The 64,547-nt window shown below is 34.7% G+C and overlaps 3 protein-coding genes across 3 annotated transcripts in view; 1 reads left to right on the top strand and 2 right to left on the bottom strand.

Annotated features, from left to right (window-relative positions):
- Nucleotides 1–7,089, bottom strand: part of LOC104908377 (auxin efflux carrier component 2) — an 8,810-nt gene extending 1,721 nt beyond the window's left edge. The window contains exons 1-5 of the mRNA XM_010697497.3: nucleotides 5,850–7,089; nucleotides 4,555–5,314; nucleotides 3,000–3,282; nucleotides 1,836–1,921; nucleotides 1,422–1,579 (exon numbers count right to left, since the gene is read on the bottom strand). Coding sequence (XP_010695799.2) covers nucleotides 1,422–1,579; nucleotides 1,836–1,921; nucleotides 3,000–3,282; nucleotides 4,555–5,314; nucleotides 5,850–6,422 — 1,860 coding nt within the window. The 5' untranslated portion in view covers nucleotides 6,423–7,089. The remainder of the gene's footprint in view (nucleotides 1–1,421; nucleotides 1,580–1,835; nucleotides 1,922–2,999; nucleotides 3,283–4,554; nucleotides 5,315–5,849) is intronic.
- Nucleotides 7,090–42,949: 35,860 nt separating this feature from the next.
- Nucleotides 42,950–44,440, bottom strand: LOC104908376 (uncharacterized). Its single transcript, XM_048634836.2, has 2 exons — nucleotides 43,976–44,440; nucleotides 42,950–43,379 (listed from the first exon to the last, which is right to left on the bottom strand). Exons 1-2 carry the CDS (start codon nucleotides 44,163–44,165, stop codon nucleotides 43,258–43,260), a joined length of 312 nt encoding a protein of 103 aa, XP_048490793.1. The 5' UTR covers nucleotides 44,166–44,440; the 3' UTR covers nucleotides 42,950–43,257.
- A 1,660-nt stretch (nucleotides 44,441–46,100) lies between these two features.
- Nucleotides 46,101–60,505, top strand: LOC125492736 (protein FAR1-RELATED SEQUENCE 5-like). Its single transcript, XM_048635450.1, has 10 exons — nucleotides 46,101–46,158; nucleotides 53,999–54,162; nucleotides 54,988–55,012; nucleotides 55,207–55,296; nucleotides 55,427–55,489; nucleotides 56,848–56,982; nucleotides 57,075–57,447; nucleotides 57,522–57,956; nucleotides 59,069–60,065; nucleotides 60,392–60,505. Exons 1-10 carry the CDS (start codon nucleotides 46,101–46,103, stop codon nucleotides 60,503–60,505), a joined length of 2,454 nt encoding a protein of 817 aa, XP_048491407.1.
- Nucleotides 60,506–64,547: the final 4,042 nt, after the last annotated feature.

Raw genomic sequence — 64,547 nt, forward strand, 5'->3', positions numbered from 1 at the left:
AAATTATAATTTTTAAAAGAAATGGATCCATGCACTAGTATAACTAGTTTTTAGGCACGAATTATGCTCCGGTATTATAATTTTCATTTATTAATATTTTACTTGAAAATTATAATACCAAGCATTACTTGGTTTAGTGTTCAAGACTTTAATATAAGGACTTGAAGTCATGAGATTAAATCTTATACCATGCATTTTCCAATTTTTTATTGTATGTGAAGTACATGAAGTGAAAACTCCAAAGGTATGCCACCTGACACAATTCCTTATTAAGAAGCGCCTTTTAATATATTAGTACTAGAATTTTTTGCACGCGATGCGTGCTTGAATTTTTTGTCGAAAAAGAACTTGATTTTCTTCGGCATAAGAGTCGAAATTTGAACATTAGACATACAAAGTATAATTGTTTTTAGTTGCAAAATTTGAGTGGTTTAGTTTCTGTCACTTAAGTCTCTCACCATTCTTTTTGTTTATTTATTTTTTTTTTTTTACTTTTGAAAGTTAAATTCTATGAACGAAATAGAAATTTTATTGAATTTATTTATGATTTCTAATATTATAATTTTTAGTTGATTTTTGAATTAAGTATAGTACTTCATAAATTGTAAAGAAAGTGGACACTTTGATTTCAAGTTAATTTTTTCATAGGTTGTAGTTTGTGAGTGATTGTTATAATTATATTTTTGGTATTTTTGTTTGATGTCCCCTTTTATTTGTAAGTAATTTGTAATTTAGAATGGGAAGGGGGTACATAGTCTTTTCATTCAGGGACACCATAGCTCCCCCTTCCCTTATATAATAGAGATATGTTGTACTTTAATTCTTGAATGATATTTTACATAAACCTTTTTACCTTGATAATTAATCGCTAATATATAATAGAAAAATATAGGTCCAAATATATGTAAAAGTTATATTATATATAGGAAACACTATAAAAAAAAGTAAATAATTTTTTTCCTTGTCTAATTTCTAACTGATTTCACTACAAATACACCTCTATTTTTTATCATGGCCCATCATTAATTGCGAATGATTCTTGAGAATAGTGATTTGTAAGTAAATTTTTGTAAATGTTTTTGTATGTATTGACGTTCTAGGTTAGTAGTTTTAGTTTGTATGTTAATTTTAATTAGTTTTAATAAAGTTTCCCGATTATTTGAGTAATTTGCGTGGTTTTTATAATGTGATTTTCTCAATTGTATGAGTAATTTGTAAAAGTTCATTCTTTTAAGTGATTTATGAGTGAGTGTTGTAAATTAATTTTCGGTAGGTTTCTTTGAGTGTCGATTTTGATTTTGACATTCCTTTTGTAATTTATAAAGGAAAGGGGGACAAAATAGGCATTTCAAAAGAGAACACCAATGCTCCCCTTCCTTTATATAATAGAGATAGATGGTAAGAAAAAGAAAAAAAAGTACCTGAACAATAGCAACGTGTAGAAGAACTCCACGAAGGCCAATGGCGATAGAAGTAGCAGCAATGACAGCGGGGCCAGTCAAAAATCTCACAGCCATTGCAAATGCAGCCACTCTATTTCCACATGCTATTAGTCTTGGTTGCAAGGCCATGAATAACCCTGTTCATTTATTAACCAGAATATTAACACATAGTAAGACATATGTTGTTGAGTAGTTTAATAAAACTACCCTGTTAGCTTAGAGGGATATAAATTGACAAATGTGCCATTTTGGCCCATTATATACCAATATATAGTTTGTGTTCACATTATACTTATCATAGTGTTTGTGTTGTTCGTTTTATCCTCACAGACACTATATGGTGCCAACACAAACATCATATGCATATATCAAGGAAGGTGCAAATCATGGTACCTAGACTGAACATGGCCATTCCTAAGCCTGCGTCGGACAATATTGATATTGATCCTTTCACAAGTGTGGGCATTTCGATGTTCCATCTGTTTCAGGTAAGCAGTATTAGTTTCATTGTAAATCAATCAAAAAGAAATCAATCAAAAAATAATAAATCAATTATAATAAGCAAAATCAAATTTGAAAGTAAAAAAATTATCGGTAGATTGAGTAAAAGAAATTTTTGAGTTCAACAACATTTGAATTCTAATCGGTGAAAATCATATTCAATTAATAAAATTAATAAAGAACAGTGAATATTACCTTAATTATAAATCTTTACTACATTAAGAAAAGTAATAACGAATTTTGAACAACCTAAAATGCATCTATTATCAATTCTAGAAGTGGAGAATACACCGTCATAATTTAGTAAATGCATCTATTACTACTACTACAAAACTTTAATGATGATGTTCGAATAATTGGATACAATATATTCTAAAAATTTCACTAGTGGGCCGGTGGCTCGAGCTATATACCCAGTGATTAGATGTCTTTATGTCCTATAATGTTTGACAATTGATGTATAACTTCTATATTATTTTATATGTTTGGGTTAATTTGGTAAAACGAAAAGGGTTGTTACATGTAAAAGTACTACTATGTTTGGTAACACATTTATGTATCTTAAAGAATCAACTTTGTACTTAGTTCTATCAAATCATTATACAATCAACTATCTTATATTCTTATTAGTTCAATTTTATTTGCTACTTTACAATATCAATCTAAGTATTTTTCAGCTAATGTTGCCAAATATAGCAAGCAATATGATTTCTTTATATGCTAAAAGTAATAGCTAAGCATCTATCTTTTCGACTAACCGAAAAAGCCATAGGATTGTTGTATCCAAACATAGCCATAGGTTTGTTTGAAACTTCTCATTGAAATTGTTTGTTAATTTTTTTCATTGTATGAACTAATAAGTACAACTTCTCTACGATTCCTCGATGTAAAAAAAAAAAAGTACAACTCCAAACACTAACATATAAAATAGACGACCAAGCTTAGAAGCCTGTAAACTTCTCATTCAAATTTCTTTAAAATTGAGGTAGTATCGATGATATCATAATTTTGAATAATGAACCAAATTGAATATTGATTTAAGGGAGAGGTGCAAACCTGAATGATACAAGAGACCAAGCTAAGCCTATAAGGCTGGAATAAGTGTTGGGGTTACGAATAAGTTTCCTCCAAACCATGATGAGTATAAGTCTAGTCATAACACTAGCAGGGGGCATCTGATGTTTCCTCTCCATATTCCCTTCTTCCATGTCATCAACCACCTTCTTCTGGTACGGCGATCCGATCGCCGGAAATTTTAGTCCTTCTTCCCCTTCCACCACCTTATCTCCACTCATTTTTCTGCCTGGACTCGAGTTCTCTGGAAAATTATTCATCCCAGCTGATAGTTCAACATGTACAACACATATGTATATTATTAGTACGTATTACCTTTTATTAGTCATCATGTCCATTAATTAATCAAAGAACAGTGAAAAATAAAGGATATGAGCTAAACTATTATTACTACATATACTTAATAACTTACTCTCATGAGATAAAGAGAATCTCAAGTTATATGATAAGTATTTAGTCGCTCAATTTTGACTGTCATGTTACTAGTTGAATGGTGAAGTTTGACTAGGTTGTGAGAAGGGTAAAAGCTTATGTTTTTTGGATTATTGAAATTTGTCTTTAATTTGTGTGTCAAATTAGTTACTTCAAAGCAAGATACTCCATCCGTTTCCTAAAGATCTTCCATGTTTCCGTTTAAGTGCGTTTCCAAAAGATCTTCCCTCTTTTACTTTATTACTTATTTGGATTTTTTCCCTTTTTACCCTCTCATGTCCCTATCATATAGTCCACTATTACATTATTAATTCAATTTTACTCTCTTTCTCTCTCATACTTTAACCACTTTTTATTTGTTTATTTATCTTAATCAATTTCTCTCTCCTATTTTACCCACCTCACACAATAGATCTTCCTTGCAGAGGTAGTAACTCAAAAAAAAAAAATAAGCGGTCATTTAGTTGGTTGTAAGATTTTATAGGAAATCAGATGTTGATAAATTTGTATTTTCTAAAAATATTGAGAATTGTTTGATTAAATATAGAAAGTAGAAGTTTTTCTCATAAGTAATTACATGCGAGACGCGAGGTAATTTAAGATTTTATTCATTTTACATTAAAATAACAATACTTATAGTAGTCATAAGTTTTAGGTTCCTTTTGGCAATACATTTAAGTTACATTAAATGAGTAGGTGTTAAAAGTTTAAGTCAACTAAAATAAATAGTCATATTTGAAATAAGAGATTAGATAAAATTTAAGCTCAAAATTGACTGAAATTGAGTTGCTATCAAATATATACCATCTCATAATAGGTAGTCAACAAAAACCAATTTTATTCAATCTAATTAAATTCACCCTAGTTAAAGTAAGTTTTAATAATCAGTTTGATCATTTTCACTTGATTTAGAAAAACATGCCAAATGAACAGAGCTTAATACCTCTGATTAAGGAATGAATTAAGTAAAACTTCCTAAAACGCGACACTGTATGTATTTACATCAACCAAATACTTTCATTACTTTGACTTTTAAAAAATTTCCACCTTCCATAGTTTTTAACTAAACAAGCACCAAATCCAACAAACAATAGTGTAGTCATACCTCTAGCAGCAGCAATCTCTTGTTGAAGCACAGCTTTAGACGAATCTAAAACACCCAAATCATTAGGCCCTCCTACCCTATTATTAACATTATTATTCATTGCATTAGTATTCTTCATGTGCTCCGAAACAGGCGATTGATTTGAACTCCAAACAAACATATGCAAGTCCTTATTAGGTGGTGTAGGAGGGTTCCCACCACCTTCCTTCCTTCTTCCACCTCCACCACCACCACCACCACCACCACCCATACTCGTAGTCCCCGAAATCATCGGATTCGGTGGCGGATAAGGCGGAAGCGATCCTCCACCACCATTATACAATTCTCCACTCATACTCCTCCCAAACCTCCTTTTCCCACCACCTTGTGATTGTTGTTGTTGTTGTTGTTTGAAGATCAACTCTTCATCAAAGTTAGACGTCCTTGGTGTAGGCCCCTTGGATGACTGAAGTGAGAATACGTCCCCTCCGCTACCCTGAGCGGGGGGGAAACCTGAGGCGGCGTGCCTAGGGCTCGCCGCCTTACTAGCAAACATGGCGTAGAAATCAGTTTGATTGAAGCTAGATGCTCGAGGGGTAGGCTCCCTCGACGACTGTATGCTGTAGATTTCTACGCCGGTGAGGTTTGAAGCTCGCGGTGTCATTGAGGTGAGAGAGTGGAGATGAGACTTGTTGTAATGAGAGCCTGAAACCATGCTTGATGCTGTTGATCGTCGCACCACTACGTGCAGTTTCCCATCATCCCCTATTTCTGCATCTGCCTGTTGTTCATGTTATTATTAGCTTAAATTCAGTTGAAAATAATGAATATGGGATCTCATAACTATTCACTTTCAATCCTTAATTACAACTAAGAGATGGAAATTAATTAGAAATGATATACTTCAAATTATATTTCTAAGGACTTCTAAAACAAAGTTTTTTATCCATATTACCATATGATATTGTATTTGGCCCTCAATATATTTTCAACCAAGTATCATATAATTCTATTTTTAGGTGTTAAGTCTTGTACTCAAGCCTCTAAACTGATGTGTTATGCAAGCTAATAGCCTGACAGGGTTCCCTCGGCCATTTATCTCTCCTAATAAAAATAAAATAAAATAAAAACAGTTATATTTTTTTGTAGTTCTTTTTCTATTTCAACTTTTTCAAACTTTTCTTTTTTATAGATAGAAAGTGACTATGGTGATGTATTAGTTTTGATACTCCTAAAATTCTCATGTATCTATAAAACTTTTATCAAATAAAAGGAACAAATATACTCAGATAGGGCATAAGTTGTAAGAACCATGCCTGTATGGGTTCCCTGCCGTTGAGGGAGACGACGTCCGACTCGACCCGGAAAGAAGTAATGGACGCAGCGGTCTCTGGAAACTGCTCGGAGATGAGCAACTTAGCCCCTCTATACTCGAATAAAAACAGCATAAGGGTATACCAAATGATACTTTGTAAGACCACAATTTGGACCATAAGGCTACCACTAAAGTCTCCGTACATAGCCTTCAACAGAGGGATGCCCATCACAAGAGTATTAGGCAAAGTGGAAAGTGAAAATAGGGTGATCATCCACTCTAAGTTTCCTTTCTTGGTGATTATAAGCCATAAGCAAAGGGCAACTAGGATGACTACTTTTTGTAGGCAATCTGCGGCTATGAAATGATAGTTCATCTTGTAGATGTTGTTGTTGGATATGAAATGGAAGGATAGTAAAGGCACTGCGAAAACTGCCACAAAACGGTTGATCCCTGAGCATTGATCCGGGGTGAAGATCTTCCACCACCGGACCGAACCATAGGCTAGGATCATCGCCACGTAGAGTGGTATGATCGCGGCAAATACATCATATATGTCTTTGCCTGTAATCATTTTCTGGTGTTACAAAATGGTATCAGAGCTTAACGTGTATTGGTGCGTATACAAAGTAGTAGTTAGATTGTTATGCTTATTGAGTATGGTTAAGCTATAGATAATGAAGATTGAGGAAGTTTAATTTCTTCTAGCTGTCTCATGGTGGAGCCAAGTTTCTAAAAGGAAGAGTGTGAAGTGCATATGGGTGACTTTGTATAGTAGTAATTCTATTTGATTTTGAGTTGGAATAATTTATTTGGTATACTTTGGTGTAATAGCTGTAAACTTGTACTCCTACTAACAGATGCTCAGAAAAGAAATGGAAAGAATCGGGTGTGGCGGGATGGTGTTTTCAACGCAGAACCGTCATAATTGAGAAGGGGTAATAATAATCAAGAGTAAGATAAGCTCATTGTTTACCAAAAGAATATACCACCATGTTTAGATGATCTTTATGTATCTTTTATGGTTAGAAATACAACGTATAACTTTCTTGATTCTCTCACTTTGACTTGCTTCACTATGTGAACAACCCAAAGTTTCTAATCCCAACAGTTGGAAATGTTGATTTGGTCATATGAAGTATTATAATAGAGTACATCATCTGCTGATCAAGAGTAAATTATTTTACAAAAAAGGATAAGAATCTAGACTATGATGTATCTAGGAATACAGCGTATGGTTTAAATATAGACATAAAGAGCAAGTTTTAGTGTCTCACACAAACTTAGTGTGACACATATATACAAATATTTAGTGTTTACAAAAGTTGACCCAATCCAACAATTCGATCGGAATTTAACATTAAATAAACGGGTTCGAGTTGGCATTTTTGACCCATTTTAAGTAAGTAGGTTAACATGATTAACTCATTTAATTAAATGGGGTAGGTTCAAGTTTACATTTCCGACCTCAAAATGACCTGCTTTGACCTTACTAACTTATAGACATAGAAAATTCTTGAAAAAATATATCGATATATCTAAATAAAATTTGGTTAAAAAAGTGAAATATCAATAAAATTGGTCATAAATGTTCTAAGAAATTCTAAACATGCATACTTCCAATAGTGAACTTGCTCATTTAGCTTTTTAAGAAAATAAATATTTTTAATATAATAATAATAATGAATAAATAGGTTAACGGTTTATACGGGTAACCCGTTTATTAAATAGGTCGGGTTAGTTTTTGAACTTGTTTATTAAATGGGTTAGGTTGAGTTGAGAGATTTTTTACCCATTTGCAATCAATCATAACATAACTCCAATCCAACCCAACCTTATTGGCAGCCCTACAAATATCTCTCAAAAAATATATAATTTACTCCTCCAAAGAAGAAAGTCACCTTTTTTTTTTTATTGGGAAATAAAGTCAGCCTAAGGGCTAACCCGGCCCTACCAAGGCTACTAGCCTTGTAGGAACTACCAGCACATTGGCTGGGAAAGCATGCAAAGCATGCTAAGGAAATATCCCAACATATTGTTGGAGTAAGGATCAAACCCCTGACCTCAGAGATCAGAGGGGAGTGCTCTACCACATGAGCTAGCTCCTCATCCTTAAGAAAGTCCCCTTGTAAACTATGTGAGAACATTTCTTATACAATCTGGCTGAAAATAATAAAGTTGTTAACATTATTATAATCTCATCGTATCCAAACTTAAACGATTCAGGCAGCGGTGTAAAAGAGGATATTTAGATGGGTTATTTTTGCTCAAAGATTACGATTTTGTCATATTAAAATTAAGTTTCATTCAATTTGATTTGGAATTTTAGTTTTCGGCTTTTATTATAGACGGCGTACGGCTTTTTATTAGTGAATTGATTTTCACTTCCAAAAAAAACAATTAACATAAAATACAATTAACATAAAATAGACAAACATAAGAAGTGTCACGATTAATATGCATGGGATAGATATAGAGTATTACTCTGATAATGAGTTTAGGTTGGTAAAGGAAATCTTAAGTGTATATGGCCGGCGGAATTTGAGCCTAGACAAACTTATTTGAAGTTTAATGGCTTGTTTTGTTGGCCAAGAAAATCATGAGATCGGAATTTCTAAATCCTAGGAAGTGTAGAGATTTGTTATTTGGTTCATATAAAATGGGGGAAGTAGACAAAATTTTACTTTCTACAAAATGGAGAAAGTGTAACTTACCTACTTTTCCTAGAGGCTAGATAAATAGATTACCTGCTCTCCTGGGTAAGTAAAAATCTGTAAAAAGTTCTACGTGTTGTGAGAAATAGAGAGAGAAGTTATGCAAATATATCAGAGAGTATTGTATATTGCATTGATGTTCGGTGTATTCACAAATGGTAGTATTTATAGGCACAAAACTTACTGTGTATTTGCATAAATCAACAATACGGCGAGAAAAACCTACCATGCATTGAATGCATGGCAGTGGAATTCATTGTGCTCAACAGTGGAATTGGTCATTCCACTGTTTTCACAACACTCCCCCTTGAATGTCCACTGATAACTCATAACAGATGTTGTCCTATTTAGAATGCTGTTAGGAAAATTCCTGTGGGAAAAATCCATAACTAGGGAAAGGAGTATAACTATAATATATCCTTATATGCTTAAAATTAACTGCCTCATTAAAAACCTTGTCAGGAAAAACCCAGTGGGATAAAAACCTGATCGAAGGAAAAAAGAGTGCAGTGCATATAATACTCCCCCTGAATCTAGCATATATCATGAAGATGACGCATTCCAATTTTTCGGACTAATTCTTCAAATTTCTTCGCCGGAAGGGATTTGGTGAATAAATCTGCAAGATTCTCACATGATTGGATTTGTCGAATGTTGATCGTCCCTTCCTTTTGGAGGTCATGAGTGAAGAAGAGCTTTGGTGATAAATGTTTAGTTCTGTCTCCTTTGATGTACCCTTCGCTTACTTGGGTGATGCATGCAGTATTGTCTTCGTAGATGATAGTTGGATATGTTGTTATTGGTTTCCATCCCGCATTCTTCTTGGATATTCTTGATCATTGACCTTAGCCATACACATTCCCTTCCAGCTTCATAAAGAGCAATTAATTCTGCATGATTTGATGATGTGGCCGTCAAAGTCTGCTTTGTGATTTCCAAGATATTGCAGTACCTCCATAAGTGAATACATATCCGGATTGAGACTTAGCCTTTTGTGGGTCTGAGAGGTAGCCAGCATCTGCATATCCAATGAGTGACGCATTGGGTCTTGACTGATAGAATAATCCGAGATCTTGTGTTCCTCGAAGATAACGTAATAAGTGTCTGACTCCATTCCAATGTCTCTTGGTTGGTGCATTGCTGTATCTAGCTAACAAGTTTACTGAAAAAGCTATGTCAGGTCGAGTATTGTTAGCCAAGTACATTAAAGCCCAATTGCACTTAGATATGGTACTTCAGGACCAAGAATCTCCTCTTCTTTCTCGTGGTCTGAATGGATCATCTTTCTCATTCAGGGAACGCACTACCATTGGAGAACTTATTGGGTGGGCTTTGTCCATGAAAAAACGTTTCAGGATTTTTTCTGTATAGTTTGATTGATGGACAAAAATCCCATTTCTTAGATGTTCCATTTGCAGGCCAAGGCAAAATTTTGTCTTCCCGAGATCTTTCATCTCAAATTCTTTCATCAAGTATTTTGCAGTCGCTTCAAGTTCTCTAGGAGTTCCGATAATGTTCAAATCATCGACATATACAGCAATGATCGCGAATCCTGATTTAGATCGCTTAATGAAAACACAGGGACTGATTTGATTATTTTTGAATCCTTCTTTCAATAGGTATTCACTAAGACGATTATACCACATTCTTCCAGATTGTTTTAACCCATAGAGTGATTTTCTCAATTTTATTGAAAACATCTCTTTGGGCATGCAATTTTCTGGTAGTTTTAGTCCTTCAGGAACTTTCATATAAATATCTGTGTCAAGTGAGCCATACAAATATGCGGTCACTACATCCATCAATCTCATTTGCAATCCTTTCGAAACTGATAAACTTACCAGAAATCTTAGTGTAGTTGCATCGACTACTGGAGAATATGTCTCATCATAATCAATCCCTGGCATTTGCGAGAAGCCTTGGGCTACTAATCTTGCCTTATATCTAGTAACCTCATTTTTCTCATTTCGTTTTCTCACGAATACCCATTTGTACCCAACTGGTTTTACACCTTTTGGTATTTGGGTTATTTGACCGAATACTTCACGTTTTTCAAGTGATCTCAATTCTGCTTGAATTGCCTCTTTCCATTTTGGCCAATCTTTTCTACGGCGACATTCATCAACTGTATTTGGCTCTACATCATTTTCATCGTATGTCATTTCAACCGCTATCGAGTAAGCAAAAATTTCATTCAAGACAACATCTTTTCGATTCCATTGTCTCTTTGTAGAAACATAATTAATTGAAGTTTCATTGTTGTCTTTGCTTTCATGTTCCTTTTCTTCTGGAACACGTTTCTCTTCATTTTTGTTTTCATCATGCTCTGTTGGGAGATTTATATTAATTTCGTTCGTTGTCCCCTTGCCTTTTCATTTTTCTCGGTTTTAAATCTTTAGAACCGGGTGGTCTGCCACGTTTTCGACGTGCTATTGACTCATTTTCAATTGCCTTATTGTCATTAGGAATTTCAATCCGTTCCGGAGCATTCGCAGCAGGTACATGTGACTTTGTCACTTTCTTAGAATCTGTGAATGCATCTGGCAATTGGTTTGCAATACTTTGCAATGAACAATTTTCTTGACTTCTTGTTCACATGAATTTGTTCTCGGGTCCAGAAACGACATTTGCGATGCGTTCCATGTAATTTCCGATTTTATTATTTGTGGGTCCACTTTCTCTCCCCCTAAGGATGGGAATACCGACTCATTAAAATGACAGTCGGCAAATCGAGCCGTAAATAGATCACCAGTTGTTGGCTCTAAATATTTGATAATTGATGGAGATTCAAATCCAACATATATTCCCATCCTTCTTTGTGGACCCATTTTAGTACGTTGGGGCGGAGCAATAGGTACATGTACAGCGCACCCAAAAATTCTCAAATGTGAGATATTCGGTTCTCGACCAGATACTAATTGTAATGGTGAGAATTTGTGATAGGCTGTCGGCCTTAATCTTATCAATGTTGCCGCATGTAATATAGCATGACCCCAAGTAGTAGATGGCAATTTTGACCTCATTATTAATGGTCTTGCAATTAATTGTAGTCTTTTGATTAATGATTCAGCAAGACCATTTTGTGTATGTACATGAGGTACAGGGTGCTCAACAATAATCCCAATAGACATGCAATAGTCATTAAATGTTTGGGATGTAAATTCCCCAGCATTGTCTAATCTTATTTTCTTTATTGTATGATCTGGGAATTGAGTTCTTAATCGAATTATTTGAGCCAAAAGTTTTGCAAATGCAACATTTCTGCTTGACAGAAGGCTCACATGTGACCATCGAGTAGAGGCATCAATTAATACCATGAAATAACGAAATGGTCCACATGCAGGATGAATAGGCCCACAAATATCTCCTTGAATTCTTTCTAAAAACATTGGAGATTCAGTGGCAATCTTATTTATAGATGGCTGATTATCAATTTGCCAAGTGAGCATGCAGAGCATGTTAATTCATTTGACCGAGGAATTTTGACATTCTTTATAGAGTGTCCATTTGAGTTTTCAATGATTCTATGCATCATTCCTGTGCCGGGATGGCCTAATCGGTCATGCCATAGAGTAAATGATTTTCTATTATCTAACTTCTGGTTAGATATCATATTAATTTCAATCGGACGTATATCTATGCGATATAGTCCCGAGGAAATTGCTGGCAATTTTTCATAGATGTATTTCTTGCCATTTTTTCTCTGCCGTTAGGCATATGAATTCCTCTTTGTTCACTGTCATTGTTTCCAAATGGTAACCATTCTGACGTACATCTTTGAAACTTATGAGGTTCCTTCGAGATTTACTCGAATATAATGCGTCATTAATTATCAATTTTGTCCCATTTGGAAATATAATGCAAGCTTTTCCAGAGCCTTCAATTAGCTTGGCTGTCCCAGAAATTGTACTAACATTTGCTTGGAATATTGTAAGTTTTGAAAAATACTCTTTATTTTTCAATATGGTGTGTGTTGTCCCACTGTCCAGGAGACATTGTTCTTTAGTTCCAACTTCTGATGAATTCATATCTTCATAAATAATAAATACGATGATTAGTATAAGAAAAATACGTATTTTTATTAATAATAAAGGAACAAATACATGAAAGTGGATATTGAAGCAGTTTAAATAAACTAAGCACATTAATCGATTGTGATCTAAACAAACTTATTTTCAACTTCAGCATCATCCATAAAAAAATCTGAAACATCAAGGCTGGGCATGGATGTAGTGGCTTCATTAACAAAGTTTGCTTCAGCATTTTTTCCTTTGTTTTTTATTGAAGCTTGATATAGATCTACCAAATGTTTGGCAGTACGACATGTGCGGCCCCAGTGCCCCGGTCATGCCACATCTATGGCAAGTATCATTTCCTTTATAGGACGTCTGCCTTTGATTTCCAGATGATTGTCCCCAATTTTTATCAGAATGTTTAAAATTATTATTTCTTGGGGAAAATCGGCCTCTTCCACGTCCACGCCCTCGGCCACGGTAATTACCACGTCCTCTCCCACGACCGTTGTAATTACCGCGTCCACCACTATGTATAGCATTTGCTTCTGGTGGATTAGAGCTTTCTATTGCATTTATCTCATGAGTGGCTGAAGACCCCGTAGGTCTAAGATTATGATTTTTCAGCAAAAGATCATTATTTTGTTCAGCCACAAGTAGTACTGAGATTAGCTCAGAGTACTTTTTGAAAGCTCTGAACCTGTATTGTTCTGCCAATATGATATTAGAGGCGTGGAAAGTGGAGAGCGTTTTGTTTATCATTTGCTCTTCTGTGATGGGATGATCACAATATCTTAACAATGATACAATTCTAAACAATGTTGAATTGTAATCACTGACCGTTTTAAAATCCTGGAACCTCAGATTGGTCCAGTCATAATGTGCCTTTGGGAGAAGCACATTTTTGTGATGCCCATATCTTTCATTTAGGCTATCCCATAGTTCTTTTGGATCATCCACAAGTAGATATTCACTTTTTAAACTTTCATGTAAATGATGTCTTAGGAGGACTAAGGCTTTTGCCTTTTCTTGTACAGTCGCAATTTTAACTGATGCGCTGTTGTAGTTGCATCCCCTTGTTGGGTTGTCACATCTTTATTGTATGTTCCAGTCCTTGGGCCTTTAAATTCATTTGGGCGTCCACCGTCCATTCTAAAAACTTTTGCCCAGATAGATCTAGTATGTTAAATTGTCTTTTCACTAGATCTCCCATTCTTTTGACTACAAATAGGTAAATATTTGAAATTAGTAATGATGATAAATCACATATATATTATTATCTCCCCCTGATTTATATCATTATTATTATAGATAAATAATACAAACAAAAAAAACTAAAATAGCACAACAATAATGAAGCTAAGCAAAAAAAACAAGAAAATACCAAAAATAGAACAAAATACAACAAGTGAATAAAAAAAACTTCCTAAAATGCACTTAAAACAAAAAAATTGATATTCATGTGCATTTTTCGCCATTCTTCCGGGGGAAATTTTTTTTTTTTGTCTCCTATTTATGTATTAGGAGATATATCATTAATGCCATGAGGAGGAAAAAGAAACCGGCTATAAGAAATAAGTAGAGTTTTATTTTCCTAAAATCCTCTTCAAAAGAGGAAGATGAGGGTGGAGGACGGTTGTCGTCGGCGTTAAACATGGTGGCCGGAAGGTTGAGGAAGAAGGAAAAAAATTTGTGGGTTTAGAGAAAGAAAAATCGGAAGAAGATAAGGGATATGTGGTGAAAATGGGGATGGTAATCCGCTTTTATAGAGGGTTATCCCTAACTGTGCAGTTCATATACAGTTAAAAAATATACAACGCAATAAAATTCTAATATTGACAAATATATATTAGAGCATGCTAGTAAATTGGTAATATAATATATGTAACTATAAATGCAAAAAAGTAGAAGATTAGAGACAATAATATATAATAATGTTCTGAATGCTTGTTCCCTGCATACATACGACATTATTGCACATATAAGACATAATAATGCTATCATTTCACTAGGCCGTCCATATAGGGGCAATAAAAAAAATTAACCTGTCCATATAGGCGGTTTAAGAGCAGATAAAATAAAATAACGTAATAAAATGTCCTTGCCCTCCATGAAGGTGGCGTTAAAATTATTTGTTTTCTGCGTTAGTAGTATGGTGACGTTTACTACTAGTTTCTTCCTGTTCATCTCTATCTCTTTTATTACTGGGCGGAGGTTGATTTTCAGCTGGTTGTATAGGAGGGTTATTATTGGTGTTGGGAACGGGGTTTGTGGGTTTTCTCTGGTATGAGTATTTGTACCGTTGTTACGGTTACTGGGTCGGGGCTGTATTACAGTTCCCCTCGCTGGGTTGGTAGTGAATGGCACATTGTTTCGCTCTATCCAAAAATAAATACCCGAGACAGAGACATTGTGTAAAACAATGTTAATCCCGTTACTTTGTTGGTCCATATTCGGGTAGTAAAAAGGTTGGGCTTGGAAAAAAATTTAAACTTAAAAACAAAATGGATGTAAAAATTTTAAAGATACCTTAAAAAAATTTCCGGTAGAACACTCGTGCTGATAACGTGTTGTGAGAAATAGAGAGAGAAGTTATGCAAATATATCAGAGAGTATTGTATATTGCATTGATGTTCGGTGTATTCACAAATGGTAGTATTTATAGGCACAAAACTTACTGTGTATTTGCATAAATCAACAAATACGGCGAGAAAAACCTACCATGCATTGAATGCATGGCAGTGGAATTCATTGTGCTCAACAGTGGAATTGGTCATTCCACTGTTTTCACAACACTACGAACTTTCCTCATAAATAACTAAACAATATTTTTCAGATCCCATGAACTTACTAAAAGAACTTAATTTATGTGTAGTCACAATTATTCATAGGATTTTTTCAATTCCTATTAACCGAACAAGTCCGAACTTTTATATATATTTCTTGATGAGATACACGTAGCCAGAGTCAAGAAAACTTGTAAGTTCTGTAAACTTAAACCATCTCATAAAGTTGGAGGTCTTGCATTAATGTTTATGATTGTGCCTTTAAGAATTGAAAATGGCAAAAATTTTCAAAACATGTATACTAGCGTATATAGTCCATGTCAATTACATATCAAAACTTCAATGAACATTGAGAAAATGTTGCGATAGAAGAAAGAAAAGTTAGGAATTTTAATTTCCTTTAAGGCTTACATGAAAATTGGGACCTCCAATTTCAAATCCATAAATGGGGTGTCACGTTGAAAGTCGTATTCGACGAAATGTATTCTAAATATTAGATTATGTATATAATCATATGTTGATATTGTATATCTCTTACTATAGTTAAGAGAACAAAACTAGGTTCGTCTTTATAATAGGACCAACCTAACACATATTTCTAAAAGATAGACTTAATGAAGTATTATAGTTTCCTTGCATAAATGGCTAAATCATTGTCAAAGAAAATTATCTTACTGTTGTTGTACTTTTCGTACCATTACTCAATTCTACTAGAGATGATGAATAGGAGTGTATCTTAGGTTTTTTAGATGTTCGGTTTAATGAATACAAAACCCCCATAAAGTAGCAAAATGCCAAAATGAGATTTCTAACAACAATAATTCTAAAGTGCATTTTATCCTACGAGTCACACAAATACATACTAGGATATATATATATATACTTCCTCCGTTTCTTTTTACTCGCTACACTTTCCATTATGGGAAATTTCACATTACTTGCTACACTTCTTTTTTGGGCAATAAACTCTCTCTATCTCTCTCCTCCCACATGGGTCCCTTTTCTTTTTACTCTCTACCTCTCTCTTCTCCAAAAATTGCCTAGGAGTCCGTGAAATGAGAAGTGTAGCGAGTAAAAAGAAACGGAGGAAGTATATATATATATTTATATTATATATATATATATATATATATATATATATATATATATATATATATATATAATATTATATATATATCTATTATATAAGCCAAGGGAGGAGGTGTGGTGTCCTCTTTTGAAGTGACTAAAATATCCTTAATGATCTAATTAATGGAATGAAAAAATTACAAAAGCAAATCATTTAAAAGTTCTCATTCCAACTTGCCATTTAAAACAAGTTTAAAATGGTATATGCATCAAATACTTCAATCAAAAATTAAATGGACACAAATATTTATACCTTATAAAAAAAAATGGCATACATAACGTGCACATGAAAAGTCTGAACATTCACTACCTTTGATACTCTTTAATTCAGTTAAACCAACTCATTATTTTTGTTCTTTCTGTTCAATACTTATTCACAAAAAATAATGTTAACAATCACTCACAACCTTTTTATTTTTTTACATTAGCGAATTAATATATCTAAATTCATCTAACTGTTGAATTTTTCACATTTAAGTTTAATCATAAATAAAATACGAATTGAGTATCTAATAGAATAACAAATTTTGAAATTAACGCACGCATCGCGTGCATATGAAGGCTAGTATATATATATATATATATATAGGGGCAGGATCACATGAGAATGCTCCTTATATGAGAAATGAGAATGAATCTCAACCACACGATTGGATTAGAGTTACAAACACTTGTTCATTAGAGTTATACCCCTGAAAAAAATTCAAGCTCAAAAAAAAAAAAAAAATTTCGAAATATTTTTCTAATTTTTGTTTTTTTGGAGTTACATCAATTTTTCATTAGAGTTACATCACTTGTTCATTAGAGTTATAACGTGTAAAATCCATTCTCATTTCTCATGTAAGTATGCATTCTCATATGAACTCACTTCTATATATATTATATATTATATTATATAATAATATTATTATATATATATATATTTATATATATATATATTATATTATATATATATATATATTAGAAATACAGTTTGCCTTAAAAAGAATAGACTATATTACATTGTAATAAAATTAACTGTTTTTTCACTAGATACTCCTGTGGTTTATTAAAATTTATGAGATACCTCTTTTTTTAAAACAAATGCACCAAATACCCTAACTATTTCAATATAATTCACGAAATACCCATAACGACTAACGGCGTCAAATTTACGTTAGTCATTAATCTTAATTAACATTCTAACCCTAATTAATCTCTCTAACTCTAGTTATTCTCTCTAACCCTAACCCCGGCCTAACCCTTACCCCCATCCTAAACCCTAACCCTAACTATCCAACCACCACAACCCCCCTTTACCCTCCCCCACCCCCTTAGCCGCCCTAGCCCCACCCCGCAGCTGCCCTCCCCTCACCCTGCAGCCCCACCCACGCAGCCCACGCCGCAGCCCCGCAACCCCCTCCTCCTCCCTCTCAGCCACCGCCCCCTTTGCTTGTCAAGCCAGCAACCGCCCGAATCCATGACCCCCTCCCTCTCTCGTCACTCACTCATCGTCAGTTTCTCCTTCTTTCTCTTTGCACAAGCAACCACCAGCCATGAGCTTTTCTTCAAAACCCATAATTTTTTTTTGAACCCAAAATTTGAAACCCATAATTTTTTTCAAACAGAGTGGGGGTGGGGGAAGGGCTGCGGAATTGGGGGATGGTTGGAGGGTTGCAGGGGTGAGGGAGGGGGTGGGCTTACGTGGGTGGGGAAGGGGGTCAGTTGCGGGGCTACGGAAGTGGGGAGGGGGTGGGATGCATGGTCGTGCGGGTGGGGGAGGGGGGGCTGCATGGCCGCGTGGGTGGGGAAGGGGGTCTACTATGTGGCTACGGGGGTGGGCGAGGAGGTCTGCTGCGTGGCTACGGGTGGGGGGTGGGCTGCGTGGATGGGGGGGATTGTTGTAGGGCTACGGGGTAGAGGAAGGGGTGTGGGCTGCGTTGCCGCGTGGGTGGGGAGGGGGTCTGCTGTGAGGCTACGGGGGTGGGGGAGGGGGTAGGATGCGTGGTGGGGGAGGTGGTGGTGGTTAATTAGGTGGTGGTGGGGTTAGGATTTGAAGTTAGGGGGTTAGGGTTAGATTAGGGTTTGAAGTTATTGGGGTTAGGTACGGTTAGAAGTTAGGATTTAGTTAGTTAATTAGGACTAATTATGATTTAATTAAAATTAGTGGCTAATTAGGGTTAGTGACTAAAGGAAATTTGACACCCTTAGTCATTAAGGGCATTTCGTCACCCTCAAAATAAGGCTAATTGGTATATATTTCTTAAAAAGTAGGGGTACCCCATGAATTTTGGAAAACCACAGGAGTAGCTGGTGAAAAAACCGTAAAATTAATTTGCCTTGCTTTATGTTGATATAATTATAAATCATAAAATAAAATATGAAATAGAATTGGCCTTGTTAAAATAGTTTATCACTCTATCCTGTGATGATCGTCCAATATTACTAATCCTAAACATGCTTACCGTAATCTCAATTCTGCTTGTTAGTAACTTAATCTAAGCCCACCATTACAATCTTCATTATCATCAGTAACACTATATAAGCTTTATAGTGATAGACTGATAGTTAATGCGTTTATGTCAATTGATAACATAATTGTATGGAGCAAAATACATGGCAAATTTGACAATGCAATTAGAAATTCAGAATAAGTGAGTTACACTTCGTTGATGAAGAATCTCATTAAAAATTACATAAAATCAACTCTACGTATGAGATGATACTACTACACCATGCAGTAAGAAAACATAACAAAATCATCTCTGAATATAATTACTACTGCGGTCTACGGCACTGCAAATGTATTACTAATATTTTAGTTGTGCCTCAGTCTGCGGCACTGCAAACGTAGCGGCACATGAACTCTCCAAAATATTCATTAATTAGCGGTGGGATCCATTACTGATTTACTTACTACGTCCTAGTATTTGTAAATTGCTTGGAAATTAGCAATATATATAAGTCAGATCTACGATATCAATTTTATATTTTTTTCCTAATCCTGTTGGTCAAAAAATTCAATAAAAAATAAATATTCTACAAAAGTATTGAAAGAAATATTTGGAAACAGGGGAATCTGTCTTAACTTGTTGGGACAACGCTATCTGTGTTTGCAGGAGCATGCATCTTTACTCAGAACTATTAGACAAAGCAAGCTTTTAAATATTTAAGCAAGTGTCAAAATTGATTATCATGTAATCCAACAAGATTAGATTGTAACAGTCCATCTAGTATATAATACTTTCTATATTTTACACGTATTAGCTTGGCAATTCAATTCAGAAATGCTCTTTTCATATGTAGAGACCAGTTTGTCTAATATATGCCCATGAGAATATGTTACAATGTTAGTATCATATCTTTTTCAGACTTCCTTGGTTTTTTATGAAAAAACTATTTCACTTTTCGATATATATGGATTCATATCAATTGTAAATACTTAAAATTTTGGATTTTTCTACATTTTGTCCTCGTGTTTTTTCATTTTCTACATTGTAATCCATGTTTGTAGGAATTCTACATTGTACCCTTAAACTCTCATTTTTTTAATTCAAATTGCCATTAATGAGGTCTTATTAATTACGGATGTTAGGTTTGGCATTAAATGCCTTACCTACCGTTTGTTTTTTATAATTTTTGTTTTAAAAAAAAAGGAAAACTAAATTACCCCTCTCTCTCCTCTGATGATCATTCAACTTCAAGTCTTCAACTAAAATTACCCCTCTTCTTTGCACTCTGTGAAAAGAGAAACCCAAAACCTCAGAATTAAACCCTAAAATGCGCAATTGAACATTAGCTAATTTGGAATTGTGAAGAAGGTGTAATTTTTGGGGCGCAAATTCTTCAACTTAGTTTCGAAACTGAAGTGCAATCGCAGACCTCAGGTATTTGATTTCATGAAAAAGAAGTGTTTTTTATGTTGCATGTTTCATTAGTTTTCTGTAAATTCTTCAATGTTTTGTTTACTTTTCCTGAATTGTTGTGGTTGTTGTGGTATTATTTTTGTGCAGAATGGAAGCAAAGATATTGAATTTGCATTATATGGGAAATTATGTAGTTTTAGGAATAGATGACATTGAAAAGTGTTTGATGATTGATGTGTTGAATGATATGTGTGATGAGTTTGCTAAAAATGGGTTTGAGCTTCCAGAATTTCCTGTTTTGAGTTATTCACCTAGGATGAAAAGTCATTTTTTGGTTGATGACAAAACAATGATGAATATGTTTGCTGATGTTGAAAGTGATGAAATTGATGTGTGGATTGGTGCTGCTGATCAGCCCAATTTCATTTGGAAATTAGCACAAAATGTGAAATATGGGAACACATCACAAGCCCAGCCCAGTAATGCAGAAAAAGCAACTAAAGTAGTTGGCCCACCCCAGCCCAGTCAGCCACCATTCAAGCCATTTACTGCTCCTAGGCCTAAGATACCAATTAGAAGACCATTAAACAAACCAACTGGTCCCCTATTCCACAGCCCACCCCTCAAATGGAACCAAAAAAATCCAATACCAAGAGGCTTCCAAAACTGTTGGAAGAAGTTCCTAATTCCCCACCCCATAGGAGAAGCCCAAGGTTTAATGATGTGCTCCTAATTCCTCCTTTTGATGCACAGCCCAAAAGTTCCCAGCCCAAAGGTTCCCAGCCCACAATTTCCCACCCCACAAGTTCCCAGCCCACAAGATCCCACCCCACAACTTCCCTAAATGACCTTGATATACAGCCCACTAATTCCCTTTCCAAGCACGCAACTGATGAAGAATTCGCACTTGATATTGCTGATTTTGGGGAGAAGCTTCACAGAGAAAGAGAGAAGATGAAGATTTGTGGAAGTCAAACCCTAAGTTTAATGGGGGAGGGGATATAAGTTCAATTGGTGGAAGATTTCCCTCTCATGGTTTTTTTAACCTGATGGCAATTTAATAAATCAATATCAATTTCACTAACGGAACACTTGACGTTCACTTAACGGTAGTGACAATTTGAATTAAAAAATGAGAGTTTAAGGGTACAGTGTAGAATTCCTATAAACATGGGGTACAATGTAGATAATGAAAAAACACGAGGGCAAAATGTAGAAAAACCCTACAAAATTTCTTGTTTTGGAAAAAGAAGTTGGATCAAACTGAACGTGCACATAAATTGATACAACAAAATGTGATAGAAGATTCAAACTTGTTTTTTATTAGTTGCAAGGTTTTAACTTTACGCTATTTATATATTAGCCATGATCATGTTTTTGGCACTATATACATAGAAATTAGTACTTAAGATAAATTTTGATTTACCTTAATATATACATAATTTCTAATAATATAAAAATTAATTCGTTAAATAAATTTATAATATAAATATTCAAAGTTGTGAGTTTTCAAGTGTGAAGGTCAAAGTGTTGTAATTAATAAAAAAAAAGATATTTAATTAAGTAAATGGTGAACCTTATAAAAAAAAGTTATTAATATAAATATATAATGAAATACATTATTAAGTATAAAAAAAATCATATTTTATTTGTTAAGTAACTCAATAGTTGAAATTTAGTTATTTTCGTCATTGTGTATCCATGAATACACATTAGAAAACCGCATTTCATAGAAGTTTATCACCTTTAACAATAACAAAAAAAACTTTTGTGGCTAAAAAAGAAGCAATTTGTTAATATTGATTAGGTGTTAACATTAATTATATTAAGAATTTGTGATGAGATAAAATTGTCATTTGATACTACGCATCATAATATTTCATATTGTAACACCCCCAAAATCCACACGCGTCTACCACTGCTACGTCGCGTTGACTTCGGGGGCGTTACCGCCGCGATGGAACGCAAGGCATAATAAGGGTTAACGATAACTTAAACATTGTCTTGAAAACTAAATGCAGCGGAATTAAAATATAAATACAACTCGGGAATCATCAATGACCCCTTTCATTCAAACCACAAACCATTTATATGAGTCTTAGAAAAACCAATAATACTTATTTCAAAATGCTTTAAATGTAAAACCAAAGCCTAGTCCCCGTATGCTCGATATTATGCAGCAGCACCAGCACCCTAGTCTGCTCCCCATTGTAGCATCAATGGTTCATCGCAGTTCATCAAACACATAATAACACACAATCAGCTATGCTGAGTACGTAATGAACCAATGAATACATATAAGCATAAATGATGCACACATGAACAATCTTAAGCATGGTGCTACATTATTTTACATCCTTTAACCTTTAATCTTTAATCTTTAATTGGCATCGAACGGGCACCGTCATCTTACTAGAATCATACGGGCTACTGAATCCTTAACAGACACTAGGTCTGTTAGATGAAATGCAAATACGATTTTGTTCCGTCTCACACCCATCACCTTAGTATGCATACCCCCAAGATCGAACGGAACCTTCCGCCTACTTGAGTGTCAAAAATATAAGGACACTACTGTCGTCACAGTAGGCCTGCGTAGGAGCGTAGGACAAGTCCCACACTCCCCCCATTGTTCATCACTTGTAGGGAGTCCAGCTACAAGATATTGCCATAACTCGTTTTAATATTAACCATTCATTTCATAACCACATATAGTCATTTACCTGTTCTCTTAGTTACAATGCTCAAATCGTATCTCTTGTAACACTCTTGTTACACTATGGATACATAGAATCATTTACCTGTCCTCTTAGTTACAATGCTCGAATCATATCTCTTGTAACAACCTTGTTACACTATGGATAGATAAAAAAAATGCTCTTGTTTATACTACGATAGAATTACCATTCCAATGCAACATATCGATTTCAATTACAAATGTCTAACCAGACAATCTCAATCAATCAAACGTTCCCTATCATGCTTCTAGGTTCCAATAACATAGATTAACCTAATCATGATATTAATACTTGGGATTAAACTGGTACGCGTACGTACCTTGTAACGGAGAATTTTCGCTGTCTTAATCGAACGTTCCGCTTATGAAATTGGGACCTAAACCATTAAATAAAACTTTAGTGCTACGTCGTTGATAACATTAACAACTACTACGTAACTAAGACTATACGGTTTAATAATTCGACGTAAACGATAACTAAACCCCTTGTTTGTGAATCTTCGTTACTTTTCTATTATAAAGAGTTTAACGTCTTTTAGGAGTCAAAGCTAGTGAACATACTAATATTAGTTAGTGTCATTAGTCCACTATCTTTACCAAACCAGTTAAATTATGAGTCCAACCATGTTTTTATGTCCAAATCTTATGCCCAAAACTCTTAGGTCCGATCCAGTATTATGTCCAAAAGTTATATCCGCAATTATAGTCTGAATAATAAAATGAACTCATTAACTTGAATTATTAATTAATTAATTCTAATTTAACATAATTATGAAAACATACATTATAATTAAACTTAATATAATATATTCAATATATTAAATGTTTTATACAGTTAAGCTCGCCGGAAATCAAATTTCGGCGACCGATTTCCGGCAACGGCACAACACTCGCACTACCGCCTGGTTCGCACCACCACGCTCGAACGCACCGCAGCACTCGCGCAGCCCACGCAGCACCTCGTCGCTCGTCGCTCGTCGCTCAGCACTCGAACCAGCCTTCGAGCCTCGCTCCAGCCTTCGTCGCTCGCAGCACACGCGAGCCTCGCACCATATCTCTCGTCGCTCGTAGCCCTCGCACGTCGTCGCTCGTCACACTCCGCACAAACCCGCTCGCTCGCACAGCCTTCGATCCAGCCCTCGACTCGCTCGTCTCACACAACCCTCGCGCAACCCTCGTCGCACACCTTCACTCGCCGCTCGTCACTCCGCACCCACAGCAGCGTCACCCGTCACGCACCCTCGACGGTGAAGCATTTAGGGAGGTGACAAGAGAGCGAGAGAGAGAAGCTGAGGGACGAGCGGGAGGGTAAGAGGGACAGCGAGAGAGGAAGGAAGAAAACGAGAGAGAGGAGAGAGAAGAAAGGTAGGTGACGGCTGAGGAAGGAGAGGAAGAGATTTAGGTTTCTGAAATTTTCTCCTCTTCCTTTCTTTTTATAACCTTCTAAAAGTGGTAACTCTATATCGGGTGAACTCGGTTTAACCTTTATAAATCCGAAATTAACACAACCGACTCGTATTAATATTATTATATTCTTATTAATCTGTAAATAATATTAAAATACCATTTTATTAACTTCTTTATATTTTCTTAATTAATACGAATTAATTCTCAAAATACGGAGTATTACAGGCTTTCCCCTTAAAAGAAGTTTCGTCCCGAAACTTGGAGGTAGCCAGTCTTAACGACGATCTTTTGCACTTCTAAGTCCCAAAATTTCATAAGCGTTTTCTAACGTTCGCACAACAGATCAGCAATAATTACAAAATAACTATCATAATTAACATACTTTAGGGTGAAAGCGCGAAATTCTATCGCATTCTTCCCCCCTTAAAAGAAAAGTTACGTCCCCATAACTCACGTACCTCTTGAAAAAGCTCAGGGTACTTCAGACGCATTGCATCTTCGGCTTCCCAGGTGGCTTCTTCAGTATTTTGATTTCTCCACAACACTTTGACAATTCTGATGTCCTTATTCCTCGTACTACGCACTTTGCGGTCTAGAATTTGGACAGGTTTCGTCTATTTCGACATTTTCCGGTTCAAGTACATGTGACTCATCCGGTACGTATCTCCGTAGTTGGGATACGTGAAACACATTATGGACCCTTTCTAAGTTATTGGGCAAATCTAGGCGATAAGCGACATTTGCCTACTCTCGCCAGAATCTCATATGGTCCTATGAATTTAGGGCTTAGCTTCCCCTTTTTCCCGAATCGCATCACTCCTTTCATTGGAGACACCTTAAGCAATACTTTTTCCCCGACTTCGTAATTCTCATCCCTTCGCTTCTGATCCGCATAGGATTTCTGCCTGTCCTGTGCAGCCTTAATCTTTTCTTGAAGAATCGCACCTGATCCACTGTCTCCTGAATCATCTCAGGTCCTAACACCACAGTCTCACTAATGTCGTTCCAACACAAAGGGCTACGACACTTTCTCCCATATAGTGCTTCAAATGGTGCCATCTTAATACTAGCATGGTAGCTGTTGTTGTATGAGAATTCTATGAGGTCCAAATGGTCTTCCCATGATCCTTGGTATTCTAAGGCACACGCTCTCAACATGTCCTCTAAGGTCTGAATAGTTCTTTCGGTTTGACCGTCTGTAGCTGGGTGAAAGTTGTACTCATCAATAGCTCACTACCAAAGCTTCCTGACCTTTTTCCAGAAATTCGAAAGGAATCGCGAATCTCTATCTGATACTATACTCGTGGGTACTCCATGCAATCGAATGACATTTTTCACATAGGCCTTGGCTAAGGCTTCCATACTCCACGTATCTTTCATAGGTATGAACCTTGCTGTTTTGGTTAGTCTATCCACTATCACCCATATGGTATTATTGCCTCCCCGACTCCTAGGTAAGGCTACAACGAAATCCATGGATATCGAGTCCCATTTCCATGTCGGAATGTCTAAAGGTTGAATCTTTCCTTGAGGTCTCTTGTGTTCACTTTTGACTTTCTGGCACGTTAGACATTTTGAAACAAATTCAGCTACTGCTCTTTCATCCCAGGCCACCAGAACATCTTCTTGAGGTCCTTATACAACTTATCTCCCCCTGGGTGGACGGAATAAGTCGTGTTATGACCCTCACCATTATCTTTTGTTTCAATTCTTCACATTTTTGTGGCACACCCACCTACCCTTATATCTTATGCTTCCATCCTCATGGATCGCAAACCCTTCTGCTTTTCCCTCCTTAAGCTTTGCTTTGACTCGCTCAAGCTTCACATCCCCAGGTTGACTCTCTCTTATTTTGTCTAGGAAGTTAGGCTCGATGGTTAAGGCGCTCAGCAATCTTTCTACCTCCCCTTCATGAACAACTTCTATCTGGAGTCTAGAGAACTCCTCACAAAGTTTGTCGGCAACGACTAATGTATTCAGGCTATGGCTAGACTTGCGACTTAACGCATCAGCAACGACGTTGGCTTTACCCTCATGGTACTGGATGTCTAAGTCATAGTCCTTGATGAGCTCTAACCATCTGCGCTGTCTCATATTAAGGTCTTTCTGGGTGAAGATGTATTTGAGACTTTTGTGATCGTGAAGATTCGACAAGTCACCCCGTAAAGGTAGTGTCTCCAGATTTTTAGGGCAAACACTATTGCGGCCAATTCTAAGTCGTGTGTTGGGTAATTGACTTCATATGGCTTCAACTTGCCGAGACGCATAAGCTATGACCTTCCCATTTTGCATAAGAAAACCCAACCCATTCTTGGACGCATCACTATACACATCATATCCCTCATTCCCGCTAGGCAAGGTTAGGACAGGGGCTGATGTTAACCTTTCTTTGAGCGTTTGGAAAGCTTTCTCACTGTCCTCATTCCAGTTAAACCTACAATCCTTCTTCATCAAAGCGGTCATGGGTTTGCTATTTTGGAGAAGTCTTTCACAAATCTCCTATAGTAACCGGCTAAACCCAAGAACTTCTTATGTCTGTGACATTCTTTGGGGTAGGCCATTCACTCACGGCTTTGATCTTTGCAGGATCTACTGACACACCTTCCTTGGAGACAAAGTGACCCAAAAATGACACTCTTTCCAACCAAAATTCACACTTCGAAAACTTCGCATATAGTTGGTTGTCCCTAAGTGTCTGCAAAATGACTCTCAAATGACCCTCATGGTCCTCCTTGCTCCTAGAATAGATCAGTATATCGTCTATGAATACACACGACAAATTTGTCGAGGTAGGGTCGAAAGATCCTATTCATAAGTCCATGAAAACTGCAGGTGCATTAGATAACCCAAAAGGCATTACCGTAAACTCATAGTGGCCATATCTAGTCCTGAAAGCAGTCTTAGGTATATCATGATCAACAATCCTCAATTGATGGTAACCTGACCTCAAGTCTATTTTGGAGAACATCCCCGCACCCTGAAGTTGGTCGAACAAGTCATCAATCCTAGGCAATGGGTACTTGTTTTTCACAGTGACATTGTTCAACTCTCGATAGTCTATACACAACCTCAAACTACCATCCTTCTTTTTCACAAATAAGACGGTGCTCCCCATGGTGACATGCTAGGTCTAATATACCCTTTGTCGAGTAGTTCCTCCAACTGGTTTTTCAACTCGTTCATTTCTGCTGGAGCCATTCGATATGGGGCTTTCGAAATTGGTCCAGTCCCAGGTACTAGGTCAACGGTGAACTCTACATCTCTCCTTGGTGGCATACCAGGTATATCTTCAGGAAAAACATCCTGAAACTCTCGGACTACTGGCACATCCTCAGGCCTCAACGGATCATCCTCAATTCTTCTCACCGAACACATAAATAGAGGCCATCCCTTGTCTACGTAGTTCTTAAGTTGTATGGCATTGATCACCTTAATTCCAGGTTCTCGAGGTATTCTCCTATATGACACTCTTTTTCCCGAAGGATCTCTCAGTTCCATTTCTGCGCATCGCAGTCTATCTTAGCCATGTACTTTCCAAGCCAATCCATCCCCAAAATAATGTCTAGGTTTGATAAGTTAAACTCTATCAGGTCAGAAGGAAAGAAACTCTCTCCTATTTTCAGTGGCACTTTTAGAAATCTTTTAGAGCAGTTAACAGTCTCACCAGACGGAATGACTATAGGCATAGAAATCGACTCAGACTCGATCAATGTTAAAGTCCTAACAGTTGAATGGGCAATAAATGACAATGATGCTCCAGAATCAAACAATACTTTAACAGGAGTGGAGTTGATAGAAAATGTACCCGAGACAACATCCCTTCGAGCCTCTTGTTCTCTAGTCGACATCATATACAACTTCCCCTTGCCCTTATCTTGGGAATTGGTTGCATTGTTCCCATTAGATGTTTGATTATTGGTGTTGGTTAAAGGCTTGGAGTAGTTAGAATTCCCATTGTAAGCACTTCCCCCATTTCCATTCCCGTTTCCATTTCCATTTCGGGGCTTGTCCCCATAATTCCCCTTCTTTGGGTCATTGGGGTTCAGTTTGTTCTTCGAGTAGCACTCATATGCCCTATGTCCCAATTTCCCGCATTCTCGACATTCCACCTTGTTACCCTCACAGTCTCTACCAAGATGGTTGTTAGGGCACTTTCTACACCTATACACACACTCAGATCTGTGGTTATTGGTGTTGTGATTGCGGTTATTGTTGTAACTTGTTATATTTTTACGGATACCTTTCATTCAAACCACAAACCATCTATATGAGTCTTAGAAAAACCAATAATACTTATTTCAAAATGCTTTAAATGTAAATACCAAAGCCTAGTCCCCGTATGCTCGATATTATGCAGCAGCACCAGCACACCTAGTCTGCTCCCCATAGTAGCATCAATGGTTCATCGCAGTTCATCAAACACATAATAACACACAATCAGCTATGCTGAGTACGTAATGAACCAATGAATACATATAAGCATAAATGATGCACACATGAACAATCTTAAGCATGGTGCTACATTATTTTACATCCTTTAACCTTTAATCTTTAATCTTTAATTGGCATCGAACGGGCACCGTCATCTTACTAGAATCATACGGGCTACTGAATCCTTAACAGACACTAGGTCTGTTAGATGAAATGCAAATACGATTTTGTTCCGTCTCACACCCATCACCTTAGTATGCATACCCCCAAGATCGAACGGAACCTTCCGCCTACTTGAGTGTCAAAAATATAAGGACACTACTGTCGTCACAGTAGGCCTGCGTAGGAGCGTAGGACAAGTCCCCACACTCCCCCCATTGTTCATCACTTGTAGGGAGTCCAGCTACAAGATATTGCCATAATTCGTTTTAATATTAACCATTCATTTCATAACCACATATAGTCATTTACCTGTTCTCTTAGTTACAATGCTCAAATCGTATCTCTTGTAACACTCTTGTTACACTATGGATACATAGAATCATTTACCTGTCCTCTTAGTTACAATGCTCGAATCATATCTCTTGTAACAACCTTGTTACACTATGGATAGATTAAAAATGCTCTTGTTTATACTATGATAGAATTACGCATTCCAATGCAACATATCAATTTCAATTACAAATGTCTAACCAGACAATCTCAATCAATCAAACGTTCCCTATCATGCTTCTAGGTTCCAATAACATAGATTGCAACCTAATCATGATACTAATACTTGGGATTAAACTGGTACGCGTACGTACCTTGTAACGGAGAATTTTCGCTGTCTTAATCGAACGTTCCGCTTATGAAATTGGGACCTAAACCGTTAAATAAAATTTTGTGCTACGTCGTTGATAACATTAACAACTACTACGTAACTAAGACTATACGGTTTAATAATTCGACGTAAACGATAACTAAACCCCTTGTTTGTGAATCTTCGTTACTTTTCTATTATAAAGAGTTTAACGTCTTTTAGGAGTCAAAGCTAGTGAACATACTAATATTAGTTAGTGTCATTAGTCCACTATCTTTACCAAACCAGTTAAATTATGAGTCCAACCATGTTTTATGTCCAAATCTTATGCCCAAAACTCTTAGGTCCGATCCAGTATTATGTCCAAAAGTTATATCCGCAATTATAGTCTGAATAATAAAATGAACTCATTAACTTGAATTATTAATTAATTAATTCTAATTTAACATAATTATGAAAACATACATTATAATTAAACTTAATATAATATATTCAATATATTAAATGTTTTATACCATTAAGCTCGCCGGAAATCAAATTTCGGCGACCGATTTCCGGCAACGGCGCAACACTCGCACTACCGCCTGGTTCGCACCACCACGCTCGAACGCACCGCAGCACTCGCGCAGCCCACGCAGCACCTCGTCGCTCGTCGCTCGTCGCTCAGCACTCGAACCAGCCTTCGAGCCTCGCTCAAGCCTTCGTCGCTCGCAGCACACGCGAGCCTCGCACCAGATCTCTCGTCGCTCGTAGCCCTCGCACGTCGTCGCTCGTCATCATACATTAGACTTTTTTTTGACATCGCGAACAATTACAACAATAAAACTAAAAGGTATAAAAGGAAGGGGAAGCCATTCGGATGGCATTTGCGAGCTCATGAGCTTAGTGAACATTCTCCCTGTGAACCTTTGTAACGTTGCACCCAAGGAATTCTCGACCTAGCTCCCGAATATCGTTAATTGTGTGATGAATGGAGACGTCACCTTTGTCGTTCGAACTTAACAGACAAATTAAAGTTATGGAGTCCGTGTGAAAATCTACCTTGTGTAGTCCCTGGTGTTTCACCCATTGGATTCCCTTAAGACATGCTTCAGCCTCAGCAGTTATGGCTGATGTTGCCCATATGAGGGTGCCCCCCTTATCCCGTATTCCCCCATCAGGATTACCAGCAAACCAAGCAGCACCTCCTCGTTTCGTTTTGTTATCCCAGGAGCCATCGATTCGGATGATGATCCCAGGAGAATAATCAAGTATCGTTCCCAGTTTTGCAATATTGTACCCTGGTGGCATGATTGGATTAAATTACGGGTTAGTAATTGGGGAAGTGTTTGAGATGAAAATGTTATGCGCTTCCATTCCTTCTAAAAACTGTGATAGAAATCGCTCTATTGTAACACGTTGATGTCTAAAAACTTGCGCATTTCTCGTCGTCGACATACCCCATAATGTTCCAATAAATAAGGGGATGCGCGTACCATAAACTGTGATATATCAAATGAAAAAAAAAAACGATCGCACTATATGATCAATTACATGATCTAGCAAACTTGACAAATAGAGGTCTATGCATTGCATAGGTGATTAGTGTATAAAGTAGGTTAATTTAACAATTTGATAAATGTAATTGTTTATTATAGAGCTTTAAATATTCTAGCAATGTTGTTTTGACGTCAATAATAATATCATGTATGACGGTAAAATTCGTCACTAAATTGTCCTCCACACATGAGTCACTACTATAAAAGTAAAACGGTTTTTTCACCATATACCCCTGACAAAAAATATATATATACCGTGTACCCTTTCAAATTCACCATATACCCCTCACTTTTCGAAAAATACATCAACTTACCCTTAATGACTAACGGTGTCAATGTCCGTTAGTTATTAACCCCCTAACCCCCTAATCTAAGTCAAACCCTAACCCTAATCCCAAAATCTAAGTCCCTAACCACCCGTCCCCCACCCCTTACCCTTTTCCCCCACTGCCCCCTCTAACCCAGCATCCGCCTCCCCACCACCTTCGAAGCCCCCTCCCTCCTCCCCCCTCCCCTGCAGGAAGCCCCCTCCCCCACCACCCCGACCCCAGCACCCCCGCAACCCCCAACCCCTTGCTCGTGATGCACCCTCGCACAGCAGTCGTGGCACCAACACCCTCGCTACCGGTAGCCTCCACTGAAACCCGTCCACAGATGCGCCGCGCCTTTCCTTCGCGCACTCCTTCGCTCCAGTCGCCTTTCTCTAGTCGCAGACTGCCGGGAAAGGGGGTGTCAGCGGGGGAGCGGGGTTAACAGGGGAAGGGAAGGGGAGGGGGTTGGCATGGATAGGAGAGGCTTCGAGGGTGGTGGTGGTGAGGGGGAGGGAAGGGCATGGGTGGGGTAGGGGTGGTTGGGGGTGGTTAGGGTTAGGGTATTAGATTAGGGTTAGGATTAGGATTTGATTTAGGTTAGTTAATTAGGATTAGGAGAGGATTAGGGCCTAATGACTAACGGAAGTCCAACACCGTTAGTCAAAAGGGCAAGTTGATGTATTTCTCGAAAAGTGAGGGGTATATGGTGAATTTGGAAAGTTGAAAGGGTATATGGTGCGAAAAATAATTTGTCAGGGGTATATGATGAAAAAACCGAAAGTAAAATTATGTAGATAATCGTCATCAAGAGTATAGATTCGACAAGATCAATGTAATTTTAATTAGTGAAACGAGTTGTACCAGAGAAATAATAAACACTAAATATTAGATTGTGTGATTTGAATCGGTTTACTTTTATCAGCTCTAACATATTCGCTGAGACATCAAAGAAATTCAAAACTCAAATGGAATTGAATGATCTAACGCATGACATTAGATTTCATTAGATTGTGCGAGTCTAATCTGATTAATTTTATCAACTCTAACATATACTCCCTCTGTTTCAAATTATAAGGCATTTAAGCTAAAAAATTTTGTTTCACAATATAAGGCGTTTTACATTACCAATAAATTAAATGCAATTTTATACTATCAAGATAAGATTATAGGTTATTTTCTATTATCAACACAATATTTAATGTCAATTCTTATTACCTATGCAAATCTAACTAAATTCTTAATATGCGTAAAAGTGGTTTACATGCCTTATAATTTGAAACGGAGGGAGTAGTTAGCTGATGAGTTGTCCGAAAAATTCAATACTCAAATGGAATTTAATGATCTAACCCATGACGTGTGACAATATAATTTAGTTGGTTTGGCAACATTATATTATTGAGAAGCTCATGTAGATAGCTCACTAAGAAATGATGCTTCCTGTGTACACAGACAACGGCATCAGAGAAGTGAATACTGATTACTGAGGACTGAGGACTGAGGACTGAGGAGTACTACCCAATACAATATCGACGATTAATTTTAACAATCAATGGAGTAGTCCGTTAGTGCAGTGAGTGAATCACATGCTTGTCTTCATTTTTATTTTATTTTTATGCTTTGAGATATAAGACCAAGATTCTTCAATCTCACATTAACTACATTTCAAAATTAACTAGTATTTGGGCCTGGACGTTGCTCCGGATTCGTATAGTTTTACAAATTTGATATGTATTTTTTCCCATTCTCATTAAAATATATTAAGGAAAACTTAACATTTAAAGATACAAATATAATAACGTAGACACTTAAAACATGATTAAAAGTTGATTGAGATGGTAATTGTGTCATATATAATTGCAAGAGGTCATGGGTTCAAATCTTGTTGGAAGCTAATTTTATTTTACACATTGGATAATTGTAGTGGAGTAGCAGAGGTGCCACGTGAAGTGTATACATTGCGTGGAGGTGCCACGTGACGTATATATATTCTCACGCACGCCTTTTAATATATTTGTATAGATTAGGGATTTTTTATCTTCCAAAGTAGAAAAGAAAATTTGGGGTTTTAGTGTCCAATAACCCCACATTCAAGCTTCTCTTCTTGATGTTCTCATATACTCATTGTCACATGACCTCTATGAACTTGCTTATTCTCCCTAAAAAAAATTAAAAATAATAAGAAATCTTGTTCATTTCCAAGTATATACTTTCTTTATTCTGTTTTAATAGTGATATCATAATATTAATGTTTTCTAACACACCATCTTGATCATTATTATTTTTCTCATTGTTCACTATAGTAAAAGCAAATTTGCAAAGTTAATATTTTCAAATTGTTATACTTGTAATATGTCAAATTTATTTAGTATCCGTTAAAACACAACTTCAATTATCAATATATTTAATTATATATTTTTTAAAAATATAAAAGTTTTTTGTTTTAAAATATTAGATTAGGCTCTTTTTTCCATAGGAAATCGGCCTCTAGTTATCTTTTTAATACTATCTATATATGTATGAGGCAAAAAGATTTTGAAATTATATATTAGGAATCTAGAATTCCATTGTGTTTGCATTGTTATATCAATTCTACTTTAGACAAAGAGGGTAATCCCTAAATTTCATAAGGATAAAAAAACTAATATGAACCCGGTGCATACTAATTAGTGTGCACCCGATCCATATCACGTGAGTTTAGGATAGTGTATATTGATATGATATAGTGTATGTTAAAATGATATATGATATAGTATATGTTAAAATTATATAGTGTATGTTAAAATTATATAGTGTATGTTAAAATGATATAGTGTACCTATGTATAATATAGTATATCTATATTTGATATAGTGTATGTTTCTGTAATGCGTTTAAGTGAATATTTTCCTATAGGATATAGTGTACCTAGTTATGATATAGTGTTCCTATAGGATATAGTGTACCTAGTTATGATACAGTGTACCTCTGTATGATATAGTGTACGTAGTTATGATATAGTGTGTCTATTTTTGATATAGTGTATCTATTTTTGATATAGTGTATCTATTTTTGGTAATTAAAAGTGAGTACTTCTTAGCCTGTTACGTGCCTGGGTCTGGTCCACACTATTTTTAGTGTGAACCGGGTCCATGCAAAACAGATTGTCATAAGAATATTCTATCATACTCCTATTCACCATGGCGACAATAACAACTAATGAGAGGAGCTATGTACTCCAGTGTTAAAAGAAAGTCTTTTTGGTTTCCTTAAATAGAAAAGAGAGGATACATATGCTCGTTGAGATAGCGTATATAATTAGATGGATCCAATAAGTAAGGTAAGATATGGTGGACATTATTAACAAAGTGCACATTAGTACTCTCAACTAGTCAAACTAAATACTCTATTTTTGACGATGTGTGGCCGGTTTTGTGTTTTTACGTTTATGACAAGTAACCTTAACCTAACTTAGGAAATAAATTGTGGATATATTTTGTTGAAAAGGATGGATAGATGGAAAAAAACTCTTAATTCTCGCAAGACTAAGAGAGTGTGTTCCTAATAGCAATTAGTTGATAAATACAAGAACTAGTGTTGTTTACAATTTACAACCTTAAAAACCAACCAGCTCTCTCTTTTTTCATTCAACAAACACACTCTTACAACTTAATACCTCTTGGCTATCTATAGTACAAAATTTAACTCCTAAAATAATAAAATATGCACATAGATACAAGAGAAAACAAAATAGAATTTTATCAAGTTGTTGATCACCACATCTTCACCAATTCGGCTATAAATCTTTATTGGTTGATCTTTTGGCTAAGAAGCCAATTGGACGTCTTTCTGCACTTGAAGAGCTTCTCAACAGATGATCACACACACTGCAACTAGACCACAAAAGATTGTTTCCCTGAAGCATACGAAAAGACGCAAGAATCTCGATGGAATGGCAATGAGTCAATAGGGAGAAAATTTGATTTATTACTCTCCCCTTGTGAGAATTTAGAGTTTAATTAATTTATTTGGTTTCTTCTAAATATACAGTTTATTAATAGTTTTCTATGCAATTTGCAATAAGTATTGGGTTCTTGGACGCTATCTAAACATTGCAATAAAGATAAATCTTTTCAAAACTATATTAGAATTATAAATGCTCTCATGGAATGCTGCATGATTCAACAAACAAATAGGGGTGATACTGTATTGTGAAAACTAGTTCATAATCATCATAGGTATAATTCAAAATAACTTTATTTGATTAAGTTAAGTTTTTTTTTTTTATCTTGATTATAAATGTCATATGACTTTCAATTAATAAAGTTCATGTTTTTCCCTTCAGGAAAAAAAAAAAATTTAGAACCTCATGAGCTTCTCAATGTAACAATTAAGGCCATTACCTTCACCAAGTGTGAAATTCTACCTCAATCATCATTTTTAAAATTCTCAATAGAAAATGATGTCATGGAACACAACAATTAAAAACATATACTTTTAATAACTCGAACTTAAAAATTTCACAAAATTGCTGTTGTGCAGTAAAAAAAATTATAAAATTTTTTTATTGTTAAAGTTCGTTATCGGCATCAAATTATATGATACTGGAGCAGTTTTTCAGTAAATCTAATATATCTAGGATTTGTAATACTTGTATTGTTTTCCAAGTCTGTATATGATTTGATTGTACACATTCATTGTCTCTCATCAATAATATCATCCCTCCCCATTATTAAAAAAAAAAAAAGTTGACACACCGTATACAGGAAATAATATTTATTTTCACCTAACTTGGGCCTAAAACTAAGTAGTAGAACAACTAAGGGTAGAATTCAAAAGAAACAAGCCTTTGAACTAAATCTGCTTTTTATTTAATTGACTAAGCAAGGATGAACACCAAGTTTGTAAATTATATTATAAACAATTAATATAAAAAATTTGTTTAAGCAAATAGCGTACAACCTAGCATGTTACGATGTTCAACTATATACCTCACTAGATTCACATATTAAGGTTAATTTGTTAGCTAAGAAGGATAGTCTTCTCTTAGGATTACTTCCCGCACCACACCGAACCCATTTCCAATGTAGTTTTTATCCCTTGATCAAGATTATTTCCAACCCTCATAGGTCCAAAACTCTCGCTCACTAACGCAACTAACGGCTTTTTTCTCTTTAAGTAACTAATTAGGCCACAATATTGTTTGTCTATCAATGAAGAGCCTATCACTATTTACTACGGACTGTGATATATTCGAATGGGCTTTCTCAGAGTTTTTTGCTTGCACAGTCTGATGGGGGGAAGCATGTTTTGTACTTAATTTTGCACGGTTCGTGCTTAGTTTTGCATGGTTCGTGCATATTATTGTGACGAGGACTAGATCCCAAGTTCTGAGACTGGGAGATGGAGGAGCCGCCAATCGATTCTTCCTAGTCCCTCGAAAGTCTGCTGCTCTATGTTTTCCAGCCACACTAAAATAGCAAATTAGTAGTCGAATTTGGTAATGTGTACAAGTATATTAATCTTGTCCAAATTATCTTCGGTTTGCATATAGTTTCCAAAGATATGGAAGTTAGATCCGAAACAAGATGAGGATCGAGGAGCCAAAACAATGTTAAGCAATTGTGTAATTCACGGAAGCCAAAGGACTACAAGTCTACAACTATTAAGCACCAGGATCTATCATCCACAATTATGATTCTAGACCAGTTTATTATTCAAAAGACTGAAAGCACCCATTCGCTTAATAACAGACTACTTCAGACCTTCTGTTGGCAATTGGTAGCGTCAATATGTTTTGTTTTATTGTCACCATCGAGTTTCAAGGGAGAAGGAGATAAAGCTCAAGTTGGGTTTTGTAATTTACAAGAAGTGTACATTTCATTTGTACTAACAAAGTCGGTATGAGAAAGTCTCAAACAATACTTCTTGTTATACATCAACACTTCGTAGATATCACCCAAAAGAAAAATCATCTCTACCTCATCATCGGTTTCAATATAAAATCTTAAAATTCACTTCAATTTAAAGTTATTGATGATGTATCAAAATCAAGAGATGATATGCTATACAATACCAAGTATCAACTCTAGAAGTAATCTAGATATAGATCTTACTCTCTCTAAACGTTTGCTCCGCCCTCTCTCTTCAAAGCCTACACTCAAAACCCCTAACCCTAGGAACTCATCGGAGTTCCGAACCGCATAGGTCTCCGGTTGGTTCTCCGGCGAGTTACACTTATTTTTCATAGCTTTTCTTTCGTTTCTCTTAGTGTTTATCCCTAGTTTTCATAGTTTCCGGCGGCTTATCCACTTCGTATTACTCCGTTTTCCTTCATGTCACCATCCGTTTCCGTTCGAGTCGTCGTCAGCTTAATCGCGTCTTCTCCAGCTTCTTCCCCTTCCCTAGTTGTGCATCGGGTACCATCTCCCCTCCCTTGTTTTTGTTTGTTGGGAACCCCCTCCCCTAATTTTAGCTTATGGTCGAGCTTCCCTCCCCTGGTTGTGCATCGGGCTTCCCCTCCCCCTCCCTGGTTGTTATGCATCGGGCTTCCCCCTGCTCCCCTGGTTCTCGGGCCTCCCCTCCCCTGGTTGAGTGTTTATCTTCCCCACCCCCTTCCCCTATTTAGGTTATTGTGTCGAGCCTCCCTCCCCTTTAGTTGGTCAAGTTTAGGTTTTTGGCCTCCCTTTCCCGAACACCCTGGTGGTTGGTGTTCCCTTCCCGACCTATGTTAACTATAGTTTTGCTGTTTTTTTTCTAGTCCATGTGGTAAGTGTTGGTGTTCGTAGCTGATTATGACAACTCAAACATAGTTGCCAAATGCATAAGGATTGGTGGATTAATACTGTCGTCATAAAATATGTTTTTTTAGAATCTATGATGAATGAACAGGTTACTTAAGAGGATGACAAGTGTGAACATGGTCGAGGTGATGAAAAATATCCCTGGTTCGAACATCCGTTTCCGAGTATCCCTGGTTCGAACATGCGTTTTCCGGTTTCATAAGTCAGAGTTATGATCGAGAGCTCAAACTGTTGAGCTCTCCTTCTAGCTTGGCAATGATCTTATTGGTCCTTGCCTTAAAAAATTCAATTCATCTGGTGGATTCAACACGCATCGTTTCTCCTAATTCACCAAGAAACTTGAAATACGCTCGAGAGAAAGTCATGAGTTACTTAGGAATGTGACTCTTCAACAGATTATGACCCTAAAACCCCAAGCGTCAGAAATTCATTGGGATTGTTCATACAGCAAGATGCGAATCTTGCCATTGGTTTTCCGTTGTTCGTTCGTGTACGACATTCACTTCTCCTACCACTTCCATCAGTTATCAAAGTTTTGACTCCACCAGAACAATCATTGACCAGCGACGCCATCCTTCATCGACGTCTCTCTATCGATTTTATTTGTTTTTTGTTTTTTAGGATATGTAAGAACTTAATAAAGCTCCCTTAGTTATTACTTTGTTTTATGTTTGTTTGTATTAATAATAGGATGTAATTTGTTGTTTAATTAATACACGTTTTCTTAATGTCAAAAAAAAATTCCAAAAGTAACCTCACACATTTTAAATTGTTCTTGAGCTTAATCACTAATGTCCCCTATCCTCCCGAACAAGAAACATGAAACTATTTGGCAAGTAAAGACTCAAAGTGCCTACATGATACATGGAGATGAGAAACTAAGAAGATGCCCATATCCTACAGCTTTATTTACGCAAATATCGCCCAGAAATCCATAACATAAACGTGCAACTCAACCTCTAGGGCAGATGCCAACACCACAAAAAATACATGGAAAAATAGAAAAGCGTCAATTATTTTGACAGCAGAAGTCTGAACCGGTCCGTTTACTCTGCCGTGGTCTACATACTTTTTATATGGTTCAGTCTATGACTATATGAGAGGATAACTTTTGAACCTAGTCTGATTTGATTCTAACCAAAAAAAAAAAAAAGAATTAGCTATTGAAATATTAGTTCCTCACAATCCTTTCACAGGTTGGTAAGAAGTCCGCCATTGAACACTCTAGAAAAGAGTGAATAGCACTTCAAAGACTAACCCAACTAGAAAATTGGTTATGAGTAGTTTCACATCAGAGGAAAATACTCTCACATCTGAACACCAGATCTATGTACCAGAACATATTCAATTAAACGGCAACTATAACAGTAACCTAAAGTTAACCCTAAACGTCGTCTTCAAATGTAGCATGAAATCCCTAATTATCCTATATTAACATTAGGTAAAAGGAGCAAAAATAATAAAAGACACTGAAGTGTGATAAGTGATAACAATATCCTACATGAGCATCCGGAAAGAGCGAGTAAATGTAGTACTTCCAAGACACTGAAGTGTAATTAATGCTGCATCACGTAGATTATTCTCTAAGAAGTTTGAACCCCCAGTTGTATACAAAGCCCTGTGATTTGCACACAAACAAATACTGCAGGAACTTGAGAGCAAAGGCAGCCAGACAGAATAAGTTGCAAAAATCGGGTGAGATTAACAGTTCACAACACTAGAAACAAAGGCAGGAGCGAAATTATGTACACACCAAAAGTCTATATTCCAAATTGATCACATTAATGCAGAGAACCATTTCTTGACCCACCACTCTCCTAAGCATGGTAGCAAAAAAAAATCACTATTGCCCTCTTATCCTTGCCAAAAAAAAAAGAATATCTTAAACCTTATGGAATTCACAGATATGATATCTTTTAAAAAACAATGGAAAAAAAAAGAGAGATAATGATGATAACACACGAGACACGACGTTACTTTTTAGTTTACTCACACTTCACTTTAGGGGAGAACCAAGGAGAAAGTACAGAAGTATGAGAGAGAAACTGAAAAAATGGAGAGAGAAAGTGAAAAGTGTAAGATAAAGTAAAAAGTGGGTTAGAATATTAAAAAGTGGATGACATGGGTAGAAAAAGAAGAAAAATTAGATGTGACATGTTACCAAGAATAGAAAAGGCAACAGTGTATAGATTAAAAAGAAACAAGTCAAAAAGTAAAGTATGTACATTAAAAAGAAACGGATGGAGTATATGACAGCTACAAACAACAATGATCAAAATGAGAGGAAATCAAATACTACCATGAATAAGGAGCTTAGTATTAGTGCAGCAAGCTCGCCGAATAGGGCCATAAACTGCTTAAAGATTCCTATATTTGTAAATTCCATCAAAACATCATTGACAACTCACATTCTGGGGGAAAAAATTGTTCTTTCTAATACCAGTCCCTAATTCCGCTTGCAAAGCCAGAATAAGTACCTAAAATTAAAAATGAGAAAGGACTGCCTAGATGTTAGCCTATTTGCAGGTCACATAGCTTAGCATTTCTTTCTGCATTTTGGTTCTTGTACTGCATCAAGAAGTGTGCTGTAAGAAAAAGTAAGTCTGGAAATTCTTAGAAATCAAAATATGGGCACAAATTAACAGAATATTTCTGTGGGGACATGGAACGCAATAGGATTCTAATTCCTTCAGACACAGTATCACATATGAGGATTTGTCTTCTTCTAATGACTTTAAATCAGAAGATGAAAGCCTGAGATTAAATTAACTTAAAAGTGTGACACAGGAGACAGAGAAGGATTTCCTTGTACAACATAACAATTGATTACGAGTTTAGCTTCTCCAGAATACGATGCATGTGGGATAGCACATAAATGGAAACTAGGTCATAACTGGGCCATCCATTCTATGCAGACGGGTGCTCATCATAGAGGTTAGTGTATCCCGTTCTCTTTCCACATAAGTAAAAAGATAATCAAGCAGGAAGAGAGCACTTAGTCCCATCAGTCAAATTCTATGAAGAAAATACTCACACAGCAAATATTATATTTTACGAGCTGAAAAAGGGCATCATAGATGAAGATGACAAGACTTGAAAAGGTTCCTAAATAAGCATAGATACCCCCCCCCCCTTTGGTTCTCTTTTACTGTTACATTTTTTTCTCTTTTTATTTTCATTTTTAATTAATTTCTAAAAGATTCTGTCCAGCAATACTAGGTTGTCCTTGTCATATTTGTATCTCTAAGAGACCCTTAATTGGATTCTGACATGATGCAAATTTATCTGATCTTCATAGACAATGAATTTTGTCCAATGAAGATATATACCTTCAAATACCTAGACAATATTAAGTTATGCAAAAGAGAGGACATGTAAAGATATAAGTGGCATCTTAAGCTTATAATAGGTAGATTTCCCACAGCAAAGTTGTTGCAGATGAAACAAGAAGAATTCAGTTTCAGTGACAATCCTCCTCGCAATGAAAACAAACATAACAAAATCCAGTGTGTCTAATTACCTGAAGAAAAAACAATATTTGTAGGCAAGATGCAAAGGCGTAAACTGGTCAGGAGAAGATGAAATTTTGAATAATTAGCAGGTTACACCATTAAGGGCATCCCAGTTGAACTAAAGAAGTTCAATAAAAAGATTAAGATGGATATTATGAAGAGATGTTTGCAAAACTAGTAGACAATTAGTCTTCTAATGTAAGTCGATTGGGGGAAAAAAAGGCATCCTAACTGCCAGCCAAACTTTACATCATTATAGATCATCCCCAACAGAAATTTGGAAAGGGTAGTGCATATTATGGGAGCACCAAATAGGCTAATACTAAGACCTAGGCAAGTACAGCGGTTATCTTACCACCCACGTACGCCCACCTCCCTACAAACGTGGGCAGGAGCTGCTGAACAGGAAAGGCCCTTTGGTGGGCAATTGCCTAGGTAGTGGGTCAGGGTAGTTACCACCTACATGGCTGAGTTGTAGCCAGCATCAACGTATTATAAATAAAGTCTGTGCCTTAGGCATTGGGCAGACTGATTTGGTCAGAGCTCATGCTTTGTACCTTATACTCCCTCCCAAAAGTAATAAAGTGTGTTTGTTGTGCTTGTTGTTTCTCTCGTATTTGTGTGTGTGACTGTGTGTCTCTGTGCTTGTGCTGCTGGTCTAGGCAGCATCTAGACACCATCACTGGAACCTCCTAGGGTCTTCCTAATCGAGAAAAGGTTAGCCACGAAAATGTCCTGTGCCACGAACACTAGGGTGACATTTAAATCAGCTAGATTGTTTAGAATTTCACACGACTACAAACTAAAAGCCCACTCCTTTTTGCACGATATCATTCTGCAATCTCTTCCTCAAATTGAGGATATCTAAATAACAATAAACTTACAGCTCGAATACAATAGAGGAACAATAGTGAAAAAAGAAAACCCTTGAAAGGCATAACAGCTTGACAGCCTCTTTCTAAACCTCTCCCAAAAAAAATAAGAAAAATTTTAAGGCAGTCAAAAGGTCCAGTTTCAAGTTAAAGGAGGCATAGCTTGAATTGAGTAAGCATCAAAATAGCATATAGCACAACACCAAATATTTCTAATTTCCATGTGTACCACAAAAGGGTTGATTAGATATGTGGATTAACAACAAACAATTACATCTTCCACTTGGTGAAATTCAAGCAAGTCCATGACATCGATAAGCACATGATGTGAATTTATTCAACACCACAGCACAAAACAAAACTTAAAGTTAAAACCACTACAGCCATCACTCTCCACACACCATGAAATAAAAGAACAACAAATATAGTTCTTAACTACAGAAAAAGATCAACATTTCATTTGCTTTAATACACTTATCTATTTCTATATACAGAAAGCACAGAATATAGTATAACTAATCTAATTTCTGACCTCTACACAGGAGGGATGTTAGAGAAAGAAAAACCCTTGTAGCCCTTGTATGCGTAGTAAGCAATCCTTGTATAATAAAAACCCGGTAAGAACAAGATCCCTCCTAGAATAGCAAAAAATAACCCTGTTCCAACAGACACAATTTAATTAAAACAAAAACCACAATTAAAATCTGAAAACCTAAAAAAAAAAGTTAAATATTCAAACAAGCAAATATAAATAACCTGTTTCAGCACATAAAATTAAAATGTAAAACCCACAATTAAAAAAATTAAATTAATAACCCCGTATAAGATTCAAGCAAGCAATAAATAACCTGTTTCGACACATACAAGTACAACCAAAAAAACCCACAATCAAAAAACTAATAGAAAATATCCAATTTAAGATTCAATCAAGCAAGCAATAAATAACCCTGTTCAACACATACAATCAAAACATAAAACCCACACTGAAACTGGAAAGAAAAAAAAGACCCAATTAAGATTTAATCAATCAAGCAATAAATAACACTGTTTCAACACACACAATCAAAACAAGAACAAAAAAAAAACACAATTGTAAAACTAGAAACAAACGAAAAAAACCCAATTTTAGATTCAAGCAAACAAGCAATAAACAACCCTTAAAATTGAAACAACTCCACATGGAAAGAGGCATTCGACAAATCTAAAAACTAGGGTTAGGGTTAGGGTTATGATAGAAAGATAGAAAGAATACCATGAGCTCTATCACCGCCCACACGATTAGCAGCCATGAGAATCCCAAGAACAATACCGATAACTCCAAAAACGAGGAGAGAGACTGCAAGAGCGATCTCTCGAATTGGGGGTTTATTATTGATGGCATAAGAGTTGTCCATCATAATATCTTCATCAGTTATGGAGAAAGCATGATCAACATACGCCATTGATGAACCTTCAATTGAAGCTCAAAAAAACTTCAGGATCAAAAACGTTTCTGAGTTTTTTTCTGTTGTTGTTGTTGTTGGTGAGAAGTAGATGCTGATGAAAGTATTGTAGTATGGAAAGATAGTTTATTGCGTGTAGTTGATAAAACTAATTAAAGTCGTTGGCTTTAAACAGAAGTCTGGTACTACTATGAATTATCAATTATTATGATAATATGAATGAATGGATCTTCTTACCGGGTACTTTGGAATTGGGCACATAGATTATTTTTCTAGAAAGAATAAAGAAACAGACGAAGAGGTCAATTTTGTGTTTTGTGTTTTTTCTTAGGTAGGGTATGGAGCAATTTTCTATTTTTCTTTTTAGATTCGGTACTTAATTGATTCAATCAGGCTCAGTTTTCATGAATTAGGGGTAAGGAGTGCCTTCCGATTCATAAAGAAACTTTCAGAAACTGGAAAGTAAAAACTAGGAATTTATACCCAGAAGCAAATATCCACACAAACGCCCTAAATATGGGTTTGATGAGAGTCGAACTCAGGGAGGTTGGGAGGTAGGAGCTCCAACCATTGGACTCACACATGAAAATCAGAGCAATTGCCTACATGATCCTTTTGTATTGGTTTTTAGTTTCTTTACTTGTATAATATTGGAAGTTCATAATAAGTTCAAAGCAAAAAGTCTTAAAAGAAAGAGAAAATTGTGTGTTTGACATATAAAAAATACTAGTGTCTTTACCGATTTACAGATGATAGTCTTTTACTACTTGTTTGTTCAAAAAGCTACAGGGATTGGTGGACCATACACAGGAGGGTGTATAGTGGCAGGATTGGGCTTGTGGCAAGTGGAGCTGACAATTATCCATGAGTGAGTGGATTATCCATCCACCCGCCTCAAATAAAAGGGAGAAACTCGCGGTGAAGTGAGTGATTAGCGGGTGGTGGGTGGAGCAAGTGGTTGGTCAGATCAAATATGGGTGGTGTGTTTTTTTTACCCATCACCACTCCATCCATCAACCCATATAATATATCCATGTATCCATCCATCCACCCATATAATATATACATCCCTCCATCCACCCTGTAATAGACTTTTAATCTAGTTTTTTTACTTTTTTTGGTTTTATTAAAGACATTAATATCAAATTTTGATGTGTAATAAGATTGTTATTTAGTCGCTTTAGTGTTAATCTGTCGCTAAGTTTTCATATATTAATGTATTTTTAAATTGGTAAATATAAAGTTTTTTTTAGTATCACCCGCTTTAAACCCGCGATCGATGGGTGGAGCAAATATGGGTGAAACGTTTTGCGGATGATGGATGGTATGGATGGTGTGGATGGGGATTTGGGTGGTAGGTGATGGGGCCGATTGAGGTCCACCCGACTCATCTTCCATCCATTGCCAGTCCTAGTGGCAAGTATGAACTGTGCTTTTTAGTCTCCATCTACAATTTCATTTCAAGACACATAAGTAAATTTATTGGTTCTAGGCAGAATTCTATCTCCATATGTAATTGGGAGTGTACACTAATTGCGGAGTCGTGCTAATCATGAAGGACAATCATTGTGGGTTTTTCCCACGTCTCAGCAAGTCATTTCTCTTGTCATCCAAATAAGTTCTTCATACTTTTATTTGCAACAATCTAAAAGACGATTATGGCTCTTAAATTTGATGTTCCCGACATGTCTAAACTAGAACCTTTAGATGATTAAAAAAATATAAATTTTGGTCTTTAGGATGCAATTTTACTTAGAGAAAATTGATGTTGCACATGTACTCAAGGATATTAGTTTGCCTTCTAATAAAATTGAAAAATATGATTATGACTGAAATTTGCTAAGGATGCGAGAACTTGTAAGAACATGTTACCGCATCATATATCTAATGCACTCCTGTATATTTATATGTAATCAAGCCAAGGAGTAAGGACATATGGCATGGGATGCACTTAAGGGAAATTATAGGAGTGGCGATGCTGGAACTAAGAGAGGTATCATGTTACTTGTTAGTACGTAAGTAGTTAAATTTTCAAGTTAAGGAAAAAATACCCATAAAAGACCAAATCCATGATTGTGTAAATATATGTGCATTACCATGACTGACTCAAAGGTCTCAACATTTGTGATTATACCCTATTTATTGTCCAAATTGAAAAGTTGGTGCTCTTCGAATGATTTCAGAAACCAAACAATGCATAAAAAAAGTGACTTGACCTAGAAAAGCTTATAAGACACTTGAAAATTGAAGAGCAAAATCGTATTAAGAATTAAAAAAACTCCCAGTCTTGTTGGCTCTTTTAAGGCTAATTAAATTGAACCAAAGAACGCCAACTGTAAACACATAATCGTGTCTTCCCATTTGAGTACCCAATGATGATGCATACCATCGTCATAATCGGTCGGATCCGAAGGGGAGCAATAAAAAGAGCTAAGTCCAAAATCGACTTAAGAATTCAAAATCTATTTATTAATTCGAAGCCAAAATTTTAAAATCCCAATTTATTATATGATAATTAATTGAATTTTAAAGCCCATTTTCAAAAAGCCCAATTAATTTTTCTTGATATTTAATTGTATTTTCCATAAATATTAATTATTACTGATAATTAATAAGTATTTCCTAAAATCAAAAGATGTTTTGAATATCAGATTTTTTTATTCCTAGAAGATAATTGATTTTGGACTTCAAAAGATAATATATGATTAAAGATAAAGAATATCAATTTCAGGAAAATGCTCAGATCTGAGTTGCGTCCCGCGCACCAGAATGCGTGCGCACAACATCGAGACAATCAGTAAAATTCATAAACGCATAGAAGCATGCACTGAAGCACGAAGCTTATGCTAGGCGCATAGCACATGCGTAGCGCACGCTCCGTGCATCAGGCACAAGTCTTTTCTGAATCTTTTCGCGCAATTCTCATACTATTTTACCTATAAATAGACATGCTTTTCGATGAATGTTTAGAGACTTTTTGTACAACATTACTACTCATATTTCATCATACTTCATACTAAGGAACACTCTCAAACACTTTAAATACATACGCTTAAACTTCCATTCAAGCTTTGAGGATTGATCTTTCGGAGGTTATTCATAAGGCCAAGGCGATTAATATATATTCCCAAGGGTCCTTTAAATTAGTCAATTCCTATTTATTTGCTTGAAGTTAATAACTTTCTTTTGTTGATGTAGATCTTTAAGCAATTTCATCTCTTTTATACATTCTTAATCTCTACTCCCTTCTTTTCCTTTTTTTTTACGTATATCCATGTTTACATGCTTCACTGTTTTCATCACCTCACATGTTATTATTGCTAATTGCAAGAGCTTAATAATGTTCTAACGCCTAATAAGCTGATTGGAAAATTTGTTTAGGAGCTCATGTGGCGCATTTCAACAACGGTCTTTCGAGAGCAACAACCAAATTGAGGGAGATATGATATGATACAAAATAAAATAGAATGACTTACACAATGTTAGTTTATGAGCGCAAATAAAAAAGCTAGATAGTAAATTATAGTTACATAAAGATCTTTAACATCAAATTGTTACAAAAAAAATACTCATATGTTATAGCATGTCTCATTACACTTGTTATGCATTATGAACAAATTAGGAAAAATAACTACTACTCGAGAGTCGAGACCCATAGACTTGATTGGACATATCACTAACCAACTACTATAATTCACACACCTTTGCTAGAAAATGAAATACAACGATAATAAACATCATAAAGCAAGATCCAATTAAAATCCTTTACATTAAACCATAAAAAATTTAGAAAAAAAAACTATAAAGTTCGAGTAGAATATATCTTAGAGGTGGAACTCGTAGTCTCTACCTGTTATACCTTATCACACATTAACTTACATACAATTTTTACCCTCTCTCCAAAACCTCCTATTTTTATTTCTCCCCCAAATTTCTTCCAAAAACCGTTTGTTATAAGTTATACTCCCCCTCTATCTCATGTTAATTGTCATACTTTGAGACTAAAAAAAGTAAATAAGAGAACGCCATTTATTTATAAGTTTTCTACTTTTAATATTACTTTTGACGTATAAGAATTGAGTTTTCCCCTCAAAAAAAAACTAAGAATTGAGTTTAAAGACACATTAAATATATTTTTGAAGGGTCACGTTAAATATTTTTATTATTCAATAATATATGGATGCTTCACAACTACTTCCTCCGTTTCAATATAAGTGCAACATAGAGAAGTGGCACACAGACCATGCAACCCCCCGTAAATTTATGAATTTTATAAATATATTTTAATATTAAGTTATTTATATTTATATATATTTTAGTATTTAAATGATTTATTTCTTTAAAGGTTGACTATTTGAAAGTCAAAGGAATTATTTTAATGTTTTAAAGAAGTTAAAATATTTTGTCTAGGCACGCTTTGAAAACTATTTGAAAAACATAAAAATGTTTTTGGATTTGGAAAAGGATTTCTATGTGGGTATGAGGAACCCAAAAATTATTTGGATTAGGAAAAGGACTCCTAGTTGGGTATGGGACCCAAAGCTTAATTTCATCAATCATTAAACTCTATTTGAGCTCAATCACCTTTTCCTAAACCAACAATGTGAACCTACATAAACCCGTATAAACCCCAAGATTTTTCCCATACAAGTTAATTTATCTCTCCTTCTTCTTTTCCCCACAAACTTTCCGCCCTCCTTCCTTTCTCTTTCTTCCTTCGGTTTTCTTCCGGCGCCCCACTGCTGACCACCACTGACGGCACCAGCACGCGCCGCCAGCAGCAGCCGACTGGTGCCGCCGGTGTCTTCTTTCCTCCTCTCCTGTGCTTTGTTTTGATTACTTTTCTTCCTCCTCAAGTTTTTATTTTAAGTTCATGTTTTTAAAGATTTGTTTTGGTATGATTATGTTTAAAATAGAGGTGATCATTTTGGCCCGGCCCGACCCGTTTTTGGGCCGGGTTTTGGGCAAAATTTTTCGGCCCGCGGGCCGGGCCTGGCCATATTTTTTTGGCTTTGGGCAAGCCAAAAACGACTTTTTAGTCTATTTTTTGGCCCGACCCATTTTGGCCCGCTAATTTAGGCCCGAAATAGCGGGATTTGGACACAAAAATTCGGCCCGAATTTTGGGCCCGACCCGACCAATGGGCAAATTTTTTTGGGCGCGGCCGGCCCATGATCACCTCTAGTTTAGAAGATTTAGTTTGATGACTTATTTAAGAATCTAAGCCTATATAATTTATGTATTGAAGAAATAAAATTCAAATTTACATACTTCCTTCGTTTCTCAATAAGTGCAACATTTTCATAGTGTTTACTATTCATAGTTTAAACTTTAATTAGTTCTGGTGATTTACATTTTAGGAAAAACATAGTCATGTGGGATATTGTTAGATTCGTCTGAATGTGAATTTTTTTAATATCAACTTTTTATAATTTTTACTTATTGATAATTGAAGATATTAATGGTTAAAATAATGCATTGGCAAACGTGAAAACAAGAAATGTCGCACTTATTTAGAAACGGAGGAAGATTGGATTTTTATTATCAACGCATGGATTTTTAGGGTTTTAAAGATTGAAAAATCATAGTGGTATATTATAGTTTATGAGTTTGATTGTTCTTATGATTTTAAATATGTTTAAGCATGTTTAAAAAGAGTTTTAATATATAATATGTTGCTGGAAATTTGAGAAGAGTATTGTTGATGGAGATTTATGATTTTGAAGCATGAGTTTTGAGAGTTTTTGACAACTAGTATAGTAATACTATACTAAGAGGCTTTAACACTTAAGTTTCAATGATGAGAAAGGTTTTTTAACACTTTTAAGAATGGTTTAAAGTATTTTATTATTGCTGTAAATTCACAAAGGATTGATTGTGGGTTTATATTGGTTGTTTTAGGCGGAAAATTCTCTTTAGGCGAATTTTAAGGTTGTTAAAGTAGCCTTGAATTTTGTCTACACAAGGTTCATACATACCTATGTGTTGATTGGATTACTATCATGATTCTAAGGATGAAAATTATGTAATATCATGTATATGAACTACTTTGAGTTCATATATGACTTCTATTATGTTGGATTTGCATGTTTTATGTCGTTGTGTGAAACATGTTGATTATGAGATTTATATTATGTTTGTATGGAAGATTGATGCAAGCATAAGAGATTTGGGAACTTTATTGTATTGATTCATATGAGGGATATATATATATTTATTGGTTGGATCATGATTGAATCATGTTTTCCCTTTTTATTATTTCACTACTTTATGAGGATCGAGGGCCTTATTTGGTAAGTTGATATTTTACATCTTTGAAAGGTTGGATGGTTGTTGGCTAGGTTCAACAAATAAGAAAGATTGGATTAAAGTTGTAATTAATTTTGGGTTGTTAAGTTGTTTGACCACTTATCTAATCCTAAGATGAAAGTGAAAGTTTATGATTGTTTGATGACATGTATTATATGTATTACTTGTGAGTCATAACCGGTAATAAATTATTAATCAGGTAAAGTAAAATGTGGATAGCAATAGTTTTAGACTTGTGGACGTTTGAAATATTGGACAAGTAGAGAGTTGGAGTACATGGTGATAGCCCATGACTTTTCCTGGGACCGTATTGATCACCGTGTCCTATTTTTATTTAAAAGGTTCCTCGATATTGTAGGTCATGGGAATACCGAGTCGCGCTCATATTTCGTCTTCCAAAGGGAAGACTGGTTTTAGTCAAACAACTCGTTTCATTGGCTATTCCATTTAAAGTAATTAAATTATTGGTTGTGAAGCTTAATTTAGTTCAGTAAAAGTTATCTGCAAGCGTAGACACATAATCGTGTCTGCCCATTTAAGGATCCAATGATAAAACATACCGTGATATTAGTTGGCGCGACCCAACGGGGGAAGCAATCTAAAGAGTCACTCCAAAATTGTGTTTCGAAATGATATTCTAAATCCCAATTAATTACTCATGATAATTAATTATATTTGTGCTCAATCCTTTGAAAAACCCAATTTTTTCTACGCACAATGCCCCTACGTTATACCCTTGTATTTTTTCAATTTCTACGTCGTACCCCAAGCTTTTCAAAATTCCACACAGTACCCTTAAACTTGCCCTTTTCAACGCACAATGCCCCTATCGCTGATTATACATCATTAATTTCGTCTATTTTTTATATTCCGGTGGAACGAATCTAATTAGTGAATAACTTTCTAAGGGTTAAACTATGTATAAGTCAAATTAGTTCCAATAAATTTAAAAAAATAAATGAAATTAATGACATATAATTAGCAGTTTGGGCATCGTGCATTAAAAAAGGTAAGCTTGAGGGTACAGTGTAGAATTTTTAAAAAGTTGGGGTAAAACGTAGAAATTGAAGAAACACAAGGGCATAACGTAGAAAAACCCTACTAATATTTAATGGATTTATTTTGATAAATAATATTTTCTAAAGATATTTTTTATATGTTAAAATCATATTTTATCCCGTAAAATCAGATATCCATAATTAAAGGATAAAAGAAATTAGTTAAACGTGTTTTGAATAAAGCTGGCAAAGGCACGTCAGGGGCTAGACTGGTGCGCCTAGTGCACCAACCTGCGTCTGGCACAAGTTTGTGCGTCAGGCGCAGCTCTGTCCACCTATGCTAGGGTGCACTAATCTGCACCTAACACGTGGATTTATGACTCATTCAGAGTCTTGTGTCAAGCGCAATTCTCTACGTGAGACGCGGAGTTTCTTTCTTATCTTTTTCCAAACGTGTGCCACATGTACGCTTTTTACTAGGCATGTCAAGTCATATGCTTGACATGTCAGCTGCGTCAGGAGCAGCTGGCGTGTGAGGCGCAACGTCCTTCTGCCTATACATACTCCCGATTTCTCGAATCAAGGACGACTTTTCATTATTATTTTGACGAATACAAAAAATCCTTACTAATATACTTCGACTCTCAAAACACTCAAACACTCAAATACTTTGAATACTTCAATCAATCTTCTATTCTTGATCACAATGCGTTCCAGGCTCCACGAATGCTCCGCCTAAAGGTCGTTGTACTCTTCAATCTAAGCCGCATAAGTATTACCCTAAGGGTCCTTAAATAAATTCTTTACTTTTATATTCAAGTTACTAACTGTTTCTTTTGCGATGTAGAACTTTAAGTAATACTCGTTCGACGGTACATTATAACCCTTTTTCGCTATTGTTTTTACATTATTATTATTCATGCCTTTGTATATAATATGCCTGCCCGATCATTCTATGAATATTATATGTTATTTTTGCTAATCAAGACCTAAATAAATACTCTAATATTAATCAAATTATTTGGACAACCTGTTAGGTTTCCTGTAAATTGATTGCATAATAACATATCACTAAAAAATGGTCTTTTATTCTTGAATCAATCTAGATTAATTATTTTTAGGGTGTATTAAAATGTTATATGATTATTCTTGGGTATAAAATCTACAATGAATCGATATTTAGTAGAGGCCAACAATGGGGAACATAGCTCCTGACTATGTTGTACCCTCACCCCCGAACTTAATCTTTGGTTCACTTTGACCATCTATAGAGTCATGACGGAGAAATCTATATTAGATAAGTCTCTTATTTGTCCCTATGGTTTTCCCATATCCAATTAGGTTTATGATTCTTCCTAAAAAGAACTGTTGACGACTTCTTTCAAAACAATTTTCAATAAAACCTTAACAATGGGGTAGTCAAACATAATACGCGCTCACACCGTGTAGGCGAAATAAAACACGCCTACAACAAGGTTATTATATTATTATTTATTCTTGCTTATTACTTATTAGTGTCATGCATGTTAGGTTTGTTTGTTTATTTATATAGTATGTAGTATTCAGCTTTGCTGATTCCGTGCTTTTGTTTGTGTATGTTGATCATGGCTATTCCTTATTGATCCTGTGATGACCCATTTTGATGAGGAGTCTCTAGGGATCAATAGTGCATTGTCCATCTACAGGTTTGAAGATTATGCATATTGCATCATGGATTCGGGATTAGACAACCTGTGTAGATTGATTATAATAATTTGAGTTATACTTTTCGTAGTTGGTTTTAATTTTAGGTTTGACTTTGACTTTGTTGGTTTGACTTTGTAGTTGACTAAATTTTAGTTAAAGAGTTTTTTTATTATGTTTTCCGGTGCAAAATTCTGAATAAACCGATACGTTATCACACGGGCGATAATGCTTTGATGATTCTCTAAGTTTTATATTGAAAAGGTATTTTGGAAAATAGAGAATTGTCGGGGTGTTACAAAGTGGTATCTGAGAGCTTTAGTTTTTTATTGGCCTTTCGTGCCAACTTAATTTTTTTTGGTGCCTAGCTAGCTAGTTACTTAAAATGATTTTTTCTTAGAATTGAGCTCCTACTTAATCGTTGTGTTGAAATTACTTTTCGAAAAGTTTTTCAAGATTTAAAATATTTTATCCTATTTCGAATTTTTTTAAAAAGGGTCTGAATTTCTTATTTTGTTCAAAAATTTCGAATTATATTATTTAATATTTTTTTTATTTCTTCATAAATTCGAAAATTATATATTTATTTTAATACTTCTAATTATTTTGATTACTTTATTATTTTGTGAGAGATGGGTAGTATAGGAAGGGAATATAGGATAGAATTATTATATATCTGTCTTAAATAGTTTGTTCAGCATGATTATATTTTTCTTTCTTGATAACTGTTTATGTTATTTCTATGCTTATGTTGTTGGTTATGCTTACTTATTGTTATTTTTGGGATTATACGTTAAGTGAGAGTACCAATTGCTTATATAAGTTTTTGTTTATTTGTTGTAGACCTCTGGCCATGTCTGAGAGAAGATACTAGAGTAGGGAGCTACTACAACCCTATTGTATTGAGTGATGATGGAGATTATGAGTCTGACATTGATAGCTATACCAGCCTAGAAGTCAATATGCATCGTATATTGAGAGTAGGCATGCCTGATAGCGATGATGAGGTAATTTAAGAGTTTGATCGTGCTAGAGAGCAACCGAAAGGAAATTTACAATGCTGCTTGGAGATCTTATCTAAGCGATGTTAGCGGTTCAGAGTTAGAAGAGGATGGACATCAACCCAAAAGGATTTGAAGATCTACTAGACCTAGGAATTCAGATTATTATTATTTTAGTGAAGACTCTAGAGACTTGGAAGATGAAATATTTACTCCATAAAAGTATAAAGAAAATAAGGATAGGAATGATAATGTAACTCTATAGAGTATTTATTTGTGTTCAAAGGTTATTACTTGAATAAGTAGCTAAGCTACAATGATTTAAATTTCCTTCTTTAAAATCTTTATATTGTTGAGGATTAAGTTGATTATTTTGGATTGGAAAAATCTTCTTATTACGTTTGAGGAAAAAAAAGTCATTATTCGATTATTGGAGTTGAGTGAAAATATATTTTGATACGCAAAAAAGGGGAATATGTTCTTTAATTGTTGTAATTGGTTGTTTTTTTTTTTTTTTTGATACGGAAAATAAACTTAGACTTGACCCCCTAGTCCGGAGGCCAGCCTAAAACATCTTTACGACTGATAAGAGAGAAATTAATACAATAGAGAGGGAACCAATACAAAAGGGAAGGATAGTCGTGCGCCTTCCTAGCCACAAAGTCTGCTACACGATTAGCTTTGCGAAAACAATGAATGAACCTGCACTCAAGAAAATGAGACACATCAGCAACAGCATCTGAAACAATTTTAGAAAATTTCCAAGGAAGTTGCCAAGACTTTTTTATAGAATTAATGACTCATAGATTGAAAATTTTATTGTGCTCCCAGGAGCACGTAGCACACTGTGCTCCTGGTACCAAAACGACCGCCTTTTGGTAAATTAGAAAAGTATAAAATGCGCGAAATAACCAAATAGAACATTTATTTCAGTTGATCATTATTATGTTCGAACTTCTCTCTCTTCTCTAATCTTCTCTGTTCGCTTCTGATTGTTATTGATTTCATTATCGGTTTTTGCAATTCTCTCGTCGATTTTTGTTAATTTAGGTGATCAAATGTCGAATTTAGCTTTTGCTATTATTGGAAGTTCGACAGAAGATTTCTCTGATTCAATTTTGCCTGATTCGAAACCTATTTGTAAGTTTTGAATGATTGCTTTATTGTTGGTTTATTGTTGTTCGATTTTGCAATTTATTGTTCGTTGTTGCCTAATTCGATTGTGTTGTTGCTAAATTTTGTGCCTTGCATGTTGTTTTTTGAATTGTAGGTTGTGTTGTCAATTCTTCTACACAATTTGCTAATTCAATTGTTAGTAATTCAAAATCAATTGGTAAGTTTTTGAATGATTGAATGATTTTGATTGCTTAAGTAATTTCATAACATCATGTGTTTACAGTTTTTATAAATTTTTCTTTGTGTTGTTGCTGAATTTTTTTGAATCAGTTGATAATTGAATATAAATGTATAAAACATCATAGGTGATTGAATTAGAACAAGTAGCTTTTGAATTTAGAACATATTGCCAATTGAAGTAGAACACGTAAAGTAATTGTGCTATTGTTGTTGAACTTAATCAGTTTGAACTAAAAAATAAAATTATTAATCAGTTTGACATGAACATTTTTCATTTTGAACATTATTGCTTTGGTGTTAGAACATTTATTCGTTTGATTTGGAACATAGTGTAATTTGGAACATATTATCATTTTAATATGATAAAAGTAGAACAACTAGTCCATACAATTAGAACATTTACTCAATAAATTAGAACATATAGTATATACACTTAGAACATAGGAAATAATATACAATAGAACATATATGTCATAAAAGTAGAAACATTCAGTATAAAACATCTAGCATATATACTTAGAACATAGAAAATAATATAGTATAATAGAACATATATGATAGAACATTCTGTGCATGCAATTAGAATATTTTGCCAATTGAAGTAGAACATGCTTAAAGTAATTGTGCTATTGTTGTTGAACTTTTTCATTTTGAACATTGTTGCTTTGGTGTTAGACATTTATTCGTTTGATTTGGAACATAGTGCAATTTGGAACATATTATCATTTTAATATGATAGAAGTAGAACAACTAGTCCATACAATTAGAACATTTACTCAATAAATTAAAACATATAGTGTATATACTTAGAACATATGAAATAATATACAATAGAACATATATGTCATAAAAGCAGAACATTCAGTATAGAACATCTAGCATATATACTTAGAACATAGAAAATAATATAGTATAATAGAACATATATGATAGAACATTTTGTGCATACAATTAGAACATTTTGTTAATAGAACATTCAAGGCAATAAGATAGAACATTTTGCTTTTGAAAGTAGAACATATGTAATAGAACATGTAAGGCTTAAATTTAGAACATATTGCCAATTAAAGTAGAACATGCTTAAAGTAATTCTGCTATTGTTGTTGAACTTAATCAGTTTTGAGGTGAACATTTTTCATTTTGAACATTTAGCTTTTGGTGTTAGAACATTGTCTGTGTTCATTTGGAACAAATATGGATTTTATGTAGAACATAATACATATATGCAAAAGAACAGTACATATATGAAAAAGAACATTTGTTGTTTTCATTTAGAACACCTACTGATTTCATGTAGAACATCCTGTCATTATTATTTTATTTTTGTCATTTTAGGGAAGAAGACTTATGTTGTTGAGTTTGAGGAAGGTTCTGAATCTGAGTTGCTACAGAAGCAAGTGAAAAGTGATGAAGAAGCTTTTGAATTGTACAATGAGTATGCTTTTAAGTTTGGTTTTGGTGTTCGTAAGGGTAAAACAAGGTGCAGGGTCAAAGATGTGGTAGTATTTGTATGAGACAAATGGTTTGTTGAAGGACTGGTTTCAAGAATGTGAATAATGTAGGACATAAATTGTATTCAAAGGTTGATTATAGAACTGGTTGCAGGGCTTATGTGCAATTTCATGTTGATGAAGATGGTGTTTATACTTTGGTTGCACATGTTATGGGACATAATCATGCAATGGTTCCACTTCATGAGCGTCATTATATTAGGTCACATAAATTAGTGCGTTCTGAGCAGTTGGCATTTATTTTGAACTTGAAGAGAAGTGGAATTCCTGTAGCAGATGCTATTCGGGTTATGAGGAAAGAAGTTGGGGGTTCTCCTAACCTAGGGTTTATTGCTAGTGATGCTTATAATGCTCTTGTTGGTGAGAAGGTTAAAAGTATTGATTTTTCGGACTCAAATCAGTTGATAAAGTTTTTTGCACAAAGGTAAGCAAGTGAGGCTGATTTTTATTATGATGTGCAGTTGGATAATTGTGGGAATTTGGTTAGTTTTTTTTTAGAGATGGGAGGATGAAAAGGGATTATTTGATTTTTGGTGATGTTGTGATTCATGATACAACATATCGTACAAATAAGTATGAGTTGATATGTGCATTGTTTGTAGGAATGAATCATCACACGAACAATATCATGTTCGGATGTGCTTTCTTGCTCAATGAGAAAACTGATTCATTTGTTTGGCTATTTGATTCATTTGTGAGATCAATGGGTGGAAAAAAACCAATCACTATGATGACTGATCAGTGTGCAGCAATGGCAGCAGCATTGAAAGTTGTTTTGCCATCAGTGAACCATCGTCTCTGTACTTGGCATATTGGTCAGAATTCAAAGAAGAACATTCCTGACTTGAGGGCACAAGATGATTTTGTTGATGTCTTTAATACTGTTTTGAAGTACAGTGATACAATTGCGGAGTTCAAATTCTATTGGCAAAGGTATAATTTGATTCTTCTGCTATTTTATTTACACATTTGATGTGTTTATATGTTGAACATATTTCTGTCAGAAAAGGAACATTGCTTTTTTATGTAGAACATTGTGTTTCTCTATTTAGAACAAATGTGTATTAATGTAGAACAATCGTGCGTTTGATGTAGAACATTATATTTTTCTATTTAGAACAACTGTTTATTTTTGTAGAACATAGAACATATTTAATACTAGAAGAATAGAACATTTAGTTCACGAAAAAGAACATTCAAGTTATAAGAATAGAACATGCAATACATAAAATAGAACATAAAACATAGAACATATCTAATTGTTCAGTGAGTTTTTGAAGATAGAACATATGTAATAGAACATTCAAGGCAATAAGATAGAACATCCAGTGCATAAAATAGAACATAAAACATAGAACTTATTTAATTAATAGAACATTATATGTAGAGCATAATGAATTTGATGTAGAACAAGCCACAATATAATCTAGAACATTTCGGAGTTTAGAACAATTTAGAACAACTGTTTGATGTAGAACATTTTATTTTTCTATTTAGAACAACTGTTTATTTTTGTAGAACATAGAACACATTTAATACTATAAGAATAGAACATTTAGTTCACGAAATAGAACATTCAAGTTATAAGAATAGAAGATGCAGTATATAAAATAGAACATAAAACGTTGAACATATCTAATTGTTCAGTGAGTTTTTGAAGACAGAACATATGTAATAGAACATTCAAGGCAATAAGATAGAACATTCAGCTTTTGAAATAAAACATAAATTATAGAACTTGTATAGTTGTCCATTCAATTTTTTAAATTAAAATAGAACATTCATGTAATAAGAATAGAACATCCAGTGCATAAAATAGAACATAAAACGTAGAACTTATCTAATTGATAGAACATTATATGTAGAACATAATGAATTTGATGTAGAACAAGCCACAATATAATCTAGAACATTTCAGAGTTTAGAACAATTTAGTTTTATAAATAGAACATGTTATAGCTTAGCTCTAGAACATTTTACTTTAATAAAAGAACATATGCTGTTATATTAGAACATTATCTCTGATTTGTTATTTTTCATTCTAGGATGATTCAATTTAATTGTTCTACAAAAAAGTGGCTCAATGATTTGTATGAGCTTAGGGAGAAGTGGTGCTCTGCATATTCTAAGAAGTTCTTTTCTGGTGGTATTCTTTCCTTACAAAGAAGTGAGACAACAAATAAATCTGTGAAAAGGAGACTCTGTAAGACACACGATTTATGTGATTTTTACAACTTATTCCTTGATGTCATTGGTGAATGGAGAAGTAAGGAAAATGGTCAGGATTTCCAATGTAATAAGGGTAACCGACATTTGGCATTTGCTCATTTGAAGTTGTTGGAACATGCGAGTCAGATTTACACAACTGAGGTTTATAAGATTTTTGAAGATGAGTTTATTAAAGGAACTGAGTGTGGTCAGAAGGTATTTTTTCGTCAACATCCCATTGTTATATACCATATTGGTCGTCCTGATGTTGATTTGATCATGCATCAAGTTGGTTACAATGAAGTAACACATCACATTGAGTGCACTTGCAACTACTATAGCGAGGTTGGGGTTTTGTGTTTCCACTCTCTTCGTGTTTATCACTTGCATTGTGTTGATAAAATTCCTGATCAGTACATTTTGGCGAGGTGGACACGATCAGTTATGTGCTCGAAAGTAGAAGAGAGGAAAGCTAGGGATTCTGATTCTGTGTCTTCTTCTGTTTGGAGGGCGCAAATCACAAGGAATTTTGTCCGTTTGATAACAGCTAGTCAATCTGATCCTAATGCAAGGTATGCATTGGATTTTGCTTTTACTAGCACTAAGGAGAAAGTTGAGAGTATTATTGGTAAGGTTGGTGAAGCGTTGGTTGTGGAAGATGTTGAGAGTGTTGGTGGTGTAAAAGTTGGAAATCCAAATCAACGACCAAAGTATCAAAGTAATAGCAGACCAAAGAGCATTATTGAGAAGAAATGCAATCAGGCCAAAGGATGGAGGAAGAAAGCTGTTGTAAATGCCTTAAAAGTAAAGAATATTGCTCAAACTGCTATTAAGGTGATTTGAATACCTTTTATTTCTTTTGGAACATTTTATGTTTGATTTTAGAACCTGGTTCTTACAAAAGTATTTTTTAATTGCATGATGGAACTATATATTTCTTTTAGAACATTTTATGTTTGATTTTAGAACCTGGTTCTTGATGTCATTGGTGAATACCTTTTATTTCTTTTAGAACATTTTATGTTTGATTTTAGAACCTGGTTCTTACAAAAGTAGAACATTTTTAATTGCATGATGGAACTATATATATACAAGTTGGAACATTGTTGATCTTAGTTTGGAACATTGTTGATCTAGAGTTGGAACAATTTGTTTTGCAGATGAGTGTACCGGCTGGTTCCAATATAGTTCATCCTAGTACTGGATCTCAACTTAATCAATGTGGTGTAGATGAATATTTTGGAGTTACTATTACAACAACGGCTAATTTGTAAGATGTTTGTAGGCTTTTTTTGAAGAATTTGATGGTATTGGTTCTTTAATTTGCAAATACATTATAATTTAGGTACTATTTTTTTGGAATTACTATCACACCAAATTGTTATCCTTGAATTTTTGTATTATAATTTGATAGTATAATTTTCAAATAGGTCATAAATATAGTCACATTTTTGTTTACATGATTTGCAATATGTTTAGAATCTTTTTGTTATTTGATATTGTGTAAGAATGATTTGCAATATCATAGTGAAACAAGATATTAGTAAAAGAACATTCACATATTTAAGAAGAACATTTCTCTATGTAAAAGAACACTGTAGTTTTACAAATGGAACATTTAACTATATCGATAGAACATTTTACATATAGAAATGGAACATTTAACTATATCGATGAACATTATAGTTTTACAAATGGAACATTCAACTATATTGATAGAACATGTTCAAATACGTCATAAATATAGTTACATTTTTGTTTACATGATTTGCAATATGTTTGGAATCTTTTTGTTATTTTGATATTGTGTAAGAATGATTTGCAATATCATAGTGAAACAAGAGATTATTCTATTAGTAAAAGAACATTCACATATTTTAATAAGAACATTTCTCTATGTAAAAGAACATTGTAGTTTTACAAATGGAACATTTAGCTATATCGATAGAACATTTTTATACATAGAATTGGAACATTTGTAGTTAGATGTAGAACAGAAGTACTATTTGTTATAGAACATTGTACTTTTAGAAATTGAACATTTAAGTATATATATAGAACATTTTACAGATTGAAATGAGACATAACTAGATGTAGAACAGAAATACAACTTTCTATTTTATAGATTGAAATGGGACATAACTACATGTATAACAGAAATCGTCTTTAAGACAGATCATTGTACTTTTAGAAATGGAATATTTATAGCTATATGTAGAACATAACGCCTATTAAAATAGAACATTATACTTTTAGGAATGGAACATCTATAGTTAGATATACTATATACAACCCTATTTCAAATAAGACATCTGCTAATTTCTGGATTTTTCTTTGCCCTTTGCTCTTGCCTTTTTTTGCACTTCATCTCGATTGAGGTTGTTGTTACTCAAAATTATTTCTGCACAATATTGAATTCTCGACTTTTTTAACATTTCTTCCTGTACAAATGTTGAACACCCACGCATCAGAAATAGAACATATTCAGTTAAAAAAATAACAAATAGAGAAAATTAAAGAATCCCATTTTGGACTTACATTTTGTACACCAAGTCCACAATCCGATTCTTGTGCTCCTTCGCCACTGTATGTTTCCATGCATCTCTTGAGAAACACTCCATAGCCTGTGTGGTTAATGTTGTCCGTGCATGGCATCTTTACTACCCTTGACCTCATTTTCTCAAGTAAATCATTTGTAGTTAATCCCTTTGTTTTCACGTACTCTTGAAATGTTGTTTTCTGCATACAATAGAAACATAAATGTTAAATTATACATAACGTAAAAGTTCAAAAGTTCATATTTCATTGGACAGTATATTTTGAATTTGAATAAATATTTACCATCTTTTTTGGATAGTCTTTGTACTTTGATTTGAACTTGATGTTTTTGGCCAACTTTGTGTTGTCAATTATGTCGATAACCCACTCATGATTGACCATGTTGATGCAGAAGATATAGTAGTGTTCGCTTGCAAGTATGGGGAAAAATATCTGTATAGAGTTTCAGGTTTATAAATTAAAGTAGAACATTGTAAAATAGAACATAACAAATATAAAAGATATGTTCTAATGTTTCAATGAATAAGTAATAGTAGAAGAATAGAACATTTAGTTCGGGAAATAGAACATTCAAGTTATAAAAATAGAACATTGAGTACATAAAACATAGAACATATCTAATTGTTCAGTGAGTTTTTGAAGATAGAACATATGTAATAGAACATTCAAGCCAATAAGATAGAACATTCAGCTTTTGAAATAGAACATAAATTATAGAACATATATAGTTGTCCATTCAATTTTTTAAATTAAAATAGAACATTCAAGATATAAGAATAGAACATCCAGTGCATAAAATAGAACATAAAACATAGAACATAAAACATAGAACATGAAGATAGAACATATGTAATAGAACATTCAAGAAAATAAGATAGAATCATTCAGCTTTTGAAATAGAACATAAATCTTAGAACATGTATAGTTGTCCATTCAATTTTTGAAAATAGAACATATGTATAGAACATTTAAGGCATAGAAATAGAACATCCACTACATAAAAATAGAACATTCCAGCTTAAGAATTAGAACATAAATCATAGAACATTTCTGATTATCCATTGATTTCTTGAAAATAGAACACCTAAAATAGAACATTTAACTTATAAAATAGAACATAAATCATAGAACATTTTTCTTCTAAGAAATACTGAAATAGAACATGTAGCCATTCTGAATAGAACATATGAGATAGAACATTCAATTTACAAAATTGGAATTATGACTTACCAGATCAAATTGATCAATATTTTGTATGTTGTTTTCTTTCATTTCATTATCCAATGTTTCAATGAATAGTCCGGTCCTTGTTTGGATATCAACCTTCTCATCATTGTATTGATTTGTGCATAGTAATATCTACAAAACGACATTTTGTTTGTTATGGTACTTTATTTATTGGCTTACAAATGCATTAGTCTTAAAAGAATTGACACACTTACAAATGCATTAGTCTTGAAGAAAATTCTGTTTGGTGCATCTGTTGCACGTTCCTTGTTTCGGTTGTTGAGTACAGTTGTCCATGCATCAATGACATTATTCATCACTTCATTTTCAAATGATAGCGTTTGCATATCACTCCTAATTATACACGTCATCCCATCATAGTACAAAATCTCCCTACACAAGTTTGAAGTAAAAAAAATTAGGCATATAATTATATATAGTAATTCAGAACACAATTGTGATTGCCCACTTACTCTTTGTCTTCATTTTCTTCTTCAAATGCATAGTCTGATATTGTTGTGTACAATGCCTTCATGTTCTTGAAAAGGTTGTTGTATTTCGCAAGGAATGGAGAACGAAAGCATGGTGGCAGATTTTCCACTATCCGCTTAGGACGTTTCAAATCTCTGCATGATAAGTAAGACATTTATGCATTGGATATAGAACAATTATCCATTAAATATCGAACATAAAATAGAAATTGAGTTTATAAGAGTAGAGCATCCACTTCATAAAATAGAACATATGTAATAGAACATTCCGCTCAAGAAATAGAACATTAAAGTTATAATAATAGAACATCCAACTCATAAAATAGAACATAAAATATAGAACATATCTAATAGTTCATTCAGTTGTTGAAAATATAACATATGTAATGGAACATTCCAAGCAATAAGATAGAACATTCAGTTCATGAAATAGAACATCCAATTTATAAGAATAGAACATCCAGTTTATAAAAAATAACATAAAAACATAGAACATATGTAATAGTTTATTCAGTTGTTGAAAATAAAACATATGTAATAGAACATTCAAGGCAATAAGATAGAACATTCAAGGCAATAAGATAGAACATTCAGTTCGTGAAATAGAACATCCAAGTTATAAGAATAGAACATATGTAATAGAACATTCAGCTTTAGAACATTTATGTATTGAAATAGAACATCCAAGTTATAAAAATAGAACATATGTTGAGATTAAGTTACCCTTGATTGTGTTCCCCTCCAAGATCTAGCATCTCTTTTTCAAAGAGGTGTTCGATTGAAGTGTCTTCTAGTGTAGAAATGATATTATCCAACTCGTCAAAACCCAACCTCAAGTCCAAGCTTGGCCGTTCAGACGGCTCTCTTGGTTGTGATGTTTGGGTGGAATCAATTTGCAAAGAAAAGGATGGAGGAGTTAATTCAAAAAGTGATATTTTCTTTCCTTCATATGTGTCAGTAGCTTGTGTTTCAATTTTTTTGAGAAGCTCTCCAATTTCATCACTAGCAAATAATTCCTCATCTTGGCTAAGAATATTTG

The sequence above is a fragment of the Beta vulgaris genome, chromosome 8 (assembly GCF_026745355.1).
Source record: "Beta vulgaris subsp. vulgaris cultivar EL10 chromosome 8, EL10.2, whole genome shotgun sequence".
In the NCBI taxonomy this organism is placed as follows: Eukaryota; Viridiplantae; Streptophyta; class Magnoliopsida; order Caryophyllales; family Amaranthaceae; genus Beta; species Beta vulgaris.

Coding starts and splice junctions, on each gene's coding strand:
- LOC104908376 (XM_048634836.2), bottom strand. CDS start 44,165: ATGGCGTATGTTGATCATGCTTTCTCCATAACTGATGAAGATATTATG. Junction 43,380..43,975: donor GGGCGGTGATAGAGCTCATG/GTATTCTTTCTA, acceptor CTGTTGGAACAG/GGTTATTTTTTGCTATTCTA.
- LOC125492736 (XM_048635450.1), top strand. CDS start 46,101: ATGGCATGGGATGCACTTAAGGGAAATTATAGGAGTGGCGATGCTGGA. Junction 56,983..57,074: donor TGGTTTTGGTGTTCGTAAGG/GTAAAACAAGGT, acceptor TGAATAATGTAG/GACATAAATTGTATTCAAAG. Junction 60,066..60,391: donor TTGCTCAAACTGCTATTAAG/GTGATTTGAATA, acceptor TTTGTTTTGCAG/ATGAGTGTACCGGCTGGTTC.